The sequence below is a fragment of the Phascolarctos cinereus genome, unplaced genomic scaffold (genome assembly GCF_003287225.1).
Source record: "Phascolarctos cinereus isolate Bilbo 61053 unplaced genomic scaffold, phaCin_HiC Scaffold_1;HRSCAF=81, whole genome shotgun sequence".
Classification (NCBI taxonomy): domain Eukaryota; kingdom Metazoa; phylum Chordata; class Mammalia; order Diprotodontia; family Phascolarctidae; genus Phascolarctos; species Phascolarctos cinereus.
This window is the reverse complement of record NW_027555514.1, coordinates 72,857,558-72,929,646: the sequence shown is the minus strand read 5'-3', so window position 1 is coordinate 72,929,646 and position 72,089 is coordinate 72,857,558.

Genomic DNA, 72,089 nt, shown 5'->3' with positions numbered 1-72,089 from the left:
GAGCTTAGTGAAAATTAAGATGTAATTTTTCCCCTTCCAAGTTCACAAATTCCCTGAAATCTATCCATTGACCCCTTGGGGATCAATGGACCCCAAGTTAAGAAGTTCTAGTCTATTACAGGTTCATAGTCTTGTAGCTCCAATGGCCCAAAAAATTCAGGAGCTGAGATTTTGAATCCTGCTTTAACTGCTCACACTAGCTGTGTAATCATGAGCAAGTCCCTTCATATGCCATAATTACTTAAATTTCTACATCTGAAGGAGAGCTGCAGAGAGATTAGATAATCATTTCTATTTCAGTCTATCTTGTTCATTTCAGTTATTTCCCCTTCTCACTCCTTTCCCCAGGTGGTTTGACTCACTTTAATTAATGTTATTTTATTTGCACTTGTGCCCTGAGGCTAGTGTGGCAAAAGAGACAATTTTGTAAGGCAGGCAGAAAAATTAATGCACCTAAAACTACGTGTACCTTAAATCTCTGGCAAGGTAGGATGCATGGATAGCTCCACAGTTGCTGTAGAATTTACTGAAGAAACATTTAGAAAAGCAAGTGATCAAGAGAGAGCCAAGGACATACTGGAAGTCAAAATAGCCACAAATGGCCTAATGGCAACGGCTTCAATGCTAGCCTGAGAAATAAAGATGCCAAGAAGCCAGTATTGCTAACCAGAGACTAACTGACACATATTTCTCTTTGTTGGCCTGACAGAAGGACACTATGGCTCATCATAGTACTTCTGCTCTATCGTTTGGCTTTATGCATAGGTGCAAAAAGTAGTTGCCTCTGTGGCATATTTTGAGAGGACAGGAAAAGCTATCTGCTCAGCCCAAATGATCTATTCTAACAGCTGGTTTGTCATTGGTACCTGAAAGTCATTGAATAATAAACTCAGAAATGGCAGGGAGGATGGTACAATGGTTTAGGAGTCCTAACTTCAAATTCCAGCTCTGTTTTTAATAATATGTGTTACTTTGGGCCAGCTATTTAACCTATCAGTCATGGATTAAATGACTAGTTAGAGGCTTCAGTTGCCTGATCTATAAAACGAGCCCTAATTATTAGGATGGTCTTCCCTAATCTGCCTTTCTATAAATTCCACACGTTGATCTTAATCCTTCTCTCCAGACCTACCCAAAACAAATCTAATCCGTCTTCCACATGAGATGCTTTCAAATATTTGAAGACAACTATCATGTCCCTTCTAAATCTCCAGGATAAACATTTCTAGTTTTTCCAACTAATCTTCATAAGATGTGGTTTCTGGCCTCACCATTCTACTTTCACCCCATAGAATGTGCTTATTTGTTCCTTATAAAATGTGCTATTTAGAACTGAATGCACTTCTTCAGATATATAAAATAAACTAATTGGCAATTGACAGTCTCAGTAAAACAGCAGCCTACAAAATAAATCCATAAAATGGTTAGCATTTCTATAAAGCAATAAAAATAATAGAGAAGAAATTTCAAAGATATCTCACTCAAAATTACAAAATATATGAAATATCTTGCAATCAACCTATCAAAACATGTTCCAGACATCTATAAATGTAATTACAAACTCTCTTTGCAGAAATAAAGGAAGATTTAAACAGTAGAAGGGTATTCATTGCTGTATCATCCCCACGTAATAATAAATGACCATACAACTTAGATTAATTTGCAGATTTAATGCTATACCAGTGAAACTACCAAGGACTTGGAGTTCATACCACAAAACAAAATAATAACAAATTTCATTTGGAGGAATAAAAGGTCTAGAAACTCTAGGGAATTCATGTTTTGTTTCATTTTAATTAAGAAAGAGGGGAACGCAGTGCTACATAACTCTAATTAGACTATACAATAGTAACCCGAACTATTTGATACTGGTTAAAAATAGAAAAGCAGGTCAGTGGAATAGTATAGGAAAACAGGAATAGGAAACAAACAGAATCAGCTGCCCGGTATTCTATAATACCCACACCTGGACTCTACAGACTCCTCATCCTCTTCTCTTTCCTCATTACCAACCTAAGAAACCTCTCCTCTCCTTTCCTCATTAGTTAACTGCCTCCTCAGGACTACCATTTTAGAAGGACTTCCCAGCCATGATTTACCTCACTCATGCCTGGACCCTCTCAGAAATCCTCCTCCTCCCCTACCATATTACCCTTCCTCCCTTCATCTTTCTAGTTCCCCTTTATGTTTTCTCCCATTAGAATGCAAGCTTTTTAAGGGTAAAGATATCTTGGTGGTTGGTACAGTCAGTCCTCAACATCTGCGTATTTAACTTTCAAGGATTTGTGTGATTTTATTAGTAACCTCATTTTTATTTTTGCATTGGATTCAAGGATTCATGTGAGTTTATTAGTAACTTCATTTTTATTTTTGCATTGTCAACCATTCACATTCATGACTATGCCCAGTAGAGAGAAAAAAATGAGAGTTGTGATACATGCAAGTGTGTGGAGCGTTTGGTCTCTGACTGGTCACTACTTCACTGGTCTTGCTCACCCTACCCTTGTAAAGAGTTCTCCACGCATTAATTGTACATTTTCATAGTTTGCCTCTAAAAATCAAGCTTTGTATTATAATTTTGTCCCCAAAGCACAGTGAAAGTCATTTGGGCTCTGAGGTAATGTCAAGGCCTCATCGGTCTCAGCATCTTCTAACAGCAGTGACCCAAGTCCCAGCAACCTCTTCCTTGGTTTTCAGAGAGCAGCCAAGGTAGAGAGGTTTACAGCAATAAGGTATACAGTATAACGCCCTCACACCACCATCTGACACAGTGGAAGGTAAGATGCAGGTTAAAAAATGTTTTAGTTTTAAGAATTTTATTTGCTATACAGTATTTATGGTACTGTAGTTTCATGTGTTATGAAAAGTAATTATAGTCTGAAATCAATGTTTTCATTGAGATGTTAGCATAAAAAGTCAAAGAATTCTAGGAATTAATAGTGAGAAAAAATGTTTTATAAGTTACCAATTTTATTTTGTGTACTACATTTTGTGGGTTATTTCATGGTTAGGTTACTGTGTTAAGAGTAGTATGTACAATCGGAATTAATGTTTTGTTCTAAAGAATTGTATGCATAAAAGTGTATGTTCAGCAATCTCTTGTAAAAGATTATAGTTTTTGGTGGTCACAGGAACCTAACCCCTTATTTCCCATAGGTTCAGTATGTTGACATTTGTAATTTTTACTTTTGTGCTGTTTTCTAGGAATATTATCCCCGCAAAAGTTGAGGATTGACTGTGTTTGTATCCCCAGTGTTTAGCACAGTGTCCAACTGTAAGCATTTAATAAATAACAAAATGCCTGGGAAAAGACTTGTTACAAAACAAGAGCTACCAGGAAAACTAGAGAGTAGTTGGGCACAAACTGGTTTTAGACCAGTATTTTACAGTATTTATCATAATAAATTCCTCAGAAAAGAAAAAGGAAAGACAACTTTCACAACTATGTTTAGGCTGAAAATTCTTTTTTTTTTGGTTTAGTATTTTATTTTTCCCCAGTTACATATAAAAACAATTTTAACATTCATTTTTAAAACTTTGAGTTCCAAATTCTCTCCCTTTCTCCCTCTCCACCCCATCCCCCTCACTGAGAAAGCAAACAATTCAATCTAGGTTATGCATGTGTAATCATGTAAAATACTTCCATAATAGTCATGTTGTGAAAGACTAACTATATTTCTTTCCATCCTATCCCACCCCCCATTTATTCTATTCTCTTTTTCTTTTCACCCTGGCCTTCCTCAAAAGAGTTTTGCTTCTGACTACCCCCTCCCACAATCTGTCATCCCTTCTATCACCACCTTCTCTTATCCCTTTCCCCCCTACTTTCCTGTACGGTGAGATAGATTTCTATAGCTAAATGAGTGTGTATGTTATTCTCTCTTTAAGCCAATTCTGATGACAGTAAAGTTCACTCCCTCCCTCTCACCTTTCCCCTCTTCCTCTCCACTATAAAAGCTTTTTCTTGCATCTTTTATGTGAGATAATTTACCCCATTCTATCTCTCCCTTTCTCTTTCTCCCAGTACATTCCTCTCTCACCCCTTAATTTTATTTTTTAGATATCATCCCTTCATATTCAACTCATACCTGTGCCTTCTATCTACATACACTTCTTTTGACTACCCTAACAATGAGAAAGGTCTTATGAGTCACAAATGTCATCTTTCCATGTAGGAATGTAAACAGTTTAACTTTAATAAATCCCTTACGATTTCTCTTTCCTGGTTACCTTTTTATGCTTCTTTTGAGTCTTGTATTTGAAATTTAAATTTTCTATTTAGCTCTGGTCTTTTCTCAAGAATGCATGAAATTCCTCTATCTCATTGAATATCCATTTTTCCCTTGTGGATTATCCTCAGTTTTGTGGGTAGGTGATTCTTGGTTGTAATCCTAGCTCCTTTGCCCTCTGGAATATTATATTCCAAGCTCTCTGGTTTCTTAATGAAGCTGCTAAATCTTGTGTTATCCTGTGGCTCCATGATACTTGAATTGTTTCTTCCTGGCTTCTTGCAGCATTTTCTCCTTGACTTGAAAATTCTGGAGTTTGGCTATAATATTCCTGGGAGTTTTCATTTTGGGATCTCTTTCAGGAGGTTATTGGTGGATTCTTTAAATTTCTATTTTATTCTCTGGTTCTAGAATATTTGCGCAGTTTTCCTGCATAATTTCTTGAAAGATGATGTCTAGGGTCTTTTTTTTTTATCATGGCTTTCAGGTGGTCCAATAATTTTTAAATTATCTCTCCCAGATCTATTTTCCAGGTTAGTTGTTTTTCCAATGAGATATTTCACATTGTCTTCTATTTTTTCATTCTTTCGGTTTTATTTTATGATTTCTTGATTTCTCATAAAATCTTCAGCTTCCATTTGCTCCATCCTAACTGTTAAGGAATTATTTTCTTCAGTGAGCTTTTAGACTTCCTTTTCCATTTGGCCAATTCTGCTTTTTAAGGCATTCTTCTCCTCTTTTGGACCTCTTTTGCCATTTGCTCTAGTCTATTTTTTAAGGCGTTATTTTCTTTAGTATTTTTTGGATCTCCTTTACCAAGCTGTTGACTTGTTTTTCATGAATTTCTTGCATAACTCTCATTTTTCCTCCCAATTTTTCCTCTACTTATCTTACTTGATTTTCAATTTTTCTTTTTTGAGCCCTTCCATTGCCTGAGACCAATTCATATTTTTCTTGGAGGCTTTGGATGTAGGGGCTTTGACTTTGTTGTCTTCTGAGTGTGTTTTTATCTTCCTTGTCACCAAAGTAAGTTTTGATAGTCTGAGTTTTTTCCCATTGTTTTCTCATTTTCCCATCCTGTTATTTGACTGTTAAATCCTTGTTAAAGTAGGGCTCTTCTTCCAGTGTTGAAGAACTGTCCCAAGCTTCAGGGATTTTGTGTAACTGTTTTCAGAGATACTTCTAGAGACCTGTAAGTTTTCAATCTTTCCAAAATGGTATGATCTAAGGAGAGGTGTTTACTCCTCTTCTGGCCTGTGCTCTGGTCTCTGAGGGACCACAAGTACTCTTTTCTGCCCTGGAACAGTGAGGAGGGTTTGCTCTGCACTGCTGCCTCAAGCTCTGCTATGCTAGTGCTCCTCCTCGCCCCAGGACTATGACCCAGACCCAAGTATGGGCAAAGCAACAGAGTTCTGCTTCAGTGCCAGGAAAGAAACCCCTGTAGTCTCCTACCATCTGTGGGCTGAGAGCTCCAGAAGCAGCCGCTGCTGCTGATTCAGACACTCCTAAGGACTGCTCCTGGTTTGCTGGAGCCAGAGCTGGGCAGTTGTGGCCTGGTCTGGACTGTTCTCCTCTCTCACCCATATACAACAGACGTTTACAGACCTAAGTTGTCTTTTGAGTCTATGGGCTGAGAAATCTAGAAACCTCTGCTGCTGCCAGAGATTTAGTCCCATGAGGCCTACTCCCAGTTTGCTGGGGCCCCATTCTGTGCTGGCACAGCCTATGCTAGACTGCTCCTCTCTCAAGTGCAACGTACCTTTCCTGTTAACCTTCCAGGTTGTCTTAGGCTAAAAATCTGTTTAGTCTGTCTTTTTGTGGGTTCTGCTGCTCTAGAATTTGTTTAGAGTCATTTTAAAGGTATTTGGAGGGGTTTGGAGGAGAGTTCAGGTAAGTCCCTGCCTTTACTTGGTTCTGCCCCCCTAGAATGAAACCTCTTAATGAAAGTAGAGTAAAAGAATGGATAAAGGAGAAAACATAAAATCTTTACTACATAAAATTTAAAAGCATTTGTACCAACAAAATGAATGCTGCTGGAATAAGAAGGGAAATAGTTAATTGGGAGAAAGTGTATCAAATATACTTAATAAAACTGATATCCTGGGGTAACTAGGTGGTGGAGTAGATAGAGCCCCAGCCCTGGAGTCAGGAGGACCTGAGTTCAAATCCAGCCTCAGACCAGACACTTGACACTTACTGTGTGACCCTAGCCAAGTCACTTAACCCCAACTGCCTAAAAAAAAAAACTGATATCCAATGTCAAGAGAAAATTAAGACAAAAATATTGGACCAAAAATTATTCTCTGATGGTCAACAAATATCCACAACTTTCTAAAGAATTTCAACTAACACTAAAATAACTAACAACTAAAAGAATTTCAATTAACACTCATAGAAAAGATGGCTCCAAATCACTATAAAAAAGAGAAATGAAAACTAGCATGGCTCTGAAATTTTACCTCACTTGCAACACATTGGAAAGGATGAAAAAAAGACAGAAATTATCAATGGCACACTAATAAAATGTTGGTGAATCTTGTGAATTGGTCCCAATGATTCTGAAAAAGGAATTGGAATTACTCAAGAAAATCCATTAAATTATTCACACCCTTTGACCCAGAGACACCACTAGTGGATTTATTTCTATCAAAGACAGAAAGTTCTCAGAGATAACAAACTACTCAGAGTAGCATTTTTTTATGATACTAAAAAACAAAAATAAGAACAACAACAAAAAAAAAACAAGAACAAGGTAGATGCCCACCAATTGGAGAATGATTGAATAATTATCAAAATTTGAAAATAATGAAATATTATGGCACCACAAGAAATGACGACTATGGAGAATTTAAAAACCATAAAATACTTAGAAGAAATTATTAAGAATCAAGTAAGCTGAACCAGGAAAATATTCTACACAATTACTACAGCAATGTAAATTAAAACAAAAATAAAACAAATTCCAACATTGTGGAAAGGATGAAGAAATACACCAACATCCGTTAGTTGAAGTAGTGGCAGACTATGAGTATGAAATTTGGAATGTACTCTGAGACACCATCAACACGTCAGTTGGTTTCGCTCAACAGTTCTTCTTTGTTACAAAGGAAAGCTGGCTGAGAACAGATCAGGTGATAGGAGAAAGGAAATATGTTTTATTATTATGATAAAAGTCAAAGCTATTGATTTATCAGTATTATAACGTTTTTCAAATTTCAAATCCTCTGTTGTCATCATTGCATAATTTGTTCTGCAAGTTCTGTCCACTTTGTCTTGCATCAAAGCTCATAGAGATCTTTTCTCCATTTCCTCTGAAACCATCCAGGTCAACTACCCTAATGATCTTAGGGAAGTCACTTCACCTTTTTAGGCTTAATTTCCTCCACTATACAAAATAAGGGTATTTCACTAGATGAACTATAAAGTTTCCTTCCAGTTCTACATTTGTGTTTCTTTGAAATACAAATATTTTGGCTTCATGATAGAAAACAACAGTTATCAAGTCAATTGGAATAAAATTGATTTGATAATGAACATCCAGAGACAAAGAAATTTGTTGTATTTTTTCTTCCTCAGTCAAAAGTGAATGCATTCCATGCTATTTACAAACTCAAACCAGTAGTTACTTGATCATAAGCTCCTTGAGGAAAGGGATTTTGTCTTGTTTCATCTTTGTCTCCATTACCTTGCAAGGCACATTGTACTTTATTGGAACTTAACAAAAGAATAGTTGGGGTTGTTTTTTTTTTTAATTTAATTAAACTCTGGGCTGTGCAGCCAAATTCACAGAGAGTTTTTTGGGAGTTTTTTTGTTTTTGTTTTTTGTTTTTTTGGTTGGTTTTTTTTTGTGAACCTTCTCAGCATTATTTTCCCTCTAATGTCATTTTATTCTTTTCATTTCTTCTGTATTAATAATCTAGTCTTGGTCTCATACATAAAGTCAAACAATCTGAGACCAGTTTCAGAGTTAACCAAAGAAATATATTTGTATATGTATGTATGTGTATATATATTTGTGTGTATATATACAAATATATGCACATATCTATATATATACAATGTATGTGTGTATATGTATGTGTGCCACATACATATATTTCCAAACATTTCTACTCCATGTTCACCTTTCATAATCTCTCAGTTTCACAGGTGGTTCCTTTTACTCTGTGGTCACTTCTGTCAAATAATTTGAAAACTCATTCCCTTTCTCTTTTCCTTCAAAGGTTGAGACCTTCTCCCAGGGTCTGTGGGGAGCATTAATATTAAGGTGTCAGAGAAGGATGCTTGGTTTTCTCCTCTTCTACGTTTGTTATTTTTCTCTGTTTGGGCCGCAGAGGGCCCTGGCAGGGAGCAGAGATAGAGTAGCTGGCCTTTTTTTTTTTTTCCTTTGCCCATTGAATATTTATCATGTGATGGATTCTACCTCTACAATCAGCCTAGGGAATAAAAATAGTTCTGCAGCCAGCTCTCTGCTGGTAGATAGAAATCCAAACTACCATATGAGGAGAGTTTTTCCTACTGGGTGAGGGGAAGACAAGCAGCTTGATTCCCCTCCACACACATCCATGCTCTGAGCTGATGCCTGTCAAACCAGGCCCCGGTTAAGTGGCAAGAGCAATCCAACTTCCTTTCCCTAAAGGTAACTGTCCTCATTACAGAATCGAATGAACTCTGGGTGCATAATAGAATCTTCCTTAAAATATTCATCATCTGACAGTTGATATTTCAGCCATATTTGGCTTAAACACTACATTGGGGGAAGGCTAAGCCCCAGAATTCAATTAACTTGTATTTTGCTTGCCTTCTGAAACCATTTTTCAAGTCCCAATCATTAAACATTCATGTCACTATGTATGTAATATGGTGGTCTCCTATTAGCTCTCTGAGCAAGGGAAGCAAGCAGGCCACAACTCTCAGAAGGTATACACAAGGCCATGAGCAGATAAGACTTAATCTATTGGGGGTGGGGTTGGAATTTTCCTTTTTCTCTACAGGCAAAGTACAAACTCTCTTCAAGTGAGTCACATGATCCAAGAGGGATCAATGCCTTTGATAATTCTAGAACTCACACCCACTCTTTTGCCAAAGTGAGTAGAACAGGCCACAGGGCACAGACAGTAATACCAGCCATGATTTTTTCCCACAGCTTCCTGGTAGAAGGAAATCAAGAAAGCCAGTGGTATTCATGTGGATTATACAGAAATACATAAAGATCCTTGGGGAGGAGATCTTGGATAACAGAGGAGACTATTGGTTTTGTTTGTTTGTTTTAACCAAAGAATTTTTTATTTTAACTACCAGCTGATCCAACAAAAATTATCCAACTACGGGGCACATCAGTTAAGACTATCTCCATAGCTTTAAACAAATCTCTAACGTGAAAAAAAAAAGAGTCTAAAAGAGATCGTTTCCCTCTTGATTGATTTTGGCACCTCCTGGCTGAGTAGATAGTTCATTTCAGGGAGAGGTGACTGAAAACAAAATAAGCCCTTTGGTCGTGAGCAAAGAGGAGTTGGGTAATTGTAGCCTAGTTGCTAATGGCCATTTGCCCACAGCCCCAAAACCACCCCATAATTGGAAACAGTTAGGTCTGCCTGTCGTTTATGACTCAGGCTTCCGAGATTCAGGTTAAACTCAGCACTGACATCTTCAGATGCATTTTCTAACAGATCCAAACCTCTCTGGTCTAGGAATAAGCTTGGAAGTCTCATCAGACTAGGTTTTTATGCAACATTTCCAGTACTTGTGCTTTCAAAACAGGTTGGAGGAAAGCAAACACAAGAATAGACCTTCTTGTGGTCTTCCAGAACTTTCTCTACCAGTCCAGCATGTATGTAAACATTGGCCTAACCCCCTCAGAAGTTTACTCAAGAATAACTAAAGAGTGGAAACAGGAGTTAAAATAATACCCTAACATCTGCGTAGTCCCTTCACACTTTTCCATGGAACGTTCACACATTAATCTCATTCTGTTCTACCCACAACCATGTGAGATAAGCAAGTCACTTGTTATTAACCTGCACATTTTACATATGGAAAGGCAATGTGATATTGTGTGTAGAGGGCTGGCCTTGGAGACATACAGATCTGCATTCAAGCTTACCCTTCCTCTAAAAACATACTGGCTGTGTGACCACAAGCACTTTTTTCTGTTGTTTGTTTTGTTTTACCTCTCAAAGATATGTCTCAGATAAAATGCCAGTCTGTATCCACTGGAAGTAGTTTCCACATTGAAAGTTCTCCACACTTATGAAATCACAGGTCTGGACTTTCCAATCCCTTAACTCCTCTCCCTACCCACCCACCCCCACCCCACCCCCCAAAAAAGATAAAGAAATAGACTCACCCAGAATCACATAACTGGTAAGCAATGTCAGCACATAATATCAAAAGAGGAAGGATTAAGACCTGGATTCATAACCATCCTAGCTCCCTGAACCTTTCTTTCCACCCAACCCTCTCCTTTCCTCTCTCCAGCTGGGTCCAAATAAATTTCTTCTGCATATTTAACCATGGCTCTGTACCCTAGGCCCCATGTAGTCCCTAAGCTAGGGAAATTCAACAGATACCGCAACCAGAGGCTCAGCATCAATCACTCAAAATTTTATTTGGGTCTGACTTTTGCTGTTAATTTTATTCTTAGGGTTTTTTTTTTAACCAGGGGCCAGACATTTGCTGTTAGTCCTTCTCTTAGTTTTTCCTCAGGTGTAAGAGTTAGGCTTTTGCTCTTTTTTTCCTTTATAACCCTAATTTTGTGCCCACTTTTCATTACTGAATCTCTATCTTGTCTGCCTCCCTAATCCTTGACTTAGTTCATACCCAGTACCTCAGTTCCAGAGAAACTAGGTTCTCTTAATCTTCTCAAGGACTGGTACTTCCCTATAATCACTTCCTACATTTAAAATATGCCCATGTGGATCCAGGTGGGGAACCTCCGACCAAAGAGGCCACATGTGACCCTCTAAGTCCTCAAGTTCAGCTCTTTGACTGAATCCAACCTCAAAGTTTGGGTCACACTAGGGGAGCTGGAGCACTGCAGTTTCCGCACCCCTGACCTAGAGCCTTCTCCCATATTTCCAAAACACAAATCTCCACCCACCAACTAGGATCTATCTGCCAGGCTACTGAATATCTGCAACACTGCTGCCTTCTTGAATGGACTTCCACTTATTCTGGCCACCTCTATGGTGTCCTTCCATACCACTGTGGATAGAGATCTTCTATGGGTCCTGATCATCTAATCTGACCTGTCTTATAGAGAACTAAAAGATCATAGGATTCAGAGCTAGAACTAAAAGAACATGGAATCCAACCAGCTCATTTGATAGATGAGGACCCTGTAGGGCCAAGATTCAGGCCTAAAGCCATCTGACTCCAAATAGAATTGAAGGCAATGTGGCATGATCTGAAGAATGGTTGACTTGGAGCCAGGATAACTGGGTTTCAATGTGACGGAATTCAATGGTGATTACTAGCTATGTGACCGGACAAATCACTGTCACACAGCCTTACCTTTATTTTACAGAAAAGAAAATTAACACCAGTACTACCTAACCTGAAAGGGTCATTATGAGAAGAATGCTTTGTAAACCTTATATTATTACTAGACCCTGATTATGATCTACCATGTCACAGTAGAATGAAAGCTCCTTGAAGGCAGGGACTTTCACTTTTGTCTTTGTAGCACAGAGCCTGGCACAGAACAAGTGTTTGATGAATACCTGCTGAATGTAACTGCTGAATGATAGGATATGTTTGATGGAACTCTTGGTAATAGCATCCAGGGCTTCTGTATGCTGGGTCTTATGTTCTTCCCATTACAATTCAGGTGCTTCCTAAATTTGTTTGTGAAGGGTAATCAAGAGGTAGAAAATTGGATTCATTTCTTTAGCCCCAAGGGGAAGAAGCAACTCGATGAAAGTTGCCAAAGTTAGATATATATGGAAAATTGCTAATAATTAAAGCTATTTTCACTGCAGCAAGACAATCTTTTTACATCTCCCTAATTGTTTCACTATAGTACCCACTAGAGCAGCCATTATAAACCTTTTCATCCCTCCTCTAATCTTTCAAGGCACATCTTCCCACTTGCCCTCTCAGTTAAAGACTTCACCTCATGCTTCACCAGAACAATGGAGGCTATTTACCAAGAGGAAACTGAGGCAACTGAACTCAGTTCCTCCTGAATCCAGGGCCAGTGCTTTATCCACTGCACCACCTAGCTGCCCTGCCAGCTGCCTTTTGGACAGATAAATTCCGTGTCCCACAGGCATTTCAAACAATATTTCCAAAAGAGAAATTCATTTTCTTCCCAACTTTCCTGTTACTGACAAAAACACCACCATCCTCCCAGTCACACAGAGTACCTCAGTGTCATCCTCAGCTCTCCACTCATCTAATCTGTCATCAAATCCTGTCATTTCAAAGTTCATGGATGTGATCGTTGAGCCCAAGAATACAAAGTCTAATATTGCATCCATTTCTTCCTCCATTTGCCAGGAATTAATAGGACCAGTTGGCAGGATCTTACTTTATTCTGACATTAATCTTTAAGCCAGCTTTCACACTCTCCTATTTCACCCTCATCAAGAGGCTTCTTAAGATTTGAACTCAGGAAGATGAATCTTCCTGATTTTAGGCCTGGCACTCTATCTACTATGCCACCTAGCTACCATCGCTGTATGGTTTAAAATAAATGAAAGATGAGGTCACTTCCAACTCTGGATCTGTTGTATTTGCATTGCCTTCTGAATTTCATCTGCAAATATGCTTCAAGGTCTTAATGTAGTTTTACTTATAAATGTGTGTGTATGTGTATGTGTGTGTGTGTGTATAACTATATACATATATACACACAAGTGTATATGTAAAAGTGTGTGTGTGTGTGTGTGTGTGTGCGTGTGTGTGTGTGTGTGTATTGCACTGAAAAGGGCAAAGTGCACCTGAAACACTGTGTTAGGGATTTTGTTCTAGCTGGCCATTGAGCTATTAACCAATATAGGTCAGATCAGTGAACTGGTTCTGAACCTACCTAATTATATCCTTTTGTAATTTTCTCTGCATTCTGTCCACAAGGACATTGTGAGATTTTGTTAAATACCCTGCTGAAATACAGACATCTATGTTTTCTAGCATTCACTAGCATCAAGGAGCTCAGTTGAAAAGGAAATGAGAATATCTCCCAAGTCTTGGACTAAATAAATCTATAAAGGCTTATAGTAATCATCCTTTCCTTTTCTTGGTGCTCACAAACTATCCCTTTAAAATCACTTCATAGAAGTCAACCCCATTGACCCTGAATTTGAAGTGTATACATTCTACCTTACTTGAAAATTGGGACATTTGCATGCTTCCATTCTCCTTACTTTCGCTATTTTTTATTCGGCTGTGGTGACCCCATGGACACCAAGCCCTCCTATCCTCCACTATCTCTCAAAGTCTGTCTGAGTTCATGTTCAGTGTTTCCATGATACTGTCTATCCATCTCATCCTCTGCTGTCCCCTTTTCCTTTTGCCTTCAATCTTTCCCAACATTGGGGTCTTCTTATTATGTGGCTAAGAATAGCAAGGACAGATAAGGTGTTTTTTTTAATGAGTAATGTAGAGAAATAGAATAAAACAATAGGGTAGGAAAGACAAGAAATCTCTTCAAGAAAATCAGAGATAACAAGGAAATCTTTCATTCAAAAATGGGCATGATAAAAGACAAAAATGGTAGGGAATTAACAGAAATAGAAGAGATTAAGAAGAGGTGTCAAGAATACGTAAAAGAACTATACAAGAAAGATCTTAATATTACCAATAACCCTGATGGTGTGGATACTGATCTAGAGCCAGACTTCTTATAAAATGAGGACAAGTGTGCCTTAGGAAGCAGTGTTTACGATAAGGTTAGTGGAGTTGATGGAATCTCAGTTGACCTATTCAAAACTCTAAAAGATGACATTGTTAAAATGTTGCACTTAAGGTGCCAGAAAACATACACAACAGTGGCCACTAGATTAAAAAAGATCAGTTTGCATCCAAATCCTAAAGAAGCACAATGCCAAAGAAAGTTCAAATTACCAAACAATTGTGTTCATTTCACACACCAGCAAGGTTATGCTTAAGATTCTGCAAGCTAGGCTTCACCAATATGCAAACTAAGAATTAGCAGAAAAGCAGGCTGGTTTCCAAAGAGGCAGAGGAACTAGAAGCCAAATTGCCAGCATTCACTGGGTTATAGAAAGAGCAAGGGAGCTCCAGGAAAACATTTCCTTCTGCTTCGTTGACTACACCAGGGGTGGGAAACCTGGCCTTGGGGCCACATGTGGCCTTCTAGGTCCTCAGGTGCAGCCCTTTGACTTAGTCCAAGTTTTACAGAACAAATCCTTTTATTAAGAGGATTTGTTCTGTGAAGTTTAGATTCAAAGGGCCGCACTTGAGGATTTAGAGGTCCACATGTAGCCTCGAGGCTGCAGGTTCCCCACCCCTGGACTACACTAAAGCCTTTGCTGTGTGGATCACAACAAAATGGGGCAAGTCCTTAAAGAGATGGGAATACCAGATCATCTTACTTGTCTCCTGAGGAACCTGTATATGGGCCAAGAAGCAACAGTTAGAACTGAACATGGAACCACTGACTGGCTTAAGATTGGAAAAGGAGTATGACAAAGCTGTATATTGTCACCTTATTTATTTAACTCATGTGTAGAGGACATCATGCGAAATGCCAGGCTGGATGAATCAAAGGCTGGAATTACAGTTGCCATGAGAAATATCAATAATCTCAGATATGTAGACAATAGCATTCTGATGGCAGAAATTGAAGAGGAATTAAGAAGCCTCTTGATGAGGGTGAAATAGGAGAGTGTAAAAGCTGGCTTGAAGATTAATGTCAAAATAAACTAAGATCTTGCGAACCAGTCCTATCAACTCCTGGCAAATAGAAGAATAATGGAAGCAGTGTCAGATTTCATATTCTTGGGCTCAAAGATCACTGCAGATAGTGACTACAGATATGAAATTAAAAGATGCTATGGTAAATCTGGACAGCATACTAAAAAGTAGAGACGTCACCTTGCTGACAACGGTCCAGATAGTCAAAGCTATGGTTTTTCCAGTAGCAACATATGACTATGAAAACTGGACTATGAGGAAGGTTGGGTACCACAGAATCCATGCTTTCAAGTTAAGGTGCTGGAGGAGACTCTTAAGAGTTCCTTGGACTCTAGGAGATCAAATCAGTCAATACTTAAAGAAATTCCCCACTCTAGAATGTGAGATTGAGAGCAAAGACTCTTAATTTTCTCTTTGCATCCCAACCACCCAGTACAGTATTTTGCACATAGTAAGCACTTAATAAATACCATTTCATTCATTTATCTCTCCCACTCACCAATATTCCTGAAAAATTACTAACAGAAATTTAGGGATCTCATGTGCAATCTCATTTAGCAATCTTATTGAACTGCTTACAAATACCCTTGGATATGGCAGTAACTAGGTAGAAGAGTGTTTATGTTGGCCTAGAGTCAGGAATAGCTGAGTTCAAAATCAGCCTCAGACATTTACTAGATGTGTGACTTTGGGCACATCCCTTGACTTCTGTTTGCCTCACTTTTCTCAACTATAAAATGGAAATAACAATAGCACCTTCCTCCCAGGATTGTTGTGAGGATCAAATGAGATAATATTTGTAAAGCACTTAGCAGAGTGCCGGCACATAGGTGCTATATAAATGTTAGCTATTAGTAGTAGTAGTTTTTCCAGGCAAGGTAATGTAACTTCATTAGGAATAGAAATGAACTCTCCTTCCAACAATTCATTTATTTTATGTTTCAGTTTCCTAATGACCTTTTTTTTGTTCTACCATTTGTAGTCTAAAGATAGATTCTTTAGTAGGGAAAACAAATTATTATTTTTTTCCCTTTGTCTACTCCAAAATTTGTAGCACAACAGTGGGAACCTATTATATACTCAATAAATACTGGCTGAAATAAATAAAACCAAAGTTTTATTTGTCATCATGACATTTCTCTACTCAAAAATCTGTAACGATACCCCATTGCCCAGGGGATAATTTCCAAACTTCTAAATCCAGCATAAGAACAGTTAACATTCTTAATAGAGCCATAATTAGCTATAATATTCTTATAGAGCTTTAAAGTCTACAAATCACTTTACATATAATATCTCGTTTGATCCTCCCAACAACCCTGGGAAGAAAAAGCCTTTTTTTTTTCCATTATATGGATGAGGAAGAGCCTGAGAGGTTAAGTGACTTTCCCAGGGTCACACAACTAGAAAGTGCCTGAAAGTCCTCAAGACTCAGCATAACCTAGCCTAAACCTACTTTTCTAGAGTTGTTTCTCACAACTACCCTGTAGAAACACTGTATTTCAGTCAAACTGGTTTTCTCTAAGTTTCCAGAACATCTCTTCTGCACTTTCACCTCCTCGCCTTTCCAAAAGGCCAAAAGGCCCTGACCCCTCCTCTCTGTCTGGTGAAATAAGAGTATGGGTAATGTTAACAAGTCCCATTTGTCTCACATAACAACCCTGTGAAATAGGTGCTGTGTGTATTATTATTCCCATTTTACTGATGAGTAAATTGAGGAATTAACCAAGATCACAGAGCTGATATAAGAGCTGATTTAACCCAGATTATTTTACCTCCAGATCTAGCATTATATCTACTAAGCCATGTTCCAGGACCGTCTTAAATGGTCCCATTTAAGTCCCATTTACTTAAGTTCCATTTACTCCACTAAGCATCATTTGACTATAGTGACCTGTCCTCCTAAAATAATAACAATAATAACAAATCACATTTTTATAGTGCCTTAATGCTTATAAGGGCAGCTTGGTAGCACAGAGTGGCTAGACTGCCGGCAGGCCTGAAGTCAGGAAGACTCAGGTTCATGAGTTCAAATATGGCCACAGATACTTACTGGTGCTGTGACCCCAGGCAAGTCATTTAATGCTATTTGCCTCAGTTTCCTCATCTGTAAAATGAGCTGGAGAAGGAAATAGCAAACCACTCCAATATCTTTGCCAAGAAAACCCCAAATGGGGTCACAAAGAGTCAGAAACAACTGAACAACAAATGCTCATAAGGCATTTTTCTCACAAGCCTTTGATATAGGCAGTAATGAACTAGAGAATGTATTGTTGGCATAGTCTACTTGGCACTATTATATATTGTCATATATGATTGCATATATGCATATATATTATATCTATGCACAAATGCAAATGTGTACAGAAATGTAGATTATATGTACATTTAGATATATGTGTGTACTTGTTATGTCCATGTGTGTATAGATATGATACATATATTGTGGCATGGATGCCAATGGAGAACATGTTGGGTCCGATTTGCTTTAGCTACAGAGTGTAACTCAACTTTATGATGCTCTGGTGCAAGCTGTACGTCTGGATGTTTATGACTTTTAATCTTTTTACTCTTTTGGCATACGCTTTGTGTTTCGAGACCACCAGCATTCCCAAAGACCAACATTAATTGCTAGTTTTATAGTCATATATGTCTAAATGATAGGGATGCCAGATTATTTCCAAATGAAAAACACATCCAAATTTAATGAAGTTCAAAAGAAGAAATGTTTATTTATGGATTGAAGTATAAAAAGATCTGTTGTTCAGAGTTATTGAAATACTGACAGCTCCTCCTGGCAGGGGGAGGGAACATGAGTAGAGAAAAGCAATGGAGAAAGACTGCACTTCTTCTCTGATGCTGAGAGTGAATCAACGATCCAGGCACACAAATAAAAGGCTCCTGGGTCTTTTGACTCCAGTTGAGAACAGAGATGCTATACAACTGCAGTCTGAAGAAGGGAGAGGATGCCTCTGGTAAAAAGGAGGAGGTTTTATCCTGTCAGCTCATCACACGTCTGCAGGGGGATGTCTCGACATGTCTTGGGAAAGAGAGCATATTTTCCCCTTTGGGGCACACTTTGCTCATTGTTGAACTTCAGTGATATCATTTAACATTGGCAGGATGGTTAGAGTGGAGGATCCATAGTATCTAGACTATAAGGACACCAGGGAGACTTATTTCCATTTCCTTTATAGGATCCCAGCCTCTGATGCTGCTTAAAACTGCTTACAGATGACCATGTTTTCTGAAGAATTTAAAAAAAAAAACTGGGTCATTTTTTTTTAATCCTTCAGAGTTTGAAACTTGCTTGCAAATGTTTCATGTCCTTAATTCCTTCTTAACAAGACCTTTCATCTTTCGACATTTCTTACTACCATTCAGGTGGCTTTAACCTTCCCTTACACAGATAGGGGCCTAAATTGGCCTATTGGATGTCCCTCACCTTAATATTCCATTTCCCACTTCTGTGCCTTTCTATACGTTCCTCCTTTACCCCATATGTGCAATTCCAATTCTCTCCTTGCTCACCTCTCCCTTCTAGAATCCCTAGCTTCTTCCAAGGTTAGTCTCATGTGCCATCTCCTGAAGTACTCAGTTCATTTACCAGTTCCTGAGGTCCTCTACGGCAGGAAACCTTTCTTGATTCTCTTTGGCCCTAGTGCTTCTCTCTCTCTCCTCCTCAAATTATCACATAACTACATATGTGTTTATGCGTAGCATCCCCCAGTGGAACATAGAAATGTATTGGGTTTTTTGTGTACATCCACATTGGGTTTTACAATGCCTTGAACAGAGCTGGTGTTTAATGCATGGCTGGTGAACTACCAAAAAGTGTCTCCTTTTAATTTTATCCTCAGATCATGGGATTTAGAGCTAGAAGGGATCTGAGAGGTCAACTAGTTCACCCTCCAAGTTTTACAGATGAGAAAACCAAAGAACTTAAGATACCTTCTAAAAAAGACCATAGGAATCAGCTGTTTCAACTGACTCATTTTATTTATTTATTTAGATGAGGGCAATTGGGGTTAAGTGACTTGCCCAGAGTCACACAGCTAGTGAGTGTTATGTGTCTGAGGTCACATTTGAACTCAGGTCCTCCTGATTCCAGCCCTAGCTGCCCCTAACTGACTCATTCTAAAGACGAAGAAATTGAAACCCAGAAAAGTAAAGTGGCTTCCTCAAAGTCATACAGAAAATCATACCAGGGTTAAAAACCAGGTCCCATGATTGACTCTAAATCCAGTGCTCTTGACAACACACCATGTTCCTTCCATGAATGCCCAAGGAACTAAAATTGGTGCTTAATTCACAATTTTTCTTTTGAAGATCTTTGCCTATTCCTAAATAAACTCCCTTTCCTGGCTACCACTTTCAAATATTTGTTGTCCAGGAGGAACTGTTTTACTTTTGTCTTTGTATTTCCAACACTTACAATAATGACTGAAAAATTAAAAAAAAATACTGGTGCTTACAAATTAGTGGAGGTTTTTTGGGGGGGCAGTTTTGTTTGTTTGTTTACTGATCATCTGAATGTTCCACAACGCCACATTTTTTAAAAGTGTGTCACATGCTTTTACTTATAAGTCATCTTCTTTTATCAGCATAGCACAGGCCCAAAGAAGGCTATCACAATTTTTTATTCGGGTATCAAACTATCTTCTATACCTCCTAAATAGGATTCCCATGCTGCTTCTCTTAAAAGCAAGACTAGAAGACTAAAAAGATCCAAGACTAAAACCCTTCAGATAGTAAAAAGCTGGCCCTGGAACAAAAATACTAATTACACAAAACCATATAAGTGATTCCAACCCTTGTTGAAACAGGTCAGTGCAGCATTTGCTCATTTGGAATGACAGGAGAACTGGCATTACTCTTTGGTAATATCATTTTAATTTTTTTAAGGCTGAAAATATCCCTCTTCACCTGCATTGGTAAGAAAGCAGTCTGGTACAAATAGGCCTCTGGCAAAAAAAAAAAAAGGCATTTATTTAAATGCAGGCTCAGAAACCCCATTCAACTGCATTGAATTTAGGAAACATGATTAAGAGCAAGCATTCAGCCATAGCTAAATAAAGAGGTTGAGATTTAACCCCTTTAGGTCAGCACGATGCATTGTCCTTGACAGTTTAACTGTACTCTGCCCTACCAAGAGTTTAACAATGCTTGATTACGGGATGATTATTTTTATAAAACCAACTGAAGTCCAAACAACTGGTGAATACAGAAATTAGCTAGCTAAGATCTGGCTGTTAAATCTTATGAAAACAAATGGGGGGTTGCTAATTAACTGGTCTTAAAGAGGTGTCACACACCTGAGGTGTTAATAATTATTGGTCCCTAATGGTGCTAATTTAGTGATTATAAGGTTACAAGTTTCTGTTTATTTCTCCAGTGTTGAACACTAGCCAGTGTGGATGGCAGCTGTAATATTTATATGTGACACACAGTCCTAAAACTGTGCTTCCACCTGCTGCTTTAGGCAGGAGTGTTTACTAAGGTGGGGCACCATTAACCAAAAAGAAAAAAAGACTTATCTTCCCTGTTGAACTCTTAGTTTCTAGGCCAACGGCACTGTCCACATGGGAGTTATAGCCCACAAAAGATAGTATAATACAAACATTGGTTCTTGTTTTACAATCTTGACGACAACCTTACTATGGATTTGCTCACTGAATGTGTTCATCTAGATGAAAGAATTAGAAAAGACTGGAATCCAATCTATTCACCTAAGATAGGGGGAAAAACATTCAGAAGACAGGAAGAAAGAATTGCTTACCATAAGAAAAGAAGATGATGCCATGGATTAGTTGAACATGGAAGCCAAGAGTCTGCTGTCCATAATGATAAAAAATAAATTCTATAAATGAGCACATAAAGAATTTTTTCCCACAGCAGCTCATATTGTAACTGTCTTTAGAATGAATGTGAACATACAAATGAGATCCATGACCTGATTCCCCAGTCCAGCACTTTCAGCGGTGTTGAGATTATGAGGCAGCATGGTGCAAGGGAAAGACATTGAACATGCCATCAGAAGACCTGAGTCTGAGTTCTGCCATTTACTAGTTCTGTGATTTGAACAAGTCCCTCAGTTTGCTCAACTATAAAATGGGACTATTTACATACATGAAGATCAAACAAGATAAGGTACATGAAAGTGATTTTTTTACACTATAAAGCAACTAGTAAGAACATGGTAGTATTATGTTACATAGACAAAACTGAAAATTATGGGAGAGGTGACAAGGATGGTGTCAGGGAAGGCAAAAGGACTTCTCCTCATGAAGTCATATCCTGAAAATCAGAAACATCAGTCTCCATGTGCATTCCCATCTGGAAAGACTTACCTTTTCCTCTCTTGCCCTGCTTTCTCTACATCCATCTCTTGCACTTTCCCATACAATTTATTGAGAAAAGAAGCTTATTTTCTTTACTAATTGGCTAAGTTCATGCTCTGATTTGCTATGGAAAGAGACTACCCATTCCACAGGTCATTCTTCTTTCTCCCCATGGACTGATGGCAAGAGTAACTAGCCAAAGTACGTACATGCAGCTTTGGAGAACAATGCAGATTAAGGATTAGAGACCTAAAGTTTAAAAACAGCAATGGAGTATTTGGGAAGGATGGAAGAAAGAAGAATGGTAGAAGTGAGAGGGGAAAGATGAGAATGAGCTAGAAGGAAAAGGAAAGGGAAAGGGGCTGACTGAGGGAACATGTGTATACACATACATATAGATCTCTATGAAAATTAAACTGAAACTGCTACAATCCCTTTTCACACCAAGCAAAATTGCAAAGTCAAATGAAAAATGGAAATAAAAAGTCAAATAAAATTAGGAAAAGTGGAGTTATTGCCTAAAGAAAAAGCTTTAAGAGCAAAAAGAAAGCAAGTGAAGGAAAATAATGAGAGCTCTACTTCCAGATTTATCTTAACCAAATTCAAAATGTACTGCCTATAACATTGGCAGTTTACAATGGCAATTAACATCAATCCAAGGGTCTAATTAACCTCAATCAACAAGTCTAAGTAGGTTAATTAAATAGGATTTGGCTAAGCATGAAGCGTAAAAATACAGCTGTCTCATTTAAATATGATTCACTAAAGGAAAGACACCATTTACCAAAATTTTGCAATTGCCTTCAAGGGTTACATAAGCATTTTGGAGTGTGGGAGCTGGAGAGGAACAGCTGCCATTGAGTCTGACCTTTTATTGTCCACCTCTTTTCCAGATTTCTTCTGGCTTCTACAGGCTCCAATCATGAGTAGCTCGAGTATCACTTCACCATCTCCTTGTTCGTTTCAGTCAGTTCATTTCAGGCTAATTATCTTCCTGACACAATCCCACATTCCCAACAAAACACACTTCTTCTCTACCCCAAGTCCAGCCTTTGAATCATGTTCTTTCAGGATCAAAGGGCCCAGAACATCTGTGGTGCTGTAGCATCCCAAGATGTATTTTTCTTCCTTGTCCTTTATTTATTGAGGCTTTATTTTATCCCTACAACTTTGCCACCATTTCAGAACTCTCCAACTCAGAGACTGGCCTTTTGTTGACCAATTTACCTCTGGCAAAACCAGAGCTTTCATTTCAAACTCTGAACATTCCATTACTTAAAATTTTTATTCAATTTTTAAACTAGCTGCCCAGGGAGTGAGGACCTATCTAACGCCAAAATAGCTAAATTAAAAGCAAAACATTTAGTCAGCCACAAGTCTACAGGTAGCTATATAGGGTACAGCAGATAAAGTGCTGGGCCTGGAGTTGGGAAGACCTCAGTTAAACTCTGGTCTCAGACATTTACGATCTGTATAACTCTGGACAAGTCATTTAATCTCTGATCAACTCAGTTTCCTCAACTGTAAAATGGTGATAACAGCACCTACCTCTTAGGAGTAGGTTCTGACAATCAAATTAGATAATACTTGTGAATCACTTAACACAGGGCCTGGTACATATAGGCACTCTCTAAATGCTTATTCCCTCTCTCCTCTCCCAACAGGATGTTTCCAACTAGACAGAAACTCTCTGAGCAAGTAATATCATAATTCTGTACCTCAGTATTCACATCAGTGGAATAAAAAGATAAAACCCTATCATCTCCAAGATCCCTTTCAGATATACCATATGATTGTATGTTTGCAATAGAGTAGACAAAAAATGACTCCCTGAAGTTTTCCCTGTTTACTCAGTTTGGTATTATATAGACTCAAATTATGTCTAATTCTATCCTCAGAATAAGGTGATACAGCCCTTGTTTTGTTTATACGTTAGATTCAAAGGAAAAGAAATCTTGAAGAACCTCTAGTCCAAGCCTTTCATTTTACAAATAAGAAAACTGAGGCCCCAGGGGTACAGGAATTTGTTCTAAATCACACAGTTAGCTGGAAGCAAGTCAAGATTAAAACTCAAGATTTCCAAGCCTCCGCTCTTTCATTATTCCATACTACCTCTTCCATCACCTTCAGGAACTACTTTATCTTGTTCAAGCTACTATTTTTAGGAGGCTTAAGAATTAGCTTGATAGGGCTAAATATTATTTTCCATTATATATAATGTGATGTTGAGCTTTACAGCTGTCGAAGACCAGTCACCTAGGGTAAGCAACAGGTTCAGTGGGACAAAAGCTTTGTCCCAACTGGTTAACTCACTTAGGAGTCAGTGAGGTCAGACCAATGAATATTCTCTTTCTACACTGACTGCAAGATATCTTCCGTTCTCACAGCTTTAACTATCATGCTTTTCATGATTAATGCCAGAGCCATAACTAATCCAGAGCCAACAAAGCTTTAGATAATATCCAAAAGAGTAAACTTCCTCCCTGGTGGGCCTTTTGTCTCCCACTTCGTATTCTGTTTTGCCCTATGATCTAGTTATCATGGTCATCTTCCTTGCTCTATCCTCAAGAAGGTAAATGGGGCTTGGAGGTAAGACCACCCATTTTTCTGTGGTCATACTCTCCTCTGCACTCTGAAACCCCACTCTCTCAAGTTGTTTTTTTTCCCAGATGAAAATATTCTTAGTTATAGTTTTGATGAGTGCTTCATCTGTCTCCTCTCTCCCAAAATCCAGTTCCATTGCTCTAATTGACTGTCTATTTAGCTTTTTTGCAATCACCTCAAGTACAATATACCTAAGCCTAGAGTCATTAGATTTCTCATGACTTCCCTGTTTGCTAAAGGTATCAACATTCTTCCTGTCAACCAAGCTCAAAGAAGACTTTAAAGTCTCCTTCGGTTTCCTCCTTTCCTTCACATTGCTCCCCTATTTACCCACCAAATTCAGTCACTCCCCAAGTCTTATCAACTTTCCTTTTCTAATATATTCTGGATCCTTTCCTTTTCATTGTCATTTCTACCCCTCCACCCCTCTTTCAGATCTTTATTATACCTGGGAACTTTCACCTGGATTATTGCAATAATTCCTTAACTAATTTCAGCATCTTTAATCCTTTTTCTTTGGACTATTCTTCCCTCATGAAATGTCACTCTCTCCACCTTCTGTCTATCTATCTTGCTCCAGCTTCAAGACTCCATTCAAAGCCTACCTCTTCCATAAAGTATATTACATTTATTGGGATTAAATGACATGATTGGGAGCTAAATACTAAATACAAGATGTTTTCTTGGCATGCCTCATAGCCCTGTATCTTGGGATGTAACTGATGCTAAACAGTTCAGTGCAGTCCCTAGGGACCTGATCAACATAATGTGCCACCACTGGGTGGTCTCGGGCAGTCAGGAGCAATATAGGGCCTGTGTCAAAGGGGACTCACAACCACCAGTCCTAACAGAAGACTTTACAGCCTACTTCATTGAGAAAACAGACACCATATATTTAGGTTTCTATACAGAAGTCTCTTCCTATATTTCACAGTTCAAAACCCCTCTAAATCATATTCCTTCTATCCTGCTTTGCTTCAAATTCTTAAGAAGAGTTAACCTTCCACCTTGCCAAGGTCAGTCACTTCACTTGTACCTTTAATCTCATCCCTTACTTTCTCCTCTAAGAGCTTTTCTAATTAGGCATTCCTTTTTTTTGTCTGTCTGTATATCAGTCTGTCTGTCTTTATCTCCCATCTCCCACTCCTCTCTCTCTGTTTCTGTCTGCCTGTCTCTTCCCCACCTCCCTCCCCCTCTCCCTCTCCCTCTCCCTCTCTCTCTCCCTCTCCCTCTCCCTCTCCCTCTCCCTCTCCCTCTCCCTCTCCCTCTCCCTCTCCCTCTCTCTCTCTCTCTCTCTCTCTCTCTCTCTCTCTCTCTCTCTCTCTCTCTCTCTCTACTGTTTTCCAAGTGGCAACATCCTGAGACACTGAAAAGCCTCTGCTCAAAAGGCCATGGCCTAGGAAAGATTATGGCAAGTCCAGGCCTAGGATGAGCTCACCTAGTAGGCAACTATTAAAGAAATGAAACATATCATTTCTTAGCTTCTTAGTTTAACTAATTAGTCTTACTAATTAAAAATGCTGAAAATGCTGTCAAAATGTGAGCACAATATATTTTAAACAACACAATCATTTTAAATTGTATACCCTCTGAATTTCCTTTTTTTAGCTTTTATTTAGTATTTTATTTTCCCCAGTTACATGTAAAGACAATTTTAACACTTGTTTTTAAAACTTTGAGCTCCAAATTCCCCCTCCTTCTCCCTCCCCACTCTACCCTCCTCTTTGAGAAAGCAATTTGATGTAGTTTATACATGCATAGTCATGCAAAACATATCCATAACAGTCATGTTGTAAAAGAAAACATAGACAAACAAAACAAAAAAACCTCAAGGAAAATAGTTTTTTATAAAAGTATGCTTCAATCTTCATTCAGATACCATCAATTCTTTTACTAGGGATGGATAGCATTTTTCATCATAAGTCCTTCAGAGTTGTCTTGGATTATTGTATTGCTGAGAATAGCTGTCATTCATGGCTGGTCATCTTACTTTGTTGTTACTTTGCTTTGTGTTAACTTGTTATTTTGAACACAGTACATGTCACTTTGCATCAGCTCACGCAAGGCTTTCTAGGTTTTTCTGAGAGCATCCTGCTCATCATTTTTTTTAGTACAATAGTATTCCATCATAATCATATACTACAACTTGTTCAGCCATTCCACAATTGATGGGCATCCCCTCAATTTCTTATTCTTTGCCCCCCCCCAAAAGAACTGCCATAAATATTTTTGTACATATTGGTCCTTTTCCTTTTTGGCATACAGACCTAGCAGATGCATTGCTAGGTCAAAATAGCTCTTTGGGCATAGTTCCAAATTGCTCATCAGAGTAGTTGAATCATTTCACAACTTCACCAACAATGCATTAATGCCTCATTTTTCCCACATCCCCACTAGCATTTGTCATTTACCTTTTCTGTCTTATTAGCCAATCTAACAGGTATGAGGTAATACCTCAAAAATGTTTTAATTTGCATTTCTCCAATCAATAATGAGCTAGAGTATTTTTTCATATGGCTATAGATAGCTTTAATTACTTCATCTGAAAATTGATCATATCTTTTGATAATTTATCAATTGGAGAATGGTTCTTATTTTCATAAATTTCACTCAGTTCTCTATATATTTGAGAAATAAGACCAGCATCAAAGAAACTTGCTTCAAAGCTTTTTTCAGAGTTACTATTGCTAACTGTACTTCCTTCCATCCTATTCCCCACCCTGCCCCAGTTTATTTTGTTCTCTCTCTCCATTCACCCTGTCCCTCCTCAAAAGTGTTTTGCTTTGGACTAATGCCTCCCTTCTATCACCCTCTCCCCCTTTTCTTATCCCATTCCCTTCCTACTTTTCTGTAGGGTAAAATAGATTTATATGCCCAATTGAGAGTGTATTATTCCCACTTTGAACCAATTCTGATGAGAGTAAGATTCACTCACTCCACCTCATCTCCCCACCTCTTCCCTTTCACTGTAAAAGCTTTTTCTTGTCTCTTTTATGCAAGATAATTTGCCCCATTCTAACTCTCTCTTTCTCTTTCTCCCAGTACATTACCCTCTCATCCCTTAATTTTATTTTTTAGATATCATTTCTTCATATTCAACTCACACCTATGTCCTCTTTCCATATATACTTCTTCTAACTACTACTAATAATGAGAAAGGTCTTATGAGTTACAAATAAAGGTAGAAATTATTAAGTACCTTATGATTTCCATTTCCTGTTTACATTTTTATGCTTTTCTTGAGTCTTGTATTTGAAAGTCAAATTTTCTATTCAGCTCTGGTCTTTCTCAAGTCCCCTATTTCATTGAATATCCATGTCTTTTTTTTTTCCCTAGAGAATTATATTCAGTTTTGCTGGATAGGTGATTCTTGGTTGTAATCACAGCTCCTTTGCCCTGCAGAATATCATATTCCAAACCTTCTGATCCTTTAATGTAGAAGCTGCTAAATCTTGTGCTATCCTGACTGTGACTCCACTATACTTGAATTGTTCCTTTCTGGCTGCTTGCAATATTTTCTCCTTGACCTGGGAACTCTGGAATTTGGCTATAATATTCCTGGGAGTTTTCATTTCAGGATCTTTTTCAGGAGATGATCAGTGGTTTCTTTCAATTTCTATCTTACCCTCTGGTTCTAGAATATCAGGGCAGTTTTCCTTGACAATTTCTTGAAAGATCATGTCTAGGCTTTTTTTTTTTTTTATCGTGGCTTTCAGGTAGTCCAATACTTTTTTTTTAATTCTCTCTCCTGGATCTATTTTGCAGGTCAGTTGTTTTTCCAATGAGATATTTCACACTGTCTTCCATTCTTTTGGTTTTGTTTTATTGCTCCTTGATTTCTCAAAGAGTCATTAGCTTCCAATTTTTAAGGCATTATTTTCTTCATTGAGCTTTTGGACCTCCTTTTCCATCTGGCCAATTCTGCTTGTTAATGTGCTCTTCTCTTCATTGGCTTTTTGGACCTCTTTTCACCATTTGGCTTAGTCTATTTTTAAGGTGTTATTTTCTTTAGAATTTTTTTGTGTCTCCTTTACCAAGCTGTTGACTTGTTTTTCATGATTTTCTTGTATCACTCTCATTTCTCTTCCCAGTTTTTCCTCCACCTCTTTGGCATGATTTTCAAAATACTGTTTGAGCTCTTCCATGGCCTGAGACCAATTCAAATTTCCCTTGGAGGCTTTGGATGTAGGAGCTTTGACTTTGTTGTCTTCTTCTGAGTGTGTGCTTTGATCTTCCTTGTCACCAAAATAAACTCCTGTAGTCAGAGGGTTTTTTTCCCTCCGTTATTTGCTCATTTCCTAGCCTCTTATTTGGCTTTTAACTCTTTGGTAAATAGGGCTCTGCCTCCAAGGTGGAGGGCACACTTTCCCAAGCTTCAGGGGCTTTATGCAGCTATTTTCAGACATACTTTTAGGGACCCATAAGTTTTCAGTTTTTCCAAGGTGGTATGATCTAAAGAGAGGTGTTTACTCCTCTCGTGGCCTGTGCTCTGGTCAATGAGTGACCACAAGCACTCTTTTCTGCCCCATAACTGTGAGAGGGGTGTCCACCCTCTACTGCTTCCACAAGGTCTGCTTTGCTAGTGCTCTTCCTCACCCCAGGATTGCCACCCAGGACTGAGACCCTAATCTGAGTATGGGCAAAGCAACAGAGTCTTGCATCAATGCTAGCAACAAAGACCCCTGTAATCTCCTTGCAACCAGTTGTTTGACCCCATTACTGTCTGTGGGCTGAGACCTCCAGAAGCAGGAGCTGCCATTGATGATTCAGTCACTCCCAAAGACTGCTCCTGGTTTGCTGGGGCCAGGGCTGTGCTGTTAGGGACCTTGCTGGACTATGCTCCACTCTTACACACATGTGATAGACCTTTCCTGCTGACCTTCCAAGTTGTCTTTGGCATCAGTGGACTGAGAGGTCTGGAAACCGCCACTACTGCCAGTGATTCAGTTACCTGAGGCCTACTCTGGGTTAGCTTGGGCCCGGCCTGCACAAGGATGGCCTGCACTGGACTGCTCTGGACTGTGCTCCTCTCTAACTGTGGAGTAGCACATCTTTCCTACAAACCTTTCAGGTTGTCTTGAGCTGGAAATTTGTTTCACTCTATCTTTTTGTGGGTTCTGTTGCTCTAGAATTTATTTAGAGTCATTCTTTAAAAATATCTGGAGGAGTTTGGGGGAGAGCTCAGGCAAGTCCCTGCCTTTATTCCACCATCTTGGCTCTGCCTTACCCCCTGAATTTCCATGCCCTGTAGCAAAATCAAAATTTCCCTCACTTAGTTACATCTCTGCTTGAGCCTAGTTCTTCCTGAATCCTCCCAGAGGTAGCATTTTTTCCGTTACATAAAAGTTCTTCTCTTTCCTCCTTTATATTTATGAATATATATGTATATGCATATATATATGTATACAGGAATATTTTATATATATATACACACAGGCATGCACAAATATATACATACATATATGCATGCATATTTTGTGTGTACATATATTTGCATTACATATATTCGTATATATATACACATACACATACATGCATATGCATATATACACAGTAAGAATGTGCATACATGTATGTGTCACATGTGTGTGTACTAGCACATGCATATTTGCATACATATGTCATATGTGTATTATAGCTATATGCGTGTATGCATATATAAATTTTCTATATACACATACACATATAATCACCTAGTATCTAAACTCTACCAACTTAGCTATGTAGATCCAAGATAATCAATACAGTATGTCATCAGGCCAATACTGGAAGCTTTTACATTTCATTGGCAAAAGCTTTGAGAATACAGAGTCACTTCTCTTCATTAATCAAAAATCATCAAGCATTTTTTCAGTCCCTGCTTCTGCATGGGCCAGGCACTGTGCTGAGTACTATGGATACAAAGAGAAAATAAAAGTCACTAACCTCGAAGGACTTATGTTCTCTCAGGGGAAAGCTCACATATACACATGAGTGAATACAAAGAGGCATTGCAATAGACATCATTTCTCTGTTATTGTGATCCAATATTTTTCAAAATCTACAAATCCCTCCCTCCTAACCCCAACAAAGGGAACACCTTCCCCTGCATACCAGTTTTCATCTGCAGTCACAAAGTAACTTTCCAATTTCGCACCTAAGTCAATCATAGAAAATGGCAAGTTTCTCCGTCACCTCCATGCAAACAGCACAGAGTGCTCGAGAGAGTGTCGATCCTCAAGATTCTGGTTACTACATTCTTCCTTCTTTCCTTTGGTAAGTTAACAACTTAGCTCGTGTGACCCAGAATGGCAGAAGTTGAAAAGCTTTATCACCCATACAGGAAGCCTCACCCCACTTGCCATTTACCCAATAAATCCACAAGTCTTGTTTACACCATCCCTGGAACTCCCATGGAAACCACCAAGCTTGTTTCAACAGCTCCAGTCAGCGGCAACGATGGCGACGCAGTAGGTACACCAATCCCCAAAAACACAGAGAAAGAAGGCGATTCAGAACGCTCTTCATGGCATCCTAAGCCTTCATCCATAGCTGCTCCCAGCCCAGTCCCAAGCTTGGCAAAGGAATAATTGGCTCAGATCACCAAGCTGGTCCTGAGTCAGCAGCAGCTTCTGGGTAGTCCCCAATCAATACTCTTATCAACCACAGAGCAGGTAAAAAGTCACACGAAAGATCCCGATGTTGTAAATTTATTGTCATATTCCTAAAATGTGGAAATTACTTTGCCAAATAAATAGGAACAATAAGGCTATGCTTCTAATTAAATTAGTACTTATTCCTTTCAATTTATACATTCTAAAAGCCAATGAATAAATATGTGTTAAGTGCTTACTATTTGCCAGGCACTTTGTTAAGTAATGGGGATATAAAGAAAGGGAAAAGACTGTCTGCTCTCAAAGAGCTCACAGTCTTAACACCAGCAGGGTCTTGATCCCTGCTTCGAAGTTCAGATAAGAAGAGATGTCCTCTAGGTCTCATACATAGCGTAGCTTCCCTTTACTACCATTTCTGATCCACAGGGAACATGCATCCTGGAAAGAGTACTAGTTTTGGAGTTAGAAGAAGTGGGTTCAAATCCTACTCTTATGCTTACTACGTTTGTGACCTTGGGGAAACCACTTAACCCTCCCTGGATCTCATTTCCCTTATCTAAGAACTGAAGGTGTTGGACAGAAACCCTTTGTGGTCCCTTATAAGCCTTAGGAATGTGTGTTTATATTTACCTGTCTGTGTATGTATGTGCTGTTTCCTCCAGTGGAACGTAAGCTTCTTGAAGCCAAGGACCACTTCATTTTAATCCTAGGGTCTGGTATACAGTTGTTACTTAATAAATGCATTGAATTGGATTTGAATTGATTATTCCATTTGAGACCCAGAAAAGTAAGAACAGCAGAGTCCTATGGTTTGCCAAGAATGTTGAAAGACAAGTTACTCATTGTTACTGGGGAGCATTTCAAGCGACTTAGCCTTCAGTCCTGAAACTTTCCATAATTTTGCAGCCTTGGGTGAATAAATAAGTCTTCTCCTGAGCCTCAGTTTCTTCATCTAAAAAAGACAAACATTAAGTTAACTTATCTTCAAGGTCCCTTTCATTCATAAGATGCTTCTGTCTATGATTTTTTTTTACCTGCTTATCCAGAAGTTATTGAACTTTTATATTTCATTGTCCTTTTTAGCAATAGTCTGGTGAAATATATGGATCCTGTCTCAAAACAATGTTTATAAATGCATAAAATAAATAGAATTAAAAAGGAAACCAATTATACTTAAATTCAAATTATCAAAATACTTATTTTTAAAGTTCACGGATTCTAGATTAAGAATCCTGTCCTAATCTCATGAGTGTTTTTTCCTCCACTTTCTATAATTAAGTCACTCACATAAGCATTTTTCTGGCATTTCTTTTCCTTTGAATAAGATGCTAATAATAGTCTACTTTTGAGGTGACAACTTCCTGCTTAATTTCTTTATTACTTCATTTCACTTCTTCAGAAATTTTGTTTTCCTCTCTTGTGATATGTGACTTTGGGGGGGGGGGACCCTGAATACAATATTCTCTATATGGAATCAAGAGACCTTGCTATCATTACTCGCTCTGCCATGAACTCAATTGTGTGACTCTGGCCAGGTCATCTTATCTCAACTCAGAGCCCAATTTCCTCATCTGTAAAATGAGGTGATCACAATAACTTATACATACATAGAATATTAAGGAAAATGTTATTTCCAGCTTATTGATGAATAACTGAAGTTTAAAGAGAATAAGTTAATCTCCCCTTACTCCCCATCTGTTAAGAATCAAAGCAAGGTCTCCGATTCAGTTCATCTGACTTCTTATCCTACAGTCTTTCTGGTATTCCCCAATTCTTCTACAATCCCTCCCAGCTCTAAGATGCTGAGAGTAAATTCCATGATTTAAGTGATTGAAGTTGAGGGGCCAAGTTCATCAAAAGAGTCCATGCTCACCAAAATACTGAAGCCAGAATATTAGGGGTTTTTGAAATAATAGTCCTAAGATATTAGGAGAGCCCGCAAATTACTGGCCCTTGTGACAGCCCTGCCCTTTGCTTGACATACACACAGTAAGGCTGAAAGCTTTATAATGAGATATTGCTGATGCATGGTTGGCTCTTCAGGTGAAATATGCCAAATGAATACAAAATAATACAATTTTGTCCTAGATAGAATTTTAAATGTATGTAATGAATATTATATCATAATCCTAAAATCTAAATCTTAAATTAGACCTTTTCTGGAGGCAGCATGGGTCCAATGGAAAGAGAATTAGATATTGCATCAGAGGACCTGGGTTTATGTCCTGATTCTGTCACTTGCTAAAAGTCATTTCTCTTCCCAGGCCTCTGTTTCTTCATTTGTTAAATGACTGAACTAGATGACCCTTACTCTCCCTCCCCAACTCCAAATCTACAATCCTAGTTTTGGTGTATTTTCATCCTACCTCTTCTAAATATAAAGTCAACAGAAGTTGAAAGGCAACAAAACATCACAATAAAGATGATTTAATGAAATGGTTATTCACAATTTAATGAGCATGAAATATTTGTAGTATTGTATCATCCCCAGGTTATCCTCATTTTCATGACTACTGCCATAAATCTTATACTTCCTTATGTTATTTTAAATGTGATAATATAGATATTATCTTTTTTTGATAAATGTTATATTCTCTTTCCTGTTCTGGAAACAATAATGAATATAACTTTTTTACCACCTCTCAGAGGGGAAACATTTTTGTCATTATAAATAGGCAAGTGGTTCTTACCACTTTCACATGGTAATTTAAGAGGCAAAATTGGGCTTCTAAAGAGCACCTTTTGAAGATAGATTATGGGACATCAAGAAGAAAACAATCATGGAGTTCTTAAGAAAGACTTTCAGCATTTTGGGTAGCTCTTTTGTAGATGATTTGTGGGAGAATGTAGACAAAAGCCATACATTATGTGAAGGCATTGTAATTTGTGCCACTAATGGGAATATCTGCTCCCATGGTACCATAGACAAGAAACGTCAAACATGTAGCCCTCAGTTACATATGGTACACAACACTCCCAAATGTGGCCCAAACCAGAATAAAACGTAATTGGGAAATATTTAACCAAATAAAAATTCAATAAAATATAGATCATGTTGTATGTCGTTTTCTAAGTCAATGTGTACCTGCAGGGATCCTTTGTACCACTACCATCTATTTCTATCTGAGTTTGACACTGCTGCCACAGCCCAACTCAAGTATTGAAAAATTTGAAAAAACAAAAACAAAACAAAACCTCTTTTATTGTAAAGATATTTGGTTTCTGATATTTAAAGTGCAACCTTTCATTGGACCATAAGTCTAGAGCTTGAATAGACCCCTGAAGTAATTTGGTTCATTTTAAAAATAAGGAAAACAAGTCCCCACAAAAATAAGTGACTTGCCCAAGATCACACAGGTAACAGGCATCAGAATATGTATAAGATTTGAACTTGGGTCCTCTGACTCCTAAACTAGTGAACTTTCCACTGTACCACACTACTTACTACCTATAGACCTCTCCCCCCACAACAAGCTGCCCATTAATGCCATAATCACTTTGAAACATTCTTATACATGTTTATGTGTATATGTGTGCATACATATGATAATTTGAACCACGCAACCACCCTATGAAGTAAGTGTCCCATGTATTTTTATCCTCATTTTATAAATAAAGAAACTAAAACTGAGAGCAATTACGTGACTTGTCCAGGGTCACACAGCTAGTAAGCAACCAATGATGAGTTTCAAACCCGGGTTTCACTAGTATCAAACCCAGCTCAAAAAATAGGTATGTAGGAAGGAAGGGAGGGAGAGAGGAGGTGGGGAATGAGAGGGGGGGGAAGGGAGGAAGGAAGGAAGGGAGGGAGGGAGGAAGGGAGGAAGGAAGGAAGGAAGGAAGGAAGGAAGGAAGGAAGGAAGGAAGGAAGGAAGGAAGGAAGGAAGGAAGGAAAAGAAAGAAAGAGTCTAACACCATATACAAATGAAAATAACAGCTAATACAATGGTGAATTAAATAAACAACCATCAGGTGCTTTAAGAGTTCAGCAAGCATGAAATAATGAAAAATGAAATGAACAGTACCAATAGAACAACATACGTAGTGACAGAAATATTGTCCTAAGAATAACTTCAAATATTAATTCATCTTGAGTATCAAAATACTCAGACCAACTACAAAAGACCTATGAAGGAAGATGCTATCCACTTTCAGAGAAAGAACTGACAAAGAGAAGTATACATAATATGGTTTTACATATGTATGTTTATGTATATGTGTGTGTTTGTGTTTGTGTTTAATTATAGCCTTCTCTAGGAAAGGGTGGGGATTGAGAGAGAGAAAAAATTAAAACTGCCCAACAGAAAAGAAAATAAAACTTAGAAGAAGCACAGAAAAACATGGCAGCTTTGAAAACAGTGTATTATTTATTACATAGTTCTAAAAACGTAAACAGTCTGAAATACAAATATATTGTTTTATATTGAATCCTCTCTTTATGTTCTGCTGTGTACATAGAAATATTCTTCCCTCTTTTTATATGTAAGTTTAAAATTTTTTTTTAAATTTTAAGAGTTCAGAAAGGAAGAGACAAGTTTCCAAGAAGGACTTTAGGAAAGATGCAGGTGAGATCTGATTTGGACCTTCAAAAATGGACATGATTTTTTTTTAAAGCTTACAATCCTAAAAGCTCAGCAAATCATGAACCTATCTACTAAGGGACAGGACTTGCAATCAGTGTCCATGGAGAGAGTTCCCACATAGGTAAAATCAGATCTTTGAAGTAAGAATGTAATAGCCATCAGAATTCACAGTTATAATTACTTCACCAAGTTGACTTTGAAGTTTTCTTTTTTTGTTTGTTTGTTTTAGCTAAATTCCTTTTTTAACTTAAGGAATACATTTCCTTACTTGAGTTTTATGATGAAGGAGAACTAGGATTCTTAAATGTCTAGTCTTAATATTCCAGCTATATTGATGACCAAATTGGATCAAGCACACAGCTGGTTCCATCAATTATGGACAGGTCTGTTGTTAAGATAGCCCCCAAACAAAGGAATATCTTTAATTAAAAAAAACAACAAAAATGGATGCAAGATTATAGTTCTGGAATGTTGAAGGAAAACAAAGTCTACAACCATGTGTGAAAAAGCAAGAGTCTTTCCCATACCTAGAACCTGAGTGTCCAATATCCTGGATATGCTGGCTATGACCTAGAGTTCCATTCATTATCACAGCTGTACCTCTGGAAGGAATGTTGCTTTTACTTCAAAACAATCAATCCAAATTCAATTGCTGCACTGAGTCACAAGATCCCTCTCCAGCTGTTACTTCTCATTACAGGCAGCTGTTTCCTTGACTTATGGCTGCCCCTCGTCACCAGAAAACGGACATCTTGTCGTGCTTCTTGCTCTTCCATTTCCTTTGTCTGGTCCAACTGTTGCGTTACCCTCAGATGAGAATTGTCCAGCCTACAAAATCCATCTTCTTATCCAAATGCCCATTAACCTATTTAGTTAATTTGGTCATTTAAACCAAACCCAGCAGCCTGTTCACTCCAAAGCCAGCACTTTTCTCACCACACCACATTGCCTCCTATGCATATAGACTTGAGAACACCACTAATAATAAGTGTCTAGATGACAGACTAGAGAAAATAGAACATAAGACAAGTGTCAAAGATCAGGTGCAGGACCTGGAGCCGGGAAGGTCTAGACTGAAATCCTGCTTCAGATGCTTATTAGCTGCAAGACTCTGGGCAAGTCACTTCACCTTGATTTGCTCAGTTTCTTCATCTGTAAGACCAGGTGTAATAATAACACATCTCCCACAGCTGTTGTGAGAAAGTCATTGTAAAGAGCTTAGCAGAGTGCCTGGCACATAGCAAGGACTATTGTTACAAAGTGCTTCACTAATTTAAAGTGCTTTATAAATGCTTTTTTTTGTTTGTTTTAATACTTCCACTGTTTACTTGAAAATATATGGTCTTTAGGGGCAGCTAGGTGGCACAGTACATACAGCTCTGGCCTTGGAGTCAGGAGGACATGAGTTCAAATCCAGTCTCAGACACATGACACTTACTAGCTGTGTGACCCTGGGCAAGTCATTTAACCCTGACTACCTCACCAAAAAAGAAAAAAAAGAAAATATGTGGTCTTTTATTGTTCAATAACTATTTCATCTGTGTAAATCTTTGACTCTCCCCTCTCCCCAAAAAAAAATGTAAGCTCTTCAAGGCCAGGGACCAAGGTGGTCCTACCATGTTGTTTTATGTTGATGACAAAATGTTGAAGTCTACAATGACAAAATTTAGTCCCTAAGTTGTAAGTGCTAACTGTGATCAAATTGCCATCATCATTATCATCAACATCATTAACACCAACACCAATATTTATATACTACCACCTTACGCATAATTGTGGAAATTCTTATTTATGTAGTGCTTTAAGATTTGCATATATATATATATATATATATATATATATATATATATATATATTTGTGCATTATAGGTGCATTACATGTGTGTGTGTTATATATACATATGTGTGTGTGTGTATCCTCACATTTGATCCCCACAACAACTCTGCGAGGTAGGTGCTATTATCATTCCCATCTCAAAGATGAGGAAGTTGTAGCTCAGAAAGATTAAATGACTTCCAAAGGGTCACCTAGATCTAAGGCAGATCTAAGTCATAGTATCCAAGGCAGGAATTGAAGCCTCTCCTGACTCAAATTCTAGAATTTTTTTCCAAGAAAATTATACACAACCACTCATCTACATATACTTGAAAACAACAACCCCCCCAAAAAAATCTAGCACCCACACCAGAGATAGCAATTTCAACATTACCACGACTTGTTTCATTATTGTGGCCTTTTATTGTTTGATAAGTATCTCATCTGTGGTTTGTTTTCCCAAAAAGATTGTAAACTCCTTGAGGGTAGGTATAATGTTTTATGCTTCTTTTGTGTTTCCACTCAATCTCACATGCATACATACAAACACAGACACACACACACACACACACACACACACACCACACCCATGCACTCACACACACTTGCAGACTTGATTTATTGATTCTACCCTTCATCTCCAGTTGATGACACACTAGATCCATATACCCCTGGCCCTCTTTGTCCCATTGTCTAGTCATTTGTGTGATTATATATCACTCAAGAGTGCGTTGCTGAAGTAGCAGAATCTTGTGACAGATTTCAGCTGAGACTCACCACAAAGGTCTTGGGCTGAGCTAGGCTTTCTCTAACACAAGTTGGTACATGGCCACCTATTATCCCCAAGCTGGCTGCCAGTCTGTGGAGCTGTGCTAACTCTGCAGAGCAATCCATCATCGGAGGCATATTCTATACTACAATTATGACTCTCATGTTCTGATTATAAAAGAAAAAAAGGCACATGACAAAGATTTCAAGTGGCCCTGGACAGAAAAATCAAGATAAAAACAGTTGGATTAGGAGACAAAGTTAATACCTAATAATGACAAGTCTTTTACTTTGGAAAGTAATAATAATAGTAATAATGATGATGATAATAATAATTAATAACAGCATTAGTGTGGCAGGAGAACTAGGTTTTCATTTCAGCTCGGCCACTGACCAGCTATGTTATTATAATGGACCAACCTCTCTATATATTAGTTTCCCATTTGAAAAACAAGAATTAGATTCTCCAAGGTCCTTCCAGTTCTAACATTAGAAGAATGAAGTACTTTGTACTTGGAAGGCTCTCAGTGCATATTTTGTTGAATTGATTCTATGAATTTTGTATAAAATTCTGCCACTCTGTTAAGCATTTTAATGGAAATTAAAATGAGTATAGATTTCTCAAATCCAAAGGTTGAGTAATATAAATGCAAGTAGATAAGCAAAAAAAAAAAAACAAACCCAATAGCTACGGAGGGCAGAGGCACCATTCTGTAACCATCGTATTTGCTTGGTTATTGAAATTCAATACTCATGTGGGTCTGAATATACAGTGTGAACTCATTCAACCAAATTTCTTTCCTATTTTTCCTTTTTGGGGAAATAAGGAAATAAAATTTGAGTTAAACTAGGATAATATAATATTAAAATTAGGATTGAGGCACATAATGCCAATTTTCAAAAATGATAATTCTGAGAGTAATTTTAGGTCAATTACAATCCATATGAGCCACATAGAGACATATATAATATATGTGTAGCCAAATTGATTATGCAGTGTGTGAGAGTCCTTCATAGCTCAGCTCATGTGCCAACTATATAAGAAGCCTTTTCTGACACCTCCCCTATTCCCATTTGTTAGTATTCCTCCCTCTTCCTCAAATTATCATTCAAATACATATTTGAATCCCCCCCATAGGATATAACTTTAAAGACAAGAATGTTTTCCATGTTGTCTTTGTACCCATCATACCTTGCACATAATAGGCATTTAATAAATGCTTGTTAGAGTAGATTGGAAGACTCCCTGGCGCATGAATACATTAACTTGGTACATTTCTTGGTGAGTTTCATTTACTGAACTTAAAATAGGTACTAACTTGGTAGAAAGAGCATTGGACTTAGAATCAGGATACATAAGTGCAAATTAGTAGTTTCTTTCATGATCCTGGACAAGTCACAACTTCTCTGAGGTTCAGTTTCCTCATTTCTAAAATGGAGATAATAATACCTCTACTATCCACCTCTTCATAGGGCTTGTTGTATGGAAAGTACTTTGCTAACAGCAAGCAATATAGAAATAAGAATTATTTAGTTTGCATGCACACAAAGCCAAGTTAAGAAATTATTGAAGCTGGACTTTGTGCGTGTTTTTTTTAGGGGGGGAGGGCAATTAGGTGAAGTAGGACAGGGTAGAGGATGTTGTTGTGGGGTGGAGGTTAATAGTCTGAAGAGTTGAGCACTAAGACTAATCCTAAATATACTTATTTGGTTCTTTTAAAAAATACTTACCTGGTTTCAAAGGCCATTTGACATTTATCCAGTGAAACTTGCTTGTAGCAATGGCTGGGGGTAAGGGTAGGGATTATCATCCTTTAGCTTGGCATTATTTCATTGCCAGCTGCTTTTTGTTGCCAAAGCTGTTTCCTTTGACATCTCTGACATAATCCCATCCTGGCTTCAAGGAAAATACACAAAGCTCCAGCCATTAAGATTGGAGAAGACAGACAAAGTGACATGGAAAGAATTGTGGGGAGGAACCCCAAAAAGTGTCACCCAGATCAAGAAAGAAAACAGACAATGTGACATCAAAGGAATTAATCACTCTGAGATGACTTTTGATAATAATCTCAATGATAATCAGAGATGCTACCTTAAATTATTAGCAGCCTACTTTTCTCCAGGTCAGGATGTCAATGGAGGTTTGCCAAATACAGAGACACAAACACAGACATTCACACTTGCGTACACATACATATACATATATACGTATATATATATATAAACACTGTACATATACATGTGTATATATGTATACATGTGTTTAGGTATGTGTGCATAGGTATGCATGTGTGCATACATATTCTTTTGTCAGAGTTTGCATATAGAAAATTGTCAGAACAAAACCTACGCTAACAAATCTATACCTGTGTTTACATCAAATACAAAAGTGTCCCAAAAATCTTAGCTTAAAATGGCACTAAGGCTTTTGAAAAAGCCTATAAATGCATATATGAACACATATGAAAAATGTAACAATATCTAAACCTTTCGCCAAGGTTTGATATCTGATATAACATTACCAAAACAAACTACCATTGACACAAATACATACATATGATATTTGTATATATGATCAGCACCATTCCTAATCTACACAACCTCACTATCTGCCCACCACCCATGACCTAGTCCTCCCCACCCAAGCCAGTATCCTACACACCAAACTGGGACCTAGACCTCCAGTCCTGGATCATCTCGAATCTGGGCTCTAGTTCCCAGGGAAATTACCATTATCTTTGGAGCTCCCACCCTAGGGCCCAACCCAGCTGACTGATGACTGAGTATGTGCAATCTAACCCATTATATCTAGTAGCAGGCCTAGATACCAAAACATACTTCAGCATCATATCCTATCTAGCCATCTCACTACCTGCCTGCCACTTCCCTAACTTTCCTTCTCTCTAAAACAAAATCCCTTCCTTGGTTACCATTCCCCTACCTGTGTCTTCAACCCCTCTTAGAATGTAAACTCCTTGAGAGGAGGGGCTATAAATATGCATATAGATAATACTGGCAACCATCAGCATTTAACATAGTGACTGGCACACAGCAGACTCTTAATAAATATGGAATTGGACTTAATTGAATGGATTAGTCACAGATTACCTTCCCACAAATGGTTGATTATCATTTAAGATCCATTCAGCTCCTTGAAACTGGTAAAAGAGAAAAAGATTCCATGCCCTGTTCCAGTTCTCTGTAATGGGTTAGTTTCCTGAGAAATATCATAAATAAAAAAGTATTTTATTAAGCAATAATAATGGGGATAACTAGGGCTCTGATGATAACAAAGGCAAAAATGAAAGCAGATGGTGCCTTCAAACAGCTTATGTTCTACTAGAAATGAGATTTCCAATCAGTAGGTAGGGCCAGTGGTCCCTTTATTTTGGTTTTCAAAACCCCAGAATTCCTATTACCAAAATTGCCCAAGGACTCACACTCAATGTCTCACCTTTGGGTCTTCACAACAGCAATGACAACAAAGGCAGGATTTATTGAGTGTGCAAAATAGTCTACTCTTGAATGACAATATGCTGTCTCTTCTGGCGGGTACAGAGCCATAATGGAGAAGGGAGCTCTTGACCAAGGAACAGCTACTCCATTATAAAAGAACAAACAGAGACTTGTAAGCTCCAAGGATATCATCTAGTACCTGACATTGGCATCAAACTGTATAAAAGGGGTGGAGGGAGGCAAGAAGCTTGGCCAGTGACCTCGACACTTAATATATGATGCCAAAGCCACAACTGTATATCAGTTTCTTATAAAAATGAGTCAATGTAATGTGAGCACAGGCATAGAGACAGGAATACAACAGAATTATGCAAAGTACATTTCCTTTCCACAAAACAGATTAGGAAGCAGAGTTGCATGGAGCTATTCAGAGTAATTGTGCGTGCTGAATACCACACACAAACCTATTAATTCTTAATTTGCCCCAATAAATAGAAAGGCCAGTTTCCTCCAGACTTAGTCACCAGCGATACATGAGCTTTTCACTTATTTACTCTAACCTGCTACAGTTTTTAAAAATGTAATATAGGCAGAGGAGTTAGCCTCTGAGGGGCTCCAACTGTTTTCTCAGTCAGGTCAGAGGATGCTGTTCTGAAGTCTGTCTCCTACAATATTTCAGATTAGTCTCCTAGGGATCTCTTCTCCTGTTGATGGTCATATGAAACTCTCCTTAACGGGGAGAAAAATTTCACTGGCTCAGAAAGCCTATCCCTGGCAACTCCCCCCACCACCACTACCACCAATAACTGCCAATAAGCACGGTAGACGATGTGGTCTTGGGAAGTAGACCCTAAAGGTACGATCTGCTTGTTTTACTCATATAACCACTCTCCAGCACACACTAATCTAAGGAGAAGAGATGAGCTCATTACAGCAAGGGGAAGTTTTACCTTTTTAAAAAAGCTCCTGCATGAGGCTTTTTCTGATTCTTCCTCTCTGTTGCCAGAGCTCTTCCTTCCTCCATCATTTCCAAAATTACTTTATGTGTATGTACACACACACACACACACACACACACACACACACACACACACACATGCTCATGTCTTTATTACTTTTGTATTTATATATCTGTATACATGCTATATTCTCCACCCCCCCCAAGCAGTAGAATGTAAATTCTTCAAGGGAGGACATTGCTCTTTTTAAACCCAATGTCTTATATACAGTAGGTACAAATACTTCTTAGATGAATAGGTTAATAAGTGCTATAAGACCCCAAAACACACTCACTCAGCTCTCTGCCTCCAGGAGGTACTTTGTAGAAGTTGAACTGACTCATGAGTTGCCCACCCTCTCCCTGCCCCAACCAGGATACTGTAACTATTGATGGATTGACGATTAATTGATTTTCTTTTTTCTTATGGTTCATGTTCCCAGTCCAGACTGGGAGAGTATACCTCATTCAGTCAATAAACATTTATTAAGCTCTTATTATATACCAGGCACTGCAGTGTTGGGGATACAAAGAAAGGGGAAAGTACAACCAGAAGGGGAAAATGTGCAAACAATTATGTACAAACAAGCTATATAGCTAGAGAGAGAGATGAATGACATGTGACATTTTATATATTTCACACACACACACACACACACACACACACACACATATGATCCATTGGAAATAATCAACAAAAAGAAGACATTGTAATTAAGGGAGATCAGAAAAGATTTCCTATAAAATGTAGAATTTCAACTGGCACTTGAAGGAATCAAGGGAAGCCAGCAGGTAGAGAAAGTGAGAGAGAGGATTCCAGGCATACAGCACAGCCAGTGAGAATGGCCAGAGCTGGGAAATTCCATTTCTTGTTTGAGGAACAGCCAATGATGCCAGTGTTACAGGATCAAAAAGAACCTGTTGGAAGAGGGGGACAGGATACTATGAAGTATAAGAAAACTAGAAAGGTAGGGGACAGGTGATTGAGGGAAAAGAATCAATGAAAAGGTCAAAGACCCACTTAGAACCTCTGATCGTTCTTTCCCAGGGAAACTTTAATGAGAGAATTAATTACCTTGCTCAGGAAGATGAATTCAAATTCTGCCTCAAACATTTACTAGCTGTGTGACCCTGAACACATCACTTAACCTGTCTGCCTCAGTTTACTCATCAGCAAAATTGGGATAATAATAATAATACCTACCTCCCAGGTTGTGGTGAAGATAAAAGGAGATATGATACAGTGCTTTGCAAACTTTAAAGAGCTATATGAATGCCAACTGTTATTTTAATTATTATTATTATTAAGAGGGTAGAGTCTTCTTCATTTTTCTCTGGTGCTTCACAATTGTGAACCCTAACTTTTAGCAGTGTAGTCTCTGGTTCTACTGAAATTCACCAGCACTTCTCATGTCAGTTCATTAACTTTGCCTTTGATGAGGGTCTCTTTGGCCATAAAAACCAATCATTTCCTGTGTGTTTTGATAGATTTCTGTGTCTCATAGGATGGGTTTCTATGGGTATCCGTTTTTATTTGATCACAGGGAAAAGATGAAAAAGTTGGGATCATTCAGCTTTGTTAAAGACAGATTAGGAGGAACCCAGAAAATGTCCTCAAGCATGTGAAAGGTCACACAGAAGTTAATCAGCTGTATTTAAAGGCCTAAGCCAGAAGAAACTGATTCTTATTAAAGCAGGAGATTTTCTTGATAAGGCCAAAAGAAGAGTCATCTTTCCACCCTGAAAATGCTTCACATTAACATTGAATGTATTTGGAAATATATTTTACATGACTGCACATGTACAACCTTCTCAATGAGGGAGGAGGGAGAGAATCTGGAACTCATTTTTTAAAAAATGAATGTTAATTAATTTTACATGCAATTGGAAAAATAAAATATTATTTTTAAAAAGCATTGCATGTATTTTGCCTTGACTTCTCTGTGTACATGCTATCCTACCCAATAGAATATCAGATCCTTGAAAACACTTTTGTATTTGTACCCCCAGCGCCTCACACCTAGTAGTTACTTAAATACTGCTTTCTGATTGAAGGAATATTAGCTTTATGCTCCCCACTGGAGAATTATTTCTCCCACTTGTAATCATTTCATTGATGAGGTCACTGGTACCCATTTAATCTTTATGTATTATGAGAAATACATTCCTATATGAAATTAGTCATCAGATTTAGAAAAGGATATAGGAAAACTTCATTTCAGACTTTCATCCTAGTGAAGCAGGCACAATAATTAAACACTATCACAGAAGTGAATGTTCCCTGAGAGTGATCTGGTAACAAATGTGTTCCCATTGCAAAGTGGTTCATCTTAGCTTTTAAAAGTAGAAAGATAAGAGGCCTATCTGTTGATGCAAGCAGGAGTCACACTCTTGAGAAAGACATAGGTCTTTTCTGCAATGATTGTTGGCACTGCCATGAGGCTAGGTTGACACATTTGTTCCAGCACCCTGAAAGTTTAGTGAAATATAGGTCAGAGTTCACTATAAAAACAAAACAAAACCAACCCTCTAATACACTCAAAAATTCTCAGGTTCATTACCATGAACTAATGACAGGAATTTGTCCATTTTCCTTGAATCACCAACTATTGACCATGGGCTTCCAAGACAATGAACAATCTCAGAAAACAACAAAATACCAAGTCGGTCCCAGCATACAAACAGAAATGGGTGATTGCAAGAGTTACCAATGTTAAATCACTTATTTTAGTGTACCTGTTATAGCTTTGACTATTACATCTTAATACCAGCAAGTCCTAGCTAGAAAAAGTTTAATTATTTATAACTACTGCTAGATTCAATTTTTATAGACTGGAGCACATGTAGAAGTGTTCTGCATTCAGTTAAGGAAAAGAGACAAAAATCAGGTTGAATTTAAGGCAAAGGAGCTTTATTACAGTTCAGAGAAAATGTCATTCCAAATTTCTTCTCTCCCTTACCCCCCCCCGAAGTCCACTGTCTCTGCTGTGAAGGGTGCTTCTCCTATCTGCATTATTTCCTTATAACTATAATTCACTGAGAGATAGATGTAGGACAAGCATCTAGTAGAGGGAATAAAATGAAGAGATATGGAAGCATACCTACTTAAAACAAAATCAAATACAGAATCTCATGGAGCAAGATTGGAAAGGACCTTTAGGTCACATCGCCTGATTGAAATAATGAAACTGAAGCTTCCCAGTCCACTCCTTGTTACTGCTCTATTCGGATGACAAGCTCTTGTTTTATTATTTATTCTCAAATTATTATGCCATTTCCAATGACAAATGCTGCATACTTAAGAACACAAACCACTGCTGTGAGAACCTTTTTAGGATATTTTCAACATTCTTTGTGAAAACTACAGAATAAAAACCATCTGAAAGAAAAAACCCTGTTGCTATTATTAACTATTGGGAGAGGAGAATCACATGAAGTTCAATACTGTAAATATAAAGAGCCCAAAAGCTACCTCCTAGATTTGGACATAACTAATGATGTGCTCTGAGATGCAGCTATTCTACTTAGCTGGAAAATTTCATCAACATTAATGCTGTTAACATTTCACATCAGCTGGTTTAAATGTAGTCCCTCCCCTAATTACCCCCCCCACCCAAGCGACTATAGCAGTATGCTAATTAATGGGCTATGAGACAGTAGGGGAGCAAATCTAGCAGAGAGCCTTCTGAGCTTCTTCCCATTCTTTGCCTGGCCCTGTTGTTTCTCTTCCTTTCTGTTTATCAACTATAGTTTCTACTGCTAGCCCTCCCTTCTTTGGGTGATGGGTCCCCAGTACTTTCTAGCACAAGCTAGCTATTGTCCAAGACTGCTAAATGAGTATTCACAAGCCTAGAGACAAAGGAAATGCCCACATGCCAAATGGTTTCTATATTTCTCTCCTCACTTTTCTTCTCCAGTCGGATATTACTTGAACAGTAATAAATGCATTAAGTCCTCAGCCCAAAAGAAAAATGCAAACCTTTCCCCAGTAAGAGCTTCAGTAGGAAATTTTTAAAAGATGGCCCCAGGGAATGAACAGCAGATAGAAGAATGTATAATCCTATGGGGAGTTGTATCACCGCCATATTTGAAACAAGAGCAGGCCAGCACAGATGTACTTCAATATGCTGCATGGTGGTCCACTGAAGCAGAGCAGAAGGTGTATCTCTCAAGCAATTGGCAGCAGCTCAGAGGTAACAGAGCCAAAAAAAAAAAAGTGCCTCTTAAAAAGTTTCTACTGCTACTGAGTTCAAAAACCAGAACACCAAAAATTTAGCCATCTGAGCCCCAGGTTGGGACCTACTTCTCCCTGTCTCCATTTTAGCAACCATAGATTAGAAGCTATTCCATTTTACAGAGGAAGCAACTAAGTCCCAGAGGGATTAAGCAACTTGCCTACAATCACATAGGTATAGGCATTGGCTAGGATTTGAACCCAGGTCCTCTGACTCTTGAGCCAAGGCTCTTTTCATTGAACCACACTGCCTCTTCTCTGCTAATTTATTGTTTTCCATAAATGAATGGAGTAATGCTCTGTTCACATCTTGTTGCTTTTGGAAAAGGTCTCTGAAAGATTTTCAGAGTGAAGCACAGCATGATCTTCAGAGTGAGACTCTGAGCATGATGGTATTTCATGCATTTCAGAGGCAATTTCATCAAAGGTTATTTCAGAGGCTCTGCCAACATAACAGCGTGTTGGAAGAGGTAGGCTGAGGCAAGAAGAAATTCAACAACAGTTACAAAGCAGCCTTGGCTAACCACATCGCCACCTTACTCATATGCGCCATTGGGCTAGCTTGATGTAAGACGATAATATCTCTGCACCTTTTAGACTATAAGTTCCTTGAAGGCAAGAACTGTACAACTTTTACTCTCCCCACTTTTTTTATCTTGAGTGCTTAGCTCAAGGGCTGACACATGGTAGGTATTTCATAAATGATTGTTCTTTCCACTGTCAAGAACATTGGGTTATATTTTTGCTCTCTCCCTCATTTTCTCACAGTACAATTACTTGCTGAGTGATCTAGTCTTTTCACCTATTTGTGTCTTATAGGCAGCTAAGTGGTACAGTGAATAGAGTACCGAGCCTGGTATCAGGAAGACTCATCTTCCTGAGTTAAAATCTGGCCTCAGACACTTACTAACTATGTGACCCTGGGCAAATCACTTAACCCTGTTTGCCTCAGTTTCCTCATCTGTAAAATGAGCTGGAGAAGTAAATAGCAAACCACTCCAGCTCCTCTGCCAAGAAAAGCCCAAATGGGGTCACAAAGAGTTGGACATGACTAAAATAACTCAACAACATCTTGCATGTAAAGTGGACGCAGAGTGTGACAACTCGGTAATTTAAGCTTTGTGGACAAAGATATTGCAGCTTATGAAAACATAATGCAGTATTATTACTGTAGTTAATCCATTTACCTTGAGTGACAAGACATCTAGAGTGACAAACTAGGAGTTTCTATTACCACTCACCCTTGTTACTGGACAAGGAAATGGATTAAGCAGCACAGAACAGTGTAATTGTCCATACTATATGGGTGGGAAAATCAAGCTCTTAATTAAGTAGGGAATACAAGTGTCTATGTAATTGATAATTGTCATTTCACTCAAAGTAGTCACAATCACCCATGAGTCATGTTGAAATGAAACTGGATCCTGAGTTTGGGAAGGAGTGGCTCTGCTGGAGATCCGGGCTTTCTTGAGATCTAGTCATATTAGCCTCCCTCAAAGAGAGAAATTCATAGGAGATATGAAGTATAGCCGGATAACTGGAGGGGTATAGGAAAGAGAAACAAATTACAAAGTAAATGTAAAGTTTTTGAATATAAGTACTTTGACTTCAACTCCTCATGGAACTGAAAGAACAGTTGGCTCTCAGCTCAGGAGCTAGGTCCTAATCCTGTCTCTGAGACCACCTATGTGACCTCTTTGGGCCTCAGTGCTCTTGCCTATGAAATGTGGGGTGGGGGAGGTAGATTAAACAGTCTCTGAGGTTCCTTCCAGTTATAAATCTATGATTTCTCTGAAACTGGGAAACAAAAGTTACCTAATAATAAGAGATCAAAATGAGAATACTATACTCTTCTCCAATTATACCATCTTTATGTAAAAGAATGATATAACCCAATAGGTTCTATCAAAGGGTATGAATAGTTTTCATAAGAAAAATGCAAATTGTCAACAAATTTTCAAATGCTCCGAATTACTACTAATGAGAGAAGTGGAAACCAAAACAACTTGAAGATTTTATGTCATGCCCAGCAAATTGGCAAAGACTATAAAAGACAGAAATAGTCAACCCTGGAAGGGCTATGGAGAGACAAGTATACAAGACTACTGGTGGAGTTATGGGCACTATTGGAAACTGTGCTATAAAACTCACTACATTTTCATTTTCCTTGACCCAGTGGTCCCACAAGTAAGTATGTACCCCCCAAAGGGGTCAAAGACAAAGAGAAAGGTCCTGGGTACACCAAATGAATTTTAGAGCAGCATTTTTCATGACAGCAAATAAAAAACTATGAAAAAAGTAGAATCCTTGCACACAGTAAGCTCTTAAAGAATGCTTGTCAATCGATTGATTAAATGGCTAAACAACTATGATGTATCAGTATAATAAAGGAAGGTGGCTAGATCCAATGGAAAGAGCAGTGAACTTAGTCGCAGGACCTATACTCAAAGGGCAGCCCTGGTACCTATTTGTGTAACCTTGGGCAACTGACTTCACCACTTTGGGCCTCAGTTTCCTAAACTGTAAAATAAGGGAGTTGCATGAGGTAATTGTAATATCCCTTCCAGCTGTAGACCTTTGATCAGTACATTCTATTATTTCCATAAGAAATCATGAATTTTAAAAAAAAGAAACTTTGGCAGACTTGTATAAACTGATACAATGTAGAGTAATCGGAACTAAGAGAATATATCCAAAGACTTTAACAACATAAAGGAAACCAACACTAAAAAATATTAGAACTTGGATTAATGCAACGAACGACCCATGGAACTCCAGAGGACTAATAACAAAACATACCTTTTTCCTCTTAGTAGAAAAATGGTGGCTACAGGTGTGAAATGAAGCAAATGTGAAAAGAGTCAATCTTTTGATTTGTTTTAATTTGATTAATTTGATTTAATTTGATTTGATATTTTATTGTTACACAAGGGGGAATCTTTTGAGAGAGGAAGGTATTATGATATTAAAAAATCAATAAAAATGTTTAAAAGAGGAAACAGGAATAAATGTCAGTATTTATAACATCACCTCCATTGCTTGGCTTTTAGAAACTTGAATTAATCAGTGAATTCATCTGTGCTCTTCAGATTGAAAAACAAAATGTCCCATCCTTGTCTGTTGAGGTACAGAAAGAATTGGATCTCTCTGAGTGAATGTACCAGGAGTAAGTTAATGTATTCCTGTGGCTACCTGCTGTTGCTCAGGTACTGGGAGCATACACATAAACATGAGTTGACTCAGGCAGGTTGCATTTTGCTAACAAAGCCAACACTTCATGATAATGTCATGGTAGAACTGCAAAAATGAAAGGTTCTCTATGATAGCCTTCCCGAATGCTTATGTAAATCAGCAGTTCTAGACTTGGTGGTTGTATGTAGTAGCCTGAGCATTCATCACACAAATATTGTTTAGATTTAAGAAGTCAATTATATATTCAGTAAAATATAATGTTTCATGAGATCAGAACTAATCCAGGTGGTAGGTGAAATGCAAGAGCCAGATTAACGTAACCTGCTAAACAGAGACACTGTTTAAAATCAGACTTGACAAATATTTAACCTCATTGTTAATGTAGATGTCTTACGTTAAGCAAGCCAGATACATAAAAATCCAGATTTGAAGTCATGGATTTAAAGGTAGAAGGGACCTTAGAGGTCATCTGGTCCAATTCTTACATTTTACATTTGGGGAAACTGAGGACCAGGTAGCTTAACTGTCTTACCCAAGGTCACACAGAAGTGGCAGAGATGGAATATGAACCCAGGTCCTCTGACTACACAACTAGGTTTCTTTCCACTGACTATACCATCTACAGACAAATTAATAAAAAAGCATTCACTTTTGTTTAGAAAAAATTTTTTAGCCTTAAAAAAGCCAACAAGTATGTAGTAAGCACTGGGTGCCAGGCACTTGTTAAATACTGGCAATACAGACATGAACTAAAAGAAACACAATTCTTGTCCTCAAGGAAGAAAGTATAAAAATATTATTTTTCCCAAAAAATGGATTTACATTAATTTTTCAAGAACATAGCTACTATAGAAAGCAAAAGTACACCTATAAAGAGACTTTGCCATACAGTTGTTTTCCAACCATGCAGACCTGCTTACCTGTACATGGCATCTCACCTTTCAGTATCATAGAAACTAGCATATGGAAAAGAATGGCTTTTCTCTGCTGGAGGTTTGACTGTAGCTAAATGATTCTCATAGGTTTAATATAAAGAAAAAATTTGCCATAGGCAATATCCTTTACTTAATTAACAGAAAATATACAAATAAGAATGGGTGGGAGAAGAAGAGAAAGACCACAAGAGTAGGCCAAAAAAAATCTTGGACTGAGTGGGGAAAAGGGACTCTTTTTCACAGAGGGCTTTTAAATACAAAAGAAAGAGCCTCCTTCCTACAAACTTGACCATAAGTACCACCCAGGTTTTCTCTTTGGGTGGCCCATTGGGTTTGAAATTTTACTTCCTGACTCCTCCACCTATACATGGTCTTGGAACACAGTAAGAGAAAAAAAATGGCCTGGCCATGAGTCATTATGTCATGCTCTCAGTTCCAACTTCAAATGAAAAAGACAAAAATGGTAATCTTTGTTTAAATACACTGATTATGTGATCCAAGAGCCACTTTTAAAGAAAAGAAAAGTATATATTTCAACAAAAGCATTTGCCGAAGACATACCAGTAGCTGAAGGAACTTTTTAGAATCTGAGCCTCAATTGCTCAAAACAGTTCTCATTGTGAAAAACAGCAGTAGTGTATATAACTTATTCATGAAAAGAAGAAAGAAAATTTTGTTTGCCTCTCAAATGCTTTCATGTTTTAATCTATGTATACCTACAAATGAGAGAGGTAATGTGGAATGGTAGTTAAGCACTACCTTTGAACCCAGGAATATTTGGATCCAAGACTCTAGGCAAGGCTTTTAATCTCTTAGTGATCTTCTAGGCAACTCTCTAAGACTGTAAATTGCAAGGAAGGTGCTAAATTGCATTTACTAGAGACAATTTCCTCACCCAGACATTCCCTATACAAATTAAATCACAAGTACAGTCCCTCTCTCCATCTTATATGCATAACTAAGAGTAGGGACAGTACAGCGAACAGAGAGCCAACCTTGGAGTCAGGAAGACCAGGATTCATGTCCTTCCTCTGACACACACTAGTTGTGGAACAATCAAATGGAGAATGGCCAGACAAATTCTGTTTCATGAACGTAATGGAATACTACTGGCCCATAAGAAATAATTAAAGGGATGGGCCCAGGACCAGGAGAAAAATGTGTACAATAACAACCAACACTAGAAAAAGAAACAGCTTTGAAAGCCCACAAATTAAATGACCAACCATGATTCCAGAGGACCAATGAAGAAAAAGTTCTCCCTACAGAAAAGTGAAGGATTCAAGATACAAAATGAAATATAACTTTTTGGTCATCAAGATTTTGGATATTTGTTTTACTTGACTATGCATATTTTAACAAGCTTTTTTTTCTTTTAAACTGAGAGTAGAGGGGTAGGAGGGAAAAAATAAATTCTTATTAATTAAAAGTTAAATGAGAGAAAGAAATAATAATAATAATAACAGCTAGCATTTATATAGCACTATAATGTTTCCAAAGCAAAGTACAAATATTACTTCATTTTATCCTCACAACAAACCTGGGATGTGGTGCTATTATTATTCCCATTTTACAGATGGGGAAACTGAAGCAGAGAGAGGTCAAATGACCTGTCCAGGGTAATATAATTATTAAGTGCCTGAGGCAGGATTTGAACTTAGGTCTTCCCAACTCCAAGTCCAGTACTGTGTCCTCTATCTATGCTTCTATCAGGGCAGCTAGGTGATACTGTACATAGAGCCACTGGGCCTAGAGAAGTCAAATTCAGTCTCAGAAACTTAGAAGCTGTGTGATCATGGACAAGTGCTTTCACCTGTTTGCCTCAGTTTCCCCAACTATACAATTAGAATAATAATTATAATATCTGCCTCCCAGTGTTGTTGTGAGGGTGAAATGAGGCAGTAATTGTAAAGACCTTAGCATAGCACCTGGCACATAGCAGGCACTGTAGAAATGTTTATTCCTTTTCCTTCCCATCTATCTACTATGCCACCAACCTATCATTTGTAAGAGACAAAAAGACACAGAGATAAAAACAGAGACAGAAGTCACCTAACCTTTCAGGGTCACAAATATCTCTCTCAGACTTTAAGTTAGAGTTGGAAAAGACTGGAGGTATATGGTAGCCCTGGAATAAAGAGATGTTAGAAATGCTTTGGAGCAAAGTAGAAGCCTATTTCTATACCAACTAATTGTTGCTTGTAAGTAGCAGTGGTAACACATACATAGCTTTATACTTAATATTTCTGAGGGGGACATATCGCTTTCATAAGACATTTTCTTACAAAACCACCAGTCATATCACATGAAATGCCAAGGCTGCACGGAATAGTTTGGGAAATGCTACTCTAAGTATACATCAGTTTCCTAATGGAAATTATAGTGTTCTTACATAAATATTCAGACTAGTCCTTAAACCTTGGAAATTATGTTTAGGGGAAAATCAAGTTTTCAACAGCTCCCTTTCACAGGCATGTACTTGTCTATTCTCTAGGAACTGCACATAATTTTCCAGTGTAATTTCTAAACGGGTGTTCATGAAGATAAAAACATAATCATGGCCTGTCACAGCTGGTCAGAGAATCACACATTCCCTGACATTTGGGCCAAATGCATTATTTAAACTTGGCCTCTGGTGAAAATGTAATGACCAACCTGGCCCCGAGGGCCCTCATCCCCTCCAGCTGGGGCCCATTAAGCCCCCACCTGCAATCTTCATTGAGGTTCAGGCCCTGGGAACACGACGGCCCCTAGGCAGGAGAAATATTTGGACCATTGCATCCATTGCTTAGTGGCTCAGATTAAATCATCTTTTCTTGATAAATCTTGTTCTGAACTTTAACCACATAACTACACTCTTGTCTTTTTCTTGTGAAAAATCCAAGTACTGAGTTCAAGTCCAGGAAGCACTGGGCTTAAATTTCTACTTAAATATTTACTAGCAGCATGGCCCAGGGGAAGTCATTTAAACTATGTTTCACTTTTCTCAACTATAAAATGAGGATAGGAGCACCCATCTCACAGTTTGTTGGGAGATCAAATGTAATCAAGTATATAAAGCATTTTGCAAACCTTAAAGCATCGTATAAAAGGAAGAGTAGTTGTGCAATGTAGTTCATGCTACATTTCCTCCAGGATTGGAGGCCCCATTTTGGATAGCCTACTTGTCCCAGGGATAGGATCCCTTTCCTTGCACACAAGCTCATGGCTGAGCACCTATTTTTCACCTGTGTCTGGCTTTTTGTGACCCCCATTTGAGGTTTTCTTGGCAAAAATACTGAAGTGGTTTGTCATTTCCTTCTCATTTTACAGATAAAGAAACTGAGGCAAAAAGGGTTAAGTGACTTGCTCAGGGTCACACAGCTAGTAAGGGTCTAAGACCAGATTTTTAGCTCATGAAAATGAGTCTTTCTGGTTCCAGGCCTGGCACTCCATCCACTGCGCCACCTGACTGCCCCCTGATGTCAAACCATCATGACCCCTGGTTTCTTCTACCTACCTGAACATCTTTCTTGTGTCCTAACTTTGGCATTTAACCTTCCATTCACTAACCTGCCTAGATATTCAGTTTGCCCCCTTCCTCCTAACACTCTACTCTCCTATCCAGATTTATCTTCTGCTACTCTGTACTTAGAACACTGTCTTTTGCTTTCAAATTTTTCTAGTCTGATGGTTAGGAAAATAATAGAATCTATAGAATGTTAGCCTGGAAGGAACTTTGGAAATCATGCAATTCAATTTCCTCTTTTTATAAATGATGAAACTAAGGCTGAGAGATTCCATAGAGTGTTGTTCAGTCATTTTTCATTCATGCTCAATTCTTTGTGATCTTATTTGTGATTTTATTGGCAGATACTGGAGTGGTTTGCCATTTCCTTCTCCAGGAAACTGAGGCAAATATGGTTAAGCCACTTGCCCAGATTTGGGCAAATAAGTGTCAGGAACATGAGTCTTCTGGACCCCAGGCCTGGCACTCTATCTGCTGTGCCACCTAGCTGCCCAGAGTCATAGTGACCCTGGATCAAAATTCAAGTAGCACCTTTTCTGATTGTCTTCTGTGTCAGTTTGAACTCAGGAGGTCTGACTTGGCCCCATACAACAATCAGCGTGTGTGTGTGTGTGTGTGTGTGTGTGTGTGTGTGTGTGCGCGTGTGCGCGCATGCGCGTGTGTGTGTGAGCATCTGCATGTGTGCACTTACATATCTATGAATCTGTTGTACCCTCCTAATAAGCTCCTTGAGAGAAGGAACAATATCACTTTGGCTTTTGTGTTCCCAGGATCTAGTATATATAGACAACCTGACATATAGACAACACTTAATAAGTGTTTGTTGATTGACATTGGACCAGGTGATCGCTAGCATCTCTTTCCTAACAATCTATTATCCTATCATTCCATGGAAGATAGAAAAATGCCTGGCAAGGAGCCATGAGCACACTGGCTTATGAAAAGTTGTTCTTCATCTATTCCACCTCTAAGAAAAAGATGGAAAACAAGAGATCGAAAGACACAGACGTAATCAGAGACACACAGAGAGACAGGGACATAGAGAGAGGGATTCAGAGACAGAGAGCTTTTGTTAAATAGTTGCTATACATCAGCCGTTACACTAAATGAAAGAACACAAATGAAGGCAAACCAGGCAATCCCTACTCACAAGGGAGCTTATATTCTAATGGTGGAAGACTACATTTAGAGGGAAGCTGGAGGAAGCTGGGGGAGGAGGTGAGGAAGTAGAGAAATCCAGAAAATGAGTTGAGCTGGAGGTGGGCAGCAACAATACTCATCTTGCTGCGACCCAGCTGAGATGTGAAAGCTGGCAGATGCTGCTGCTATCTGCTCTGAGAATGGTTGCTTCTCTGCCTAGAATCAATGCAGTTGGATGGGACGTTGCTCTGCTTTCTGAAGTTTTTCAACGTTGTACTCCTTTACATTATCCCAAGAGAGTATGTCTTTGGGAAGGAGAATTTTAACCAAATAGAGGATTTTTAAAAAATGTTTTATTACTGCCTTTTGTTATGTTTTTGTCACTTCTGAATATGCCTCTCACAACCACCACCTATCCCAGAGCTGAATCCTCCCTTGGAACAAAGAGAAATGACTAAGCATAATATTCTGCCTCCATAGCACCTCATCTCTCTGCTAAGAAGGAGGAAGGCTTGTTTACTTCTTTAGTCGCTACTCATTTTTCAATTACTCAGAATGAAGAGAGTAATGAATGCTTAAAAAAAAACTATAAGCAACTTAAACATAGCCCTTGGTAAAATCTGGGTGTCTAACAGCTGAGTTTTTAGAAAGGCAGATAGCATCTGTTTCGGCAAATGATTGGGGAACCATTTTCATCATAATGTTTCACTCCTAACGTTCAAAATAATCTTCATTGTACCTTAAAACATTTTAGAAAATTAATAACTGTTCACTCAGTAGGATAAGCATGTCTACTCTAACCACACCAGTCCTTGGTCATATTGTCAGAAACTAGCAAATTATTGTCTAACGTGTAGTAGCTGTATTATTGACTCAGAATTAATTGAATATTTGAGAATTCTGGTTTAAAGTGTTCCCTGAAGGACTGCATTTTTCCCCAAACTTCTATTGAAACAATTTCTGTCTCGGAGCTTCAAATCTCCAGAGAATGGTTTAGCTTGTAGCATGCTATGGCCATTACTTCTGAGACAATTTGGTATGCATATGGAGAGAAAGAGAGATATTGCAGTTAAGGTAGTAATATGAACTCTCTGCCTTCTTGTACTGGTCCTTCTCTTGACTTAAAATTTTCCAACTTTAAGTGCATAGCATTCTAAGTTCATTTCTATTAAGTGCATATTATTCTTAAAGGTTTTTATGACAATCCCATTCCTTCCTGTAGGGTGAATTTTTCCTCCAACTTGGTCACTGGGAATGTAATGTATAAATATTTAAACATTTTATTAATTGTATTTTCATTATACTTGTGTCCTGAGGTTTCTAGAGGGGAGAAGCAACTGATTTAACTCTCTTGGAAAAGGAATGAGTCTTTAATTAGATTAGAAATACAAACAATTCTTTTCAGCTAAACGAATTATTGTTATTCGGACCATATTGACAGAGCTGCTTTCTTTTTTTGCTATTCAAGTATTTATAAAGCACTTTCTATGTCCAAGATCCTGCATTAATTGCTGGAGATTCAAGAAATAAAACAACCCTTGCCTTCAAGCAGCTTACATTATACTACAGGCAGAAATTTTGTACGGGGTCACCTAGATACAACCAAGGGCTCAAAGGCCATTTACATAAGTCTCCTTATTGGTGGAAATTAATTACCTAATGCAATGCTTGCTTAAGAAGAAGAGAGATTGAGAGAATAGAGATCTTAGGGCTTCTAGCTTCTAGAAAGGAGAGATGTGATTCCAAATTCTCTTCAGGTAAAGGTCCCTGAAGGTAAAGAAAGACTCTGAGAAGAAACTGACATGTAGAGAAATCAACAACTTGATTATGTCCATGTCCCAACATACCACACCAGAAACTTTGGGGAATTTTCCCTTGGGTAAGATTAGGAATGTCTCTCTTCCTTGAACTGAGACATATCACTCCCAGTAGGAAAGCTCATTCACTCTGTGTACTGCCTGGTATGTTTTCATCTGAATAATTTATCTGATTTCTGTTTGCTATGAGCTTGGATACATGGATTTATTTGTGTGGTCTTTGTATAAATGGCATTTGATGAGAAGGAAATCCAACCTTAGATGTACAATCTGAAACTTAAAAGTATTTCTCCTACACTTAGGAGGGAGGATAGATATTAGTCTAGCATGGATTCTCATTCTCTCTCTCTCTCTCTCTCTCTCTCTCTCTCTCTCTCTCTCTCTCTCTCTCTCTCTCTCTCTCTCTCTCTCTCTCTCTCTCTTTGTAATTATCCCCATGGACCAATCTCTTGCTCCCCTCTTGGCAGGAATCAAAGTCTCTCTTTGGAGAAGGGTACGTGGAAGAGACCATTTATGCTTTCCATATCTAGACAGATCTATGTGGACCTACACCACCATTACCACCACCACCATCCCACACACACTCAAAATAGAGAATGTGGTGCTATTTGACAGGATGCTAAAGGGCTCTCCTTCCCCACACACACAAAACCCACTTTTCTTCCAGAGCAAGGCAGTATGCCAATAAGAGGGAAAGGGCAATACCAAAGGAAACAAGAAATGATTTTTGGTAAATTTCATCAAAATAACAGTTTTGCTAAGGGGTTTTAGCAAAGCCCTTAGCTGTTACTAGCTATGCTCTGCTCATTTATCTCTTTTTGGCTCTAAAGGCAACAACAACATGTCCTGAGCATTTGGGAAAAGGAAAAAAACCTTACAGCCACCATCCTCCATTACCTACTACATGTAGGTAATGTACAGATCAGATAGACATAGAGGCCAATCATTCAGCTATTAGCTCATCATTTTTTAATTTCTCCTTTTAAAAAATAGGGATAGAGATTTGGCCTGTGACTTCACTGGTATAGGGAACTCCCATGTGAGGAAATGTCCTCTACCAATGTATCAGCACTCTCTCTGTAACTTGTAGTCTAATGGACTACTAAGGTTAAGTGAGTTTCCCAAAGTCATACAGTCAGTATAGTTAGGATTTGAACTCAGGTTTTCTTGACTTTGAAGCCAGCTTTCTATCCATTACTCCTTGCTGCCTAATCATTTTTAAATGAGTAATGTTATATATGTTTTCATATATACCCATGGCCATATTATCAATAATGATAAGCATGGTTGGTATTGTTCAGACATTTTCAGGCATGTCTAACTCTTTGTGACCCCATTTGGGGGTTTTCTTGGTAAAGATATTGCAGTGGTTTGCCATTTCCTTCTCCAGTTCATTTTACAGAGGGGGAAACTGAGGTAAACAGGGTTGAGTGACTTGCCCAGGGTCACACAGCTAACAAGGCTGGATTTACACTCTGGTCTTCCTGACTCCAGGTCAGACTCTCAATCCATTGTGCCACCTGCAAAGGTACAAGTGTACATTCTTTAATAATATTCATGATTTTAATAACAGATATGCAGTCCATGTATGCTTATTATGTGGCAATAATATCCATATTTTAGAACTTTAAACTCCCTCCTCTTATCATGTCACAGCCCCATGAGGCCTGTGGTAGGCTTAAAAAAATAAATCATTACGGCATGGTGATGCATGCCATAGTCTGTGAATGTCTGTGAACCTCTGAGAATTCAAGGCCATCTCCCCCCCCCCAATGAAGCAAAAATAAGCCTTTGGGAATAAAAGTGTATGCACCAAATTGCTCTAGGGGCTGTTATCTAATATTACCCTTCCAATATTTTTGCAAAATACAATAGTGGGTAATAGAGCCCTGGACTAGGAATCAATAGGCTGAGGTTCAAATCCTATCTCAGGTATCACTAGCCAGTTGTATGATGTGGACAATCACTTATGGAGCATTTATCTCTGAGTTTCAGTTGCTTCGTTCGTAAAATGGAGATGGTAATAGCCTCTATTCAGATCAAATGAGATTGTATACCTGTGTGTGTATGTGCTTTATAAAATTCTAAGTCTTACATATAACAGCTATTATTATCATCATCATCATCTGTCTTACAGAGAGAAAAAGTAAAGTTTAGAAGACCGGGTGGGGAAATGGAGGCGGACTAAGTCCGTTATAACATGTCTATGGCCACAAAATGAGTCCTTGCAAAGACAAGACTAGAACCCATGTTTCCAATTTCCCAGCCTAGGATTGTTTACCACTAGAGCCCAGGCATTTCTTTTCCTTCTTTAATAGCATCAATCATTTTTGAGAACACAGATAAAAATGAAAATTTGTCAGAAATATTGCTGATTCCATACCCCAACTCTCAACCTGCTCACTCTGACCTTGGACATAAATGTTTGTTGAACGTCCGTCATTTAGGGAGGACACCATTAAATTAGGTGAGCTACAGAAGCCCTTCCTAAGGTTGGGGGGGCCAGGAGAGTCTTGACTAGCCCCACCTTGTATGTGCACTGTACTCTGAAGCAATGTAATCTAGTCCCCTAAAAGTCACCAAAGAAAGCCTGAAGCCTTTGAGAGATTTTAACAAGCAGTTGTGGTTTTTATTGACTTAAAGGGAAATGGAGTCAAGAGGAAAATTCCAATAAAATTGTAGGTAAGCCAAAGGTTTGTTTTTGTTCCTATGGATTAGCTTTCACACATTTCCTGTTACTAGATTTCCTATTAGTGATGTTTAACTTTAACCACAGGTCTAGCATAAAGCAATAAGTACTAAAGTCTATTTCCTGATTAAGCTGGGAAAGGTCAGAGGTTAATTGAGCAGTGCTGGTTAAAATGCCATAATCTTAAAGGTACATCTTCTCACCTCTGCAGACTGCATTACAGAGGGATCAGAAGCAGTATGGGATCAGTGCTTTCAGAAAGAAGTGGGATTTCAAAAAGGCCCTGGTTTCCCAAAAGCCAATGTGGTCTCATCTTACTGAGTTACCCCAAACAAGTAATTCAAGTTCCTGAAGCCTTCTTAAGAAGGAAAATACAAAAGGTCTTTCCCTTGGTCTCTGAGATTGAGACCCACCAACATGCCCTTACGTCTCAAAGCTGCCTTATGGAGACCAGGAGCAGCTGTGAATTTATAGGGGTCATCAGTTATATGGAATCACATCTGTCACTAGACTCCAGAGCTTTAGCAAATAAATTACATGCATTAAAAAAAAAAGATTCCAAAATTGAGGAGGGAGGTAAGTGAGAAGGAATCCAGATAAATACTGTGAAGGAACATGAACTCATACTACAAAATGAACTCCAAATCAGACTTAGCTTTACTGCCAGAGCATGCAAAGTCACTGCTGAAGCAGTGATGGAGTGTCAAAAAAATTTCCTCCTTAATGTAACTTTTGTTATTGTCTTTTTTTTTTCTTTTAGAAGATAAGTAAGAAAAAGCACGGCTTAACCATCAGCCACTGAGACAAGGAAATAGGCAGAACAGCTCAACCTTTGAGTATCCTCTCCAAGATTTTCTTTCATGATTCATCAGTAAAGGGTGCCAAAAGGTAACAGAGAAGGAAGAATCTGCCTCGTGTTACATGAGACATACACACAAGAGCCCCCAAAAATTAGTAGGCAAAAGGCTAGCTGGGAAATGAATTTACGCTTCCTCTACAACCTGTAGTAAATAGGAAGCTTGATGAGAAGACCTCACGTTACAGTGGGAAGAATTGTTGGTGGGAAGAGTGTTAGAAGGACCTTAGTTCAAACCCCAGATCTGTCATTTACTACGTGAATTACTTAAATGAGAAAAATAAATAAAATGAGTCACTTGATCTCTCTGGATTTCAGTTTCTTCACCTGAAAAATGAGGGGGTAGGGTTTTGAACCTCATGATTGATTTCTAAACCTCTTATGCTATGGATATTGTAAATTGTTCACTTCATTCTCATTGTAGTAAGATACATTAATTATCTGGAAAAGATAGCTGAAAGCTAAGCAAAGTCCTGGATTATTTCTGAAATGTTTTCATATACTGGCGGGGAAACTCTTTGGTTTAATTGTTCACATAACTTTACTCTTCAGTTTTTCCAACTTCCAAACCATATGTTCAATCAGTTCAGCAAATTCCCAAATGTGCATATTTTAGACAAGAAGGGACTGTGTCAGCAGGAAAACTTGTTAGGGAATTTCTCCCTGGGACAAAACTGAAGAAATCAAACTATCTCCCAGTTGGAATAAACTTCAGAGGTCATCCAATCCAACATATACACAGACACAACACTCCTAACAAGTTGTCGGCCAACTCCTGCTGAAAGACTTTCAATGAGCAAGAACCCACAACCCTCCTAAGGTGTCACAGTCTGCTTCGGGATAGCTAATTGTTAGGAAGTGTTTCCTCACGTAGAGGTTAAATTGACTTTCCTAATTTAAAGGAAAGCTGCGGCTGAAGAAAAGTTTTAGGTTACTTCACATCCTGAGAATGAGGCCTGGCCCACTCATTCAGGACTCTGGAGTCACTGGGTATAACTGAGTAATTGTTTACTTTCCCCACTGGCTGAGATTAAGAGGGAGAAAAGGGATGTTAATCACCGAGCAGAAGAAAAACGATTTCCTTTTGGAACTTAATGAGTTCAAATGGTCTTTCCTTCCTCAAACTTTTTTGGAAATTTTTTTCACATCTCATCTATTTATCATGTTCTATTTTCCTTGTATGTTGTATCTTCCTGATAGATTGTACACTCCACCAGGGCAGAGAGCAGGTCTTAATTAGTTTTGTCTCTCCCTCCCAATGTATCATTCCCACCCCCAAAGATGCCTGAAACAGTGGTCTACAGTTCATCAGTGAACTAGTCTGATAGGGGAGATAAGATGCAAATGACTAGGTACAAACAGGATATGTGCAGAATAGCTTGAGGATAGTCTCAGAAGGGAAGTGCAAAGATTAAGGAAGACTGGGAAAGGCCTCCTGAAGGTGAGACTTTAGCTGAGAACTGGAAGAAGGCAAAGAAGCCGGGAAGCAGAGATGACAAGAGTGGCCCAGGCAGAGGAAAGTCAGCGAAAATCCCCAGAGTCAGGATGAGCAAGAAGGCCAATGTCATTGCATGATAGAATACATGGAGGGGAGTATGGTATAAGAAGACTGAAAGGGGAGGAAGGGGTCGTCAGGTCATGAAGGCTTTTGAATGCCCAACAGAGGATTTTGCACTTGATTCTGCAGGCACTAGGGAGCCACTGCAGCTTACTGAGTAAGAGGGGGATATGATCAGATTTGCAATTTAGGAAGATCACTTTGGAAGCTGAATAGAAGAAAGATTGGAGTGGGCAGAGACTTAAGACAGGAACCACCAACAGGCTATTGCAACAGTCCAACAGTAGGATGATGAGGACCTGCACCAGAGTGGTGACAGTATCAGAGGCGGGAAACAGATGTAACAGATGTTACAAAGTGAGAAATGACCAGAATTGACTATCAATGGGATATACATCAAAAAGACCTAATCAATATCTCTTGAATTGAAAGATTTGGGGGATACTCCTAGATCTGGTCACTTTTTTATGAGGGGAAGGAATACAACAGATCCAAGTTTATGTCTATATCATTACAGAACCATTATAGTCTTAACACCTAATATCTTACTACAAAAAGCTGAGCAGTTTTAAAAACAGATAAGCCTCATCTCCCCAACTTCTTTACCGAGGTGGGATACTGTGGCTAAGGACCATGGCATATCATGTCAGATTTTTTTTATGTTGGTTATTTTTGCTGAACTGACTTTTATTTTCCCCTCTTTTCTATTCTTCTTTATAAGTGATGGCTCTGTGAGGGCATGAGGCGAGGGATACACTAGGAAATGTAGGTGACATAAAGATAAAATCTATCAATTTATATAAATGGATAAGCCTCTCTAGTAAGAGTATATTTCTGAACATTTTCGTTAAGTGTGAGAAAATCCAAATGAGTAAGTGATTTCAAGGCAGTAATTTCAGAAGTTGTATTCGCTGTTCCCTAAATGAGATTCTACCTAATGACCTGAAAGAAATAATAAAATTCACTGCTTCTGATCCTTCCGAAAAAAAAAAAACACAGAACAAAACATAAACCTCACTTAAGTTGTTGCTCTGCACAGCTGAATAAACCACACACAGGTCAGGAGAGTTTTCAATATGGCAAAACATTGGACATTCTATATTTGATTGAGATTGGTACCAAGTTTCATAAGCTATGGCAGGTCTGGAGAAATTGAGTGACATGACCAAGATAGACCACCCAATCCTACTCATATCTTGTTAGGTTTGGGAATATAGAAAAGCTCTTTCCTATTTAATTCAACATAAATCTATTGCAAAGATTGGAGGAGGGAATTTTTGCTCTTCAGGTCTATGCTTACGTGACTTTTAAATTCCCTTCCAACAATAAATAATAACCTATAAAACAAAGAGTTAGCACTATCTGTAATGGAGAAATACTACAGGCCTTTCCAATTAGATCAGGGGATAAATTAAGAATGTCCTATACCATTGCTATCATTTGATGTCATTTTAGAAGTACTCGTCATTGCAGCAAGACAAGATAAAGAAATTAAGAAAATAAATGTAGGTAAGAAAAAAGAAAAATTTTACAATTTTCAGGTAATATGATAGGTTAGTGAACCTAGAGATACAATTAAAATTAATTAAAATAATTATTAACTTCAGTAAAATAAACTCACAAAAATGATCAGATTCTCTTTGTACTACTAATAAAACTCAACAGGAGGAAAGATGGAGCATGGGAGTGGGGGAAGGAGGAGAGAATTCCATTTGGCACAACTAATAAATGTATCCTACCAAACAAAATGATCTACCAAAACATACTCAGAACTTATATGAAGTAAACACAAAGTAAAGGAAGATGAATAACTGACAATATGCTGTTTGTAAGGACTGAGCCATGCCAATATAATAAAAATGATGATACCTATATTAATTTAAAATTTTAGTGCTATACTAATCAACTACCAAGGGGTTATTTTATAGAATTAAATAAAAAAATAAAATTCATCTGGAGAAACAAAACGTCAAGAACCTCAAGGGAAATGATGGCACAGAAAAATAAAGGAAGCCTAAGAGTGCCAGATTCCAAACTAAACTATAAAATAGCAAGCTTCAAAACTGTTTGTTTTTGAAAAAAAAAATTAAGTCATCAAGGGAATGATTTAGGTATGCACGACCAAGAGGCAATCAAACATAACAGAAGAGTGTTTTTAAAAATTCAACAACATCAGTTACAGAGGTAAGGACCCTCCATTCAACAAAAACTGCTGGAGAGTTGCAGGCTATAAAATAAACCCACATAAGTCATCGGCATTTCTATATATTACTAACAAAGCCCAACAGCAAGAGATAGAAAGAGAAATTCCATTTAAAGCTACTGTAGACATTATAAAACATTTCGGAGTTTACCTGCCAAAACAAACCCAAAAACTATATGAACACAATTGCAAAACACTTTTCCCACAAATAAAAGCAGATCTAAATAATTGGAAAAACAGAAGTTGCTCATGGGGAGGCCGAGCTAATGTAATAAAGACGACAATTCTGCCTAAATTAATTTACTTATACAATGTCATACCAATCAAACTACCAAAACATTATTTTATAGAGCAAGAAAAAATAATGACAAAATTCATCTGGAAGAAAAGGTGCAGAATATCAAGGGAATTAATGAAAAGAAACACAAGGGAAGGTGGCCTAGCCATTCCAGATCTTAAATTGTATTATAAAGCAGCAATCATTAAAACTACTTGGTACTGGCTAAGAAATAGGGAGGTGGATCAGTGGAATAGGTTAGATACACAGGACATAGTCGTCAATGACTACAGTAATCTACAGTTTGATAAACCCAAAGACTCTAGCTTCTGGGATAAGAACTCACTCATTGACAAAAACTGCTAGGAAAACTCTAAAATAGCATGGCAGAAACTAGGCATAGACCAACATCTTACACTGCATATGAAAATAAAGTCAAAATGGGTACACAATTTAGATATAAATGATACTATAAGCAAACTGTGAAATAAAGGAATAGTTTACCTGTCAGATTTATGGAGAACAGAAGAATTTATGACCAAACAAGAGATAGAGAACATTATGAAATGCAAAATAGATAATTTCGATTACATTAAATTGAAAAGTTTTTGCACAAAGCGAATGCAACAAAGATTAGAAAGGAAGCAGAAAACTGGAAAAGAATTTTTACAACCAGTTTCTCTGATAAAGTCTTCCTTTCTAAAATATATAGAGAACTGAGTCAAATTAATAAGAATACAAGTCATTCCCCAATTGATAAATGGTCAAAGGATATGAACAGGCAGTTTTCAGGTGAAAAAATTAAAGTTATCTATAGTCATATGAAAAAATGCTCTAAATCACTATTGATTAGAGAAATATAAATCAAAACAACTCTGAGGTACCACATCACACCTATCAGGTTGGCTAACATGACAAAAGAGGAAAATGATAAATGTTGGAGAAAATGTAAGGAAATTGGAACACTAATGCACTGTTGGTGGAGTTGTAAACTGATCCATCCATTCTGGAGAGCAATTTGCAACTATGCCCAAAGGGCTATAAAAATGTGCATACCCTTTGACCCAACAATACCACTTCTAGGTCTGTATCCCAAAGAGATCATACAAATGGGAAAAAGAATCACGTGTACAAAAATATTTATAACAGCTCTTTTTGTGGTGGCAAAGAATTAGAAATTGAGGGGATGCAAGTCAGTTGGGGAATGTCTGAACAAGTTGTGGTATATGAATGTAATGGAATACCATTGTGCTATAAGAAATGATGAACAGGTAGACTTCAGAAAAGCTTGGAAAGACTTACATGAATTTATGCTTAGTGAAGCGAGCAGAACCAGGAGAAAATTGTACACAGTAACAGCCACATTGTGCAATGACTAACTTTGATAGGCTTATCTCTTCTTAGCAATTCAAGGATCTAAGATGACTCCAAAAGACTCATGATGGAAAATGCCGTCCACATGCAGAAAAAAAGAACTATAGAGTCTGAATGCAGATCAAAGCATATTATTTGCTCTCTTTCTTTTTTTCTTCTTTTTGTTTGTTTCTTCTTTCTCCTGGTTTCTCCCATTGGTTCTAATTCTTCATTACAACAGGACTAATGTGAAAATAGGTTTAATATGAATGTATATATACAGAGTCTGTCAAATTGAACACTGTCTTGGGGTCGGAGGAGCAGAGAGATGGGAAGAAAATTTGGAACTCAAAAGCTGATAGAAGTGAGTATGGCAAACTAAAAATAAATAAATGTAAAAAAAACTGCTGGAGAAAGTAAAAATCAGTCTGACAGAAATTAGGTTTAGATCAACATCTTACAACAAATTAATATATGACTTAATATAAAATGACATATCACAAACAAATTAAGGAAGAAGGAAAAGATCACATTTCATAGTTATGGCTAGGAAGAAAATTCTCAATGAAACAATGATTAAAAATGATAAAAGATAATTATTTAAAAGATAAAATGGACAATTTCAATCACATGAAATTGAAAGGCTTTCATAAATTCAATGCAATTAGAAAGAAAATATTTAAATGTGCAAAGATCTTCATAGAACAGTTCTACAATAAATTTCTGATAACCAAGATTAATAGAGAAGTGATACAATTCTATAACATGTATGCCCCAAGAGATAAATGGTCAATGAATATGACTAGCAAGTTTTTCAAATGAAGAAATTAAAGCTATAAACAACCTTATGAGAAAATGTTCTTAATCACTAACAATAAGAGAAGTTCAAAAAGAAACACCAACAAACAAGCCAACTTTTTACTACTGAGTTAAATTTAATATACCTTTTTCTTTAACTCTACACAACCAAAGCTCCTGGTTTCAAATACAATCCTCTTTTCCTGTCTTTGTATACTGAAATGTTCATGTTTATTGAGGATTAAATTGATAATTGTTTTTAAATGTAATAAATGACCAGTATCTATCTTCTTTAATAAATTCAATACGTTCAATATAGCTTTTAGTAAGCACTATCTGGTAGTGACACTACTCTGTTACTACTTCATCTATAAAATGAGGAGCTTGGGCCAGATTTTGAGTGCCCTTCTAGCTAAAGATCTCTCTGTGATCCTATACTGTCACCTCTTTAAATGAGAAAACTCAATTTTTAAAAAGAGCGAACAGAAGTAGTGAGATTCTACATTCAAACTTTGAATACTCACGAATTAACAGTTAAGGTTAATACTCATCTTTAACTCAAAGTCTTTTCTCCAAAGTTGTGCAACTTAAGAATCTGACTTGGGGGAAAGCATAGTTATTTATATTTAAGTATGTAAGTAATCATCCTTCTCTTGAAAAATAATCCAAGGAAGGAGAATAAAAAACGTACACATATATTTCTTGCCGACATCAATGAATGTGATTTGTAATTTCTGATTGCTTTTGCTGTTACAAAAGTGTTTGGAACAAACTGTGAGGCAACCAAAAAAAACAAATCTTATCACTAACATACATGACTTTTCTTTAATGCAAACACCAGAACTATGCTTATTATCCAGTGGCTCCAAACACTTTGTCCTATATATGGCTCTGTCCTTTTGGATTCAATCCAAATACAGCATTCCCAGAATCCACAGAGACTACCTAGTGCACAGCTTGGAGGAAATTAATCCTGTCCATACCATAAGGGAGAAAACAGCTGCAAAACCCACAATTGATGGACAACCAACCAATTGTACAAAAAAGGAAATAGCCTGTTCAATAAATTATATTCATCTGGCTTGTAGAGTTTCCAGTTTTTAATACTACATTTTCAAATCACAAGGCCTTTGTAAGTCTAATTTCACATTGATATCCAACTTCAGCCAAAGTTCAACATTCATCATTCATCCAGAATCATCCAGGAGTGCCTTTTTCTTTCTCCAGTGATTGCATCTGTTGGCCTGCATTTTTTTTGTGGAAAAGAGTCACTATGATGGTAGGGGTATTGTTTCCTTCCTTTTTAAAAGTGTGAGCTCTGGTTTTCTCTCTTTGAGCAGTGGAGATGACTACCTTACTCTGGAAAGGTATAGGATGCTCAGTGGACCCACTTTTCAAACTCACTGATGCCTTCGTCTTCGAAGGAACATAAAGCACATCACTTGCCTCTCAGGACCTTATCCAAACAGCTCGTCCAGCCCCACTCTCGGTTTTCAGCAGGCCTCTACAGTGATGCAAAATGAAAGCCTCCTTTGTTGCCCCAGTCCGTAGCATCTGAATGATGCCAAACAAAATGTGGTCATTGATTGGGAGCTTTGGGTGAATGGAATCTTCTTCTGAGTTCTCCTTGCCAGCCATCAGTGGGGGGAAAAAAGAATACCTTTTTTCAACAGTAACTGAGTTAATAAAATATTTGCAAGAAGGAGTCTTTTCCTGTTTGCATTCATGTCTGCTCTTTTCCAAATCTTGCTTTGTGCAAAACTTTTTTTAAAATATAGAAACCACTAGATTTCATAATTTTCCCTGCAACTTCTCTAAATTATGGTTCAATGCTTATATTCAGAGAAGAGACTTTGAGGGATACTTTTTAATAACCTCAGTAAAAGTGCTATGTATAATCTAATAGGGATGCTAGATCTGAATTAGAATCTAGCTACGATTTAGTTCTATAAGAGACTTTAGGAATTATCTAATTGAACTCTATTTACCATAGATGACGAATCCAACATGAATGAAGGTTAAACAATTTTCCCAAGGGCTCCCAGCTAGGCCCCCAGCTTAGTGAGAGAGCCAGTTTTCTTGACTTTTTATGACTTTTTTGGCTCCTAACATTTCAAAAGGTGAGTTGATATCCTTTCTTTTTTAACTTTTATCTTTTCAATATGCCAAAGAATCTACCATCTCCTCAATGCAAGTATTCCTACCAGTGGTGTAGATCCTAACTCACTGATATCTTCCCATCCTGTGTGATTCTTGTCTATACCCTTTCATAAAATCTATGTAACCAATGCATTAGAAAGGGGGTCTTCATCTAAGACTAATATAGCACTAAGGAGGTATATCTAGGGTATCTAAGCAGCCAAGTGTCACAGAGTGTTGGACTTGGGAATCAGAAAGATCTGAGTTTGAAACCTACTAGCTGTGTGACTTTGGAAAAGTCACTTTACCTCTCTTAGTCTCAGTTTACACATCTGCAAAATCTGTAAGAATAATAGCACTGGTTGTGAAGATGAAATGATGCAAAATGTAAAGCACATTGCAACATTAAAGCATTGCATTAGTATTAGCTAAATTTCACATGACATGACTGACCAATCTGCTTTTTTTCAATAATCCATTTTCTGGATGATGCCATATATGACTAGTGCACTTGACATTATGAGTGATATGGTGCAGCTTGCTTAAACCAATGTAAATTTTCATTGCACTTTGGATCACTCACAATTTTGACTATTCAAAGATCATGGATGTTTGTGTCAGGGAGCAACTTTAAGTCACTGAAAATACTATGTAATTTTCCAAATGAGATCTAACCCACTTTCTTACCTCAATTCTTTCCATTGTCAATCTGAAGCATCTGACCAATATATATTCTTATCCTGACATACAAACTCAATGGATTGCCACTGTCTGGGCTATAGACACTCTACATTCATTTAGCTTTCCTTTATGGGTTATGGCTGAACTCTTGAATGGTTCTGGATCTCATGGAGGAAGACCTGTGTAGTAGGAGAAAAATCCTAACTCCTATTCCCAAGCAAGTTAGAATAATTTTCCTTACAGGGCATAAAACTATCCCTTAGACTTGGACTGAAAGCTCAAAGTGGTACAAATCATTTTCTAGCTACTTGACCACAAAACCGTTAAAAGCACCTCTGTGCTCTATCTGATCCATGACTGACAGGACACAATTGAAAAGGCAGGAAAGGGATCTCCATTCAGCTGAGTCAAATCTGTGCAATGACTTGAGTGCAGGGTTTAGAGTCAAGAAGACCCAAGTTTAAATCCAGCCTCAGATACTTCTTTATTGAGTGACCGTGGCCAAGTCACTTACTTCAATTTCTGCCTTCCTCAGTTTCTTCAGCTGTGGATCATAATAAATAATAAAAATGTGGGGAATAGCAACATCTACCTCACAGGGTTGTTGTGAGAATCAGATGACATCTCTGCAAATAGTTTATCACAGTGCACTTAACAAATGCCCATTTCCTTCCCCTCCCCCTTGTTCAATGCATATTGTTGTTGACTATCCTTCTGCCATGGTTAAATCTCATGTTGTTCATTTTTGAATATCTACGACTGTGTCATTTAGCACCAATATCAAACATAAACCGCCAGGAACTGGCCTGAGTCAGGCCATACCCAGAACACCCTGTAATATTCTGGGCTTGATATAATCAGCACAATATCATCCATAAACAGTCCCATCTCTAAGGAACCCATCAAAAAGGAGACATGTAATCTAATTATATCTCCACAACAGGGGAGTAAAATAACACTGAGCCTTATCTATTATCTCCTTCTGTTCCCATCAAACTACTCTGTGCATCATCACCTGTATGTACCTTGTATTTTTTGAAGCTCTGTATTCAGTCCATTCCCTCTCCCTTTTCCCAATTCCATCTATCTTTTAAAACCCAACAAAATGTCACCTCTTCATAAACCCTGACTTAACAGGCCCTGTGTCCTTCTTTTAAATGTAGTCTGGATTATTCATATGGAACTTTACCATGTAACTATCTCATAAACTGTTGTCTGTGGTTTTTTTCAACCTTGTGTATTTTGACTTTCCAAGCATTTATATCTTGTCTCCCCAACTGACTACAACCTTCTTCAAGGCCAAAACCATATTTTATGATTCTCTGTATCTCCCAGGGTCTGTATCTTTCACATGGAAGCCTTTAGCACAGAACACAATAAGTACCTAATAAATGTTTGACTTAGAAGATGCTCATTCAATGCTCCTGGACTGAATCTATTGATAATATTTCAAACCTCTGCAAAGACACAATGAACAAGGAACAAGAGAGGAAACAATTTCATTTAGTAGATAGTTTTGAAGTCAGAAAAACTTGTCTTAAAATTCTTACGGTGTGACTTTGGGCAAGTCATTTAGCCACTCAACGCTTCAGAGCTTAGAGAAGAAGCTTCTCCTCATCCATAAGAGGGTTGGCCCATATGCTCCCTGAATTCCTTTTTAGCTCTAATTGTTCAGTCATTTTTCAGTTGTGTCCGACTCTTTGTGACTCCGTTCAGGGAGGTTGGCAAAAACACCGGTCTGCCATTTCCTTCTCTTGCCATTTTATAGGTGAGGAAACTGAGGCAAACAGGATTAAATGACTTCCCTTAGAGTCAAACAACTAGTAAGTATCTGAGGCCAAATATGAAATCAGGAAGATGAGTCTTCCTGACTCCAGGCCCAGCACTCTATCTACTGTGCCACCTAGCTACCTGGGTTGTAGGATTACCAATGCCCTCTAATATTTTGTGCATATTAAGGCAATACTCAGCCTACACATCAGTCATCCCTTGCCTTTGCTGTATGTGTAACCCACCTTCTTTCCAGTGATATGTTTCCTGTATTATATTCTTTCACATCATTTGTTATGAGCAAGTCATCATGGGTAATTCAACTCAGGTTACATGTGACAACAATATCAACAATAATATAATAGCTGACACACAGCATTTTAAGTTGGACAGATCACTTTATAAGCCTTATCTCTCTTAACCCTCACAATAAATCAGCGTTTTAGGTATTACTATACCCATTTTATAGATATGGATAATAAGGCCAAGACAGTTTAAGTGACTTACCTTGTATGTGCAGCTAGGAAGTATGTGAAGTCTTTGAGGTCTTTCCTGACCCAAACTGTTGCTACTACATCATGCTAACTCATACTGCATTGCCTATAGCGTCACCTACAATTTTAATTCTTCAGTGCTTTGTGATTCACAGGCATTACTGAGAGAATCACTGATGT